Source organism: Canis lupus, chromosome 1, assembly GCF_011100685.1.
Source record: "Canis lupus familiaris isolate Mischka breed German Shepherd chromosome 1, alternate assembly UU_Cfam_GSD_1.0, whole genome shotgun sequence".
NCBI lineage: Eukaryota > Metazoa > Chordata > Mammalia > Carnivora > Canidae > Canis > Canis lupus.
Genome location: NC_049222.1, coordinates 26,155,715 through 26,227,803, shown reverse-complemented (window position 1 = coordinate 26,227,803; position 72,089 = coordinate 26,155,715). Strand labels below are relative to the sequence as shown.

At 37.9% G+C, this 72,089-nt stretch overlaps 2 long non-coding RNA genes across 6 annotated transcripts; both read right to left on the bottom strand.

Annotated features, from left to right (window-relative positions):
• Positions 1-32,486: 32,486 nt before the first annotated feature.
• On the bottom strand, positions 32,487-35,629 carry LOC111095273. Of its 4 annotated transcripts, none has more exons than XR_005353508.1 (4): positions 35,354-35,629; positions 33,679-33,836; positions 32,761-32,953; positions 32,487-32,626 (listed from the first exon to the last, which is right to left on the bottom strand). It is a non-coding gene; the product is annotated as an uncharacterized LOC111095273 (long non-coding RNA). The 4 variants fall into 4 exon arrangements; XR_005353506.1 differs by having other exon boundaries at positions 32,761-32,957; positions 35,354-35,617; XR_005353505.1 differs by lacking the exon at positions 33,679-33,836 and having other exon boundaries at positions 35,354-35,610.
• Positions 35,630-55,062: 19,433 nt separating this feature from the next.
• LOC119870731 lies at positions 55,063-64,998 on the bottom strand. 2 transcript variants are annotated; one of them, XR_005353509.1, is made up of 3 exons: positions 64,702-64,998; positions 63,658-63,798; positions 55,063-55,440 (listed from the first exon to the last, which is right to left on the bottom strand). It is a non-coding gene; the product is annotated as an uncharacterized LOC119870731 (long non-coding RNA). The 2 variants fall into 2 exon arrangements; XR_005353510.1 differs by lacking the exon at positions 63,658-63,798.
• Positions 64,999-72,089: the final 7,091 nt, after the last annotated feature.

Genomic DNA, 72,089 nt, shown 5'->3' with positions numbered 1-72,089 from the left:
TGAAGTCACCAAGTATAAGTGTATTATTATCTAACTATTTCTTCACTTTGGTTATTAATTGGTTTAAATATTTGGCAGCTCCCACATTCGGGGCATATATATTGAGGATTGTTAAGTCCTCTTGTTGGATAGATCCTTTAAGTATGAGATAGTGTCCCTCTTCATCTCTCACTACAGTCTTCGGGGTAAATTTTAGTTTATCTGATATAAGGATGGCTACCCCTGCTTTCTTTTGAGGACCATTTGAATGGTAAATGGTTCTCCAACCTTTTATTTTCAGGTTGTAGGTGTCCTTCTGTCTAAAATGAGTCTCTTGTAGACAGCAAATAGATGGGTCCTGCTTTTTTATCCAGTCTGAAACCCTGCGCCTTTTGATGGGGTCGTTAAGCCCGTTCACATTCAGAGTTACTATTGAGAGATATGAGTTTAGTGTCATCATGATATCTATTCAGTCCTTGTTTTTGTGGATTGTTCCACTGAACTTCTTAAAGGGGAATTTTAAGAGTTCCCCTTAAAATTTCTTGCAGAGCTGGTTTGGAGGTCACATATTCTTTCAGTTCCTGCCTGTCTTGGAAGCTCTTTATCTCTCCTTCCATTTTGAATGAGAGCCTTGCTGGCTAAAGTATTCTTGGTTGCATGTTCTTCTCATTTAGGACCCTGAATATATCCTGCCAGACCCTGAATATCTGGCCTGCCAGGTCTCTGTGGAGAGGTCTGCTGTTACCCTAATACTCCTCCCCATAAAAGTCAGGGATTTCTTGTCTCTTGCTGCTTTAAGGATCTTCTCTTTATCTTTGGAATTTGCAAGCTTCACTATTAAATGTTGAGGTGTTGAACAGTTTTTATTGATTTTAGGGGGGATCTCTCTATTTCCTGGATCTGAATGCCTGTTTCCCTTCCCAGATTAGGAAAGTTTTCAGCTAGGATTTGTTCAAATACATATTCTGGCCCTCTGTCTCTTTCGGCGCCATCGGGAACCCCAATTAAACGTAGGTTTTTCTTCCTCAGGCTGTCGTTTATTTCCCTTAATCTATCTTCATGGTCTTTTAATTGTTTGTGTCTTTTTCCTCAGTTTCCCTCTTTGCTATCGACTTGTCTTCTATGTCACTCACTCGTTCTTCCACCTTGTTAACCCTCGTCGTTAGGACTTCTAGTTTGGATTGCATCTCATTCAATTGATTTTTAATTTCTGCCTGATTGGATCTAAATTCTGCAGTCATGAAGTCTCTTGAGTCCTTTATGCTTTTTTCTAGAGCCACCAGTAGCTGTATAATAGTGCTTCTGAATTGGCTTTCTGACATTGAATTGTAATCCAGATTTTGTAACTCTGTGGGAGAGAGGACTGTTTCTGATTCTTTCTTTTGGGGTGAGGTTTTCCTTCTAGTCATTTTGCTTAGTGTACAGTGGCCAAAAACAAGTTGTATTGGGAAAAGGAGCAAAAGAGGGGAGAGAAAGAAGGAAAGAAAAGAGAAAAAGAAAAAAAAGAAAAAAGGAAGAAAAAAGGAAAAAAAAGAGAAGAAAAAGAGAAAGAAAAAGAAAGAAAGGGGAAAAAAGGGGTTGGGGAAGCAATCAGAAATCAAAACAAACAAACAAACAAAATCAAAAAACAAAAAACACAGGGGAGTATCTTCTGATTCTGTATACTTTAAGTCCCTTGGCTTCCCCTGGAGCTTGTCCGTCTAGCTGGTCTTCTGGGGGAGGGGCCTGTTGTGCTGATTTTCAGGTGTTAGCACTTGGGGAAGCTGCTCAGCCCCCTCCTGGTGCAGGGCTCAGTGGGGGTTGTTTACCCCGTGAGGCCCCAGGAGGAACAGCCCCAGTGGCGGGGCCTGCTCTGGAGCCCTGGAGTCAGCCCCCGCAGGAACTCAGGAGCTCTCCGTCTGCAGGGCCTGGAGGCTCCGGGACGGGGCCGCTGATCTGCTCAGCTGGGGCAGGAGCGTCCTCGCTGTCCTGGGCTTCCCCGGCCTCTGCCTGTCCCGGGGGGAGGCCGGATCCTGGGCTGTGTCCCGGCCCCCTGTGCTCTGGGGCCTGCGCTGTTGGATTCGCGCTCCCGCCCCGCAGCCCCCTCCGCGGAGCCGCCGCCCGAGCCCCTCCGAGCTGCTCCCGGTCCCGCCGTGCGCGCTGCAGCCCTTAGGGAGCTCGGCGCACTCTCCTAGGGGCGCAGTTGCTGTTACTGTCCCAGGGAGCCCGAGGGCATCCCCGCCCTCCTGGGTCCTGCTCCACTTCCCCGCGAGCCCCTTTCCTCCCGGGAAGGTCGGTGCAGCTCCTGCTCCTCCGGGACGTGGCTCTCCTGTCCTGGGGACACTCGCCCCGGCCTCAGCCCGGCTCCTCGTGGGGCCCCTCCCCCTTGGAGGCCTTTGGTTTCTTTATTTCTTTTTCCCCGTCTTCCTACCTGATAGAAGCGCGAACTCTTCTCACTGTAGCGTTCCAGCTGTTCTCTCTTTAAATCTCAGGCCGAATTCGTAGATTTTCAGGATGATTTGAAGGTTATCTAGGTGTTTGGTGGGGACAGGTGATTTGGGGACCCTACTCTTCCGCCACCTTGCCCCTCCTCCTAAAATGCCATTTAAAATTAAAAAAAGAAAAAGAAAAAAGGACTTGTTCATATCCTCTGAAGCCTGTATCTTGCTATGAGAAACTTTTTATTGATTTCCTAAAGGTTTGTTCAGTGGACTTAAATGTTTATTTTAATCGTATTTATAATTAAATATAATAATAAATAAATATGTTAAAATTTTATAATTAACTATACATTCTGCTACAATGGCATGCACACATATACATTTAAATAATTTAATAGATACAGTTATTTATATCTGTATAAATAACTTAAATAACAATCACAGGCACCATTTACTTAGAGCTAACATGTACCAGGTCCTGGCATTCATTTCAAAATTTTAATCCCTATGAAACATCTATGCAGAATACATAATTATCCTTATTTTATAGATGAAGAAAGTGAGGCTTAAGGAAACTGCACATTCAAGAACATTAAGTCTATATGCAGCAAGGTACAAAATACGTATGATATGACCAGTGCTGCTTAAGTAGCAGATCTGAATCATTTGTTTTGGGTCCAACATGAGATAAGAGGCTTGTGCTGAAATGTAAATCAAATCAATCACAATTTTTTTTCCATTAACATATCAGCATCGTCAATTAGAAGGTGTCTGTCATCCTTGTATAAAAACAGAACCCCTATTTCAGTATTTGTTAGTGTACTGTTGTGTTATTCATTGAGAAAGCCTTGTTTTAAAAAAATAAAATAAAACCAGTCAGTTGAATTCTAAAAAAAAAAAAAGAAAAGAAAAGAAAAGAAAAAAGAAAACCCAAAAATCTGATATACATAAGGGAGAAGTCCCAAAGTCACATGATACAACTGTTTGTTCAGTTTCTACCTCCACCATTCATGCCCTCTGAGTTCTTCCTCCAGCCTTTCGCACACACACCCTTCATTTCCACTTCAGCTTAGACAGTAGAGTTTCCCCCAGCTCCAGCAGGTTCCTACAAATGGTATGATTATGTTATCATCGAATTCCTGGGGCCCCAGACCTATAAAGCATCCCAGAGACCATCTTTATTCAGAGTTAACAAGAAACAGGTTGCCATTACACAATAGCTTTTAAGGCTAAATATCAGCATTTTTCAACCACAATGTTCTGACATATGTTTATTTCAATAATTCTGAGAAAATTATCCATTATTAACAATTAATGTTAAATATTTATGAGTGATTTGCTTTTTATTCATAATGTCACTTGCGTTATGATTATTTGCATTCTGCATGAAATCATAAAAATGAAATTATGAACAATATATCAGTTAAATCTCTTTCATTGAAAGCTACAGACATAGAATTTATTGTAAGGACATCAAGAGAGAAATTAGGATTCAAAGTTTATCAGAGGAGGAAGAATAAGGCTTTGGCATACAAAGGAAGCTTCCAAAAGTAAGCAGGAATCACCACAGTAGTCTGAAGCTGGACAAAGATAATGAGGACCTCATCAACAGGAAAGAAAAAAAAAATCTAACCATTTTGGTTTGTTTGTTCTTTTATTTGAGATTAAAATTCTAAAACAAAGCATCCAATGGGTCTTGGTTTGTCCTTGACCAGAAGACATCAGGCCTATGATAATGGCAGTAAGGATGCTGTTTAAAAGAAAAAAAGGAAAGGAAAGGAAAGGAAATTGGTGCAAGTGGTCAAAAGATACAAAATCCCAGAAATAATAAATAAGTCATGGAGATGTAGGGTGTAGCATGGTGACTACAGTTAACAATACCGTATTGTATTTTCAAAGTTGCTGAAAGAGTAGATCTTAAAAGTGCTCATCTCAAGAAAAATAAATCATAACTATGTGTGACAATGGATGTTAACTAAACTTATTGTGGTGATTGTTTTGCAACTTATACACATATCAAATCGTTATGTCGTATAGCTAAAATTAATTCAGTGTTAGATGCCAATTCCATTTCAATTAGAAGCATAAAATAAAATAAAAAGAAATGATGGGTTAAAGGGAGATGAAGGCTGAACAGTGAAATAAAGCAAAACCTGTGTCGACTGCAGCTTGCATCCTGGAGTGACATGATCCATAACCTCTGTGGATCCATGGATCTCAGCTGAGAAATGCTACCACCTACACAGCAGTTTCAGTAAGCAATGCTTGTCTGCTCTATGTTTCCTTTCTTCATGACAAAAGGTACTGAAAATTACAAAACACTAGGCACTGAAGATTTGTTTCAAAATCTTGATGTTGAATTTCTTAAAAAATGCCAATGTTTGTTTAAAAAAAAAAATGTATGGGATGCAGGTAATCCCTCCTTCAAATTCAGAAGCAAAAACAATGACAATAATGTATGTACTTTGTAAATATTCTTAAACCAAAAAATACAAACCTATCATTTATTATAAAACTGAGAGAAAAATATGTTTTTTACCCCCACCTCAACAGCTTCTTTTTAGAATCCTGATTCCAGTGAAGATTTTGAGTCCCTTCCTTCAGTTTCTCCCTGCTCCGTACTAACTGTGTATGAGTCATGGTAAGACTGAAGAAGCAGCGCTGCTAGCATGTGGCTGGCGTATGCAGTCATTCTTGAAGTGCCACTGGGCATGATGTACGGATGATTCCAGACTATTACTTGCCATCACAACTTTTTGTAACAGGTGCAGCGAATGAACTTCTGCCCCTGTCTTCCTTAAATGCACACAAATAAAGCGTTACCATGTCCTGGATATGAAGTCATGCCTACTTCCATGAATCATATTTTGTGTTCATGACTCTGCAACTGGGATTAGTCATTTAGACCTAATTAGTTTCTTCAAAATAGGAAATGTACAAACAGCTTAATATCCAGATTAAATTTCACATAGTCATAAAACTAGAAAAATGCCAATTAAGGTGTTAAACCACCACCAACAAATATATGTATTTTGTACCCTGCCATCAAAACCTTAAATGAACCCTGGAATCATGTGTTGAAACTGGCTTCTCTCCTACATTTGTAGAGGGCAGTCACAATCAAGGGCAAACTTTCAGCAATGTTGAGCCCAACCAAGTGCTTGACCGGGCCCCATTCAAGGAAAAGGCAAACAAATAAATCTTGTTTCATGTACCTTTTAAAATTTGTATTTTAAATTTGATAATTTTGTCATTTTACCAAAATGCATTTATTCAAGTACTAAAATCACAGCTATTAATGAAGAAAGCATGTTACCAGAAATAGAAACAATTCTTTGAATCTGCAGCTTGTTTTTTTCCACAACAAACATATATATTCAAATGTATAGAAATGTGCATGACCCTTAGCTTTATTTCTCTATGCATTTAATATTCATGGAGACAAAATAAAAGAAAATGTAATGTGTGGGCTGCCACTAAGATATTTTTTAAATTATTTACTATCCCCACAGGAGTATAAGAATCTATTTTGCTAAGGATGAGCAAAGCACATTTGTATTTCCAAGTAAGTTGATAACACTTTTTGCATTTCTACTTTGGTTTGAGTATGTATACCATCTCCAAAAGTCACTGGAGAATATTTTTTAGACACAAGTATTTGGTGTTAATTTAATAAACACTTGTTTGACACCCACTAGCATGTTTTCTAGCTTTTGGTGTAGAAATCTTATAGTCTTTTATTAACTAAATTCTTAAATATTTAATTTTTGATACTAATATTACTGGAATTGATTTATTTTGGGTTTTTAAAATTTTTTTTTATTGGAGTTCAATTTGCCAACATATAGCATAACACCCAGTGCTCCTCCTGCCAAGTGCCCCCACTCATTGCCCATCACCCAGTCACCCCAACCCCCCGCCCACTTCCCCTTCCACTACACCTTGCTTATTTCCCAGAGTTAGGTGTCTCTCATGTTTTGTCACCCCCACTGATATGGAATTGATTTATTTTGTAATTTTTCTATTGTTTGTTACTAGCAGATTAAAATAATTGATTTTTGTATGTTTACCTTGTATCTAACAACTTTGTTAAATTTACCTATTGATTCTATTAGGTAATTTGCAGATAATCTAACAGAATTTGCTTTATTTACACAATCTAGTTACACAATCATGTAATCTACTTTTTGCTTCTTTTTAAAAATGGTACAAAATTTTATTTCTATTTCTTATCTTACTGAAGGATCCTTACTTAGGATCATGAAATGATTTTGAAGAAAAAAATGGCCTGTTTGTATCAGTATTTTTAAAAGGCATTCTGGTAGAAATGTGTAATATTTATTGAAATGAGAAGTTAGGTCTAGAGAAATCTAAGGAATTTTTGTAGGAATTCAGAGAAGACACACATTCAAGATTTTTCAGAAATAAAATTGACAAGGGATGGTAATCATTTATAAGGACTGAGATCTCTAGCCAGGGTGGCTAGACATTTACAAGAGATAAGGGACATTTAAAAAGAAAGAGAATTAACTAGAAGTATATTAAGAAAGGGTAATGGAAATGAACACATTTTGAAAACATTTGATATCCAACTCAGATCACATTTACATCTTATAAAACCAGTAATTTTAACACCTGTATATATTTGGTATCTGCCTCTCCCAAGGGAGAGAGGGCAGATAGCCCTTGGTAACCGTGGTTTGAATCTTAAGCCACAGCTGAGGGATCTTAATGTGGGATCCAAGAAAGTTGATTTACAGGGTGACCAGTTGCTAGGTGCAAAAGAAAAAAAATGGTCCCACAGGAATCAATGTTGGATAGTCTGTTTCAGTAACTCGAGCTACGAAATATGAAGGGATTCAGGTTGTAGGAAACAGAAGCAAATCTAAAAGGAAGCCTATAGAAAGTTTATAGAAAGAATAGAAACCATGAACAAACCATAGTTATGGATTAACCTCAGCTTTAAGGTAACAGAAAGCGAGAAGGAAGAGAAATGATCTAGAGACAAAGAAAGGTAATAAGGAGTATTCAAGTGAAAATTCAACAAATATTTGAGCACTTACCATGTTCCAAGTACTTTTCTGGGTTCTGGAACTACAGAGGTAAATAAAACATATAAAAATACTTGCCCTCATGGAAGGATTACATTTTAGTGTGAAGATCACTATAAGAAACACATTGAGCAAAATATATATCATATCAGAATGTGGTAAGTATTATGGACAAAATTAAAGCAAGGAAGAGAAATAGCACGCACTGAATAAAGGAGAATACGAATTTAAAGTATCATGGTTCAAAAAAAGCATCACAATAATATGTGTAAGAATCTAAGCTGGGAGCTTGAACACTTTACATATTCAGGATTCAGGGAACACCAAAAAAGACAGCGACTCTGAAGTGAATTGAGCCAAAGAGAGTGTAGGAGGAAGAGAAGTTGGATAAAATGGAGGCCACGAAAATGTACACTGACAGATGTGTGTGAAGATGCACTATAAATGGCTGATCAAATGGTTGATCATGCAATGTCATTGCTTGACTGATTTTAATATAGCACCCATTCCCTTGATCTGCCTCATCCATTAAACTAATTTATAATATTTAACATTCTGCCAGAATGAAGATCAAGTTCACTCCTTTTTTTGTACACTATTTGGTTAGGCACTTGCTACTCATTTTGGAGATCCAGTCCCTTTAGCCAAGTCATTTTCTCAGCCCCCTTTCTCCATATCCCTTTTTAACCTCAATTCATCATCCATCCCAACCAGTCTCTGTTGCTGGGATGCAGGCATGCAGCAGAAGTTCATCCCCAGTTATAAGGATAACATTACAGACTTTCTTGCTCTAGAGGTCATAAGTTTAGCAAAAGTCCCAATCAGGGCAGTAAGATTGACTCTTTTTTTTAAAGATTTTTAATTTATTTATTTGACACAGAGAGAAAACACAAGCAGGAGGAGCAGCAGAGGGAGAGAGAGAAGCAGGCTCCCCAGTGAGCAGGGAACCCAATGTGGGGCCTGGTCCCAGGACCCTGGGATCATGACCTGAACTGAACGCAGATGTTTAATCCACTGAGCCACCTGGGCACCCCTAAGATTTTCTTTTTAAAGTAATATCCCTAGACACAAAACTCACTTTCACTGGAAAAACTCACAAGCAATGGATGGCTTTTGAGGTCCCTTATGACCTATGAGTTTGCTTTGGGAAGTCATTCAGCTTATCTCCCATCAAGATTGCATAGGATTGGCAGAATTATAATGATATTGTGGGTCTGGGTGAATTACTTAATAAGTAAGTTACTTAATTCTATTTCTTGCAACTTATATCTTTCCATGTGCTCTAGTCATAGGACATCAACTCTGTTCCTCCAATCAAACTGCTCCTCTCAATTGGACAAAGAAACAGACAGAAAGCAGTCATTCCTTAAGGAGTCTGATGTTGTTCCTTTATGTTGTTTTTATTTATTTTTTTTATTTTATTTATTTTATTTTATTTATTTATTTTATTTATTTATTTATTTATTTTATTTATTTTTTATTTTTAGCCTGGCGTTGTTCCTTTATGTTGTTTTTATTTTCTAGTTCCTTTGCATACATAGAAAAAAGCTGTTGAATTTTTGAAATCTCAGAAGTCTCAGTCCAAGGAAGTGATTTGGAATAAAATAGGGTGATGTACAAGTTAAACCAACTCTTTTTTTTTCCTAATATAAGTGTCATCTCCCAGAGAAATATGGCAATTTTAGCTTGAAAACAAAAGCTCCAATGTAAACTAAGTTTAGATGACAATGAGAGGCTGAAATACTCAAGTTTGCTTGCTTGCCTTCAGTAAACAGGAAACTGTAATTTTAAAGAGCTGAAAACATCTTACAGAAATATCATTTCAAAATTTAGAATGGCCCTTTCTCCCCCAGAAATGCTAACAAATTCACCATTATCTAAGTGTGATAAACTATTTCCGAAGATTTAGTCACTTAAAAACTTGTATCATTAATTCACCATATTAATGTACCATGTTTTAATTTTTACATTAAAATGATAATTTTTTGCTCAAGTAATTTTGTTGAGAGAAAAAGCAATATTATCTGTCACAGTAAAAGCTTACTATCATGAAATTTTATTTTTTTTTCTAAAATACTTTAAACATTTTAAATAAGCATTCTAAATAACTTAAAAACATTCATTCACATACTGTCTAGATCACCTCATGTTCCACCAGTGGTATACATTTCAACTTTAGGAAATATCATGCAGAAGACATTTCAGCATAGAGTGGGACCTTTAATGTCCTTTTCCTTCTGGAATCTATAATTTTAAATAGGTGATAGTCACAGAAGCATGACTTTTTCTTTTCAGCTGCTAAGCACCAAGAAGTTCACATGGCCACATAGAACCTTCCATATCAATTGACTTTTATCATTTCAAAAGTACTTTTAATATTGTATTTTACCCCCTGAGCTCTGCATAGAAATAGTAGGGATGAGAAAACAAAAGCACATAAAGTTGCACTAAGCATTACACAGTTAGTTCATGATGATTATGTCTACAAGCCAACACTGAGTAATATGCTCTTTCCACTAAATTAAATTCATCCTTAGTAAAGAGAATTATTTAGACCCTTTGCTGTTTTGTACTCCTTTTAAGAAACATGTTTTCAAATTAGTTGTTCTTTATTTCCTTGACTTTCCCTTATTTTTTAAAATGAGATAACCATGACTCAAAGAGCAAACAAAACTCTGGGTAAATGTTCTCTTGAATACCTTGTGTTTCCACACTTATGTTAAGACAGTTCTGATTATAAAATGCTATTTCATTTAACATAATTGTCATTGTAATAATATTTAAATGTTGAAAGAAGGTACTTGAATGAATCACATTTTTTGTAATGTAATTTTTCTTGATATTATTTTGAGTGACACTCTGATGCTCCAAAAACTCAATTAAGTATATTTTTTTAAAGACTACATTTATGCCCAGCACTAGGATACATGCTGTGGAGATTTATAGAGAAGTGTAAATTAGTGCATCAACAATAATCTTATAATCCAATTAATAGAACAAATTTAACATAAATAGAAGAAATAGCAAATAACTCATTTAATGGAAAAATCATATTCTAATGGATTTTTCTATGCCTTTGGATAAGACACTTATCCTCCTTGAGATAGTTTGTTTGTAAAATAGGAGGGTTGATTTTGTTCTTTTCAATCTCTGAAATTCTCAAATTTATGTCTTAGAGTACACAAGGTTAAATAAAAGAAAAATTCACTTAAGAAACTTAATATTCTTTTCTTGCAAAGAATGCAAAAGAGATCAACTTGATAGCCATTAAATAAATTTTGCAAAGCACTGGTGAAGTGATACCAATGTTTAAGATTTAATTCAGACCCATAGGTTAAAGTAGTAGCCAGCTAGTCGACAAATATTTCCTGAGCAACTGTTCATGCCAGGCACTATTGTAACAGCTGATGTATGTAAGAGTTGCCATCCATATTAGAGCTTAAATTCCAGACTCATGGTGAGTTGAACCAAAGAATAAACATCAGGTATCATCATGGTTTTGGATTGTATTGAAAGCATTTAAACAATCATTGTGCCTACTTCTTATAAGTTTAGTCTTTCTTTCAATGTGCTCCAATCACTATGCATCAGCTCACTTCTCCAATCAAACTGCTCCTCTCAATTGGACAGTGAAATAGACAAAAGACATGATCCAACTGGAATTTTTAGGACGTTTTATCAGTCCTTAGGAGAATAATATTCTTAAAACTACAGCACATAAGTGGCTTCAGATCTCTTTTTCAAGTTCCTTTACCTAGGGCAAATCCATCTGTATTCTGGCCAATCTCTTGCTCCTTCCTCTTCCCAGAGGCACCAATGCCTACTTCCTGGTAACCTTCTTGTTAGAATCTAAACTAATCTCATGACACTCTTTCACCCTTATTGTCTCATAAGATGATTTCATACATCTTATAGTCTGACAAACTTCAAGAATTTGAATCTTAACCCAGTCAGCTCTTCCTGGCTCCACATCAAAGAAGCTAGTCCTTCCATTACTGACCTTTCAGGTGTTAATATAATATAAAACCCTGCATTTAGTCAGGGGCTTATATTAAGTTCTCAGGGTGGTCTCATTAAGGCCCCTGTCTCTTGATCTGAGGTAAAAAGGACTCATAATAGACTAACCCTTCTCATCAAACATGCTTCCATTTCTAATCCTTATTCTTTCTACCCTCTTTATGAGTGAAGCATTAATAGGATTAGTTTTGCCATCTTCTTTGAGAATGTGTTATTCAAGGCTTAAAACTTTATTGTCAGTTTGCAAGAAGAACAGAATAATTTTAATTAAACAAGGATAAAGCCAGCAAAATCCAGAATATGGGAAACTTCAAGACAAACATCCTAGGTTTTTCAACAAATAATTAGAAGGAAGAAATAAAAGGAGAGATTAAAGATATATATATCAATCAAATATGATTCATGAACTTTTCTTGGATCCTAATTAAAGCATACTACCTATTAAAATTATGAAACAATCAAAGAATGTAAACACTGGTTGGATTTTGGTGATATTAAGGAAACACAGTTACATTTTTCAGAGAGATAGTGATATTGTGGATATATTAAACACTGAGGAGTCCTTATCCGTTAAGGATATACATTAAGATATTTGTAGTTGAAGTGATACAATGTCTGGAATTTGTTTCAAAACAATGTATTAGTAGAGGGAGTAAGGATAGAGATGAAACAGAGCAATATGTGTTGGCCATGTGTTGAAACCAAGTCTTAGATACTAAGGATTCATTGTACTTTTCTATCTACTTCTGTAAATGTTTGGAATTTCCCGTGAAACTAAAAAGGGAAAGCACAGGTCTCTTTGAATCGTGGCACTGATTGTCTTGATGCCTCAACTAAAATATTCATTTAACATTTTCCATATAAGTTATTATAGTTGCCTAGTGTCCAATTCATGGGTTGTCTAATATCCAACTCATTTTCTACCATACTGTATTTCCCCTCCCTGGAAGTTGAGCCTGGACAACTGGTCCACTCTTTCCCTAATCCCTTCAAAATCATGTTGTATGGTCTTACTTGTAGGAGCAGAATGCTATAGAAAATAACTCCCTGGGTTTTTCAATCTATGAGTCACTGATTGAACACTTCAAAATTTCTTCCTGCATGGTAATTCTGAAATTAAGTAAGTTCCATCATGAAATTTTGTGTAGGAGACAGCTATGCTTATCAATCTCAAGGGAGTGACTTTATTTTGAAGTCAAATACTTTAAATTACATTCATTAATTCCCCAATGTTTATGACCCTTATATATAATATTATAATGATGATTTATGAAATATCAGTTGTATTTCTGGAGTACACTGGAACTAAATGCCATTTAGAGTTTTTTCCTATGATGACATTATGCCATTCTAAGTAAGTCCTTTCTCTGTAAAATCACTTCTCTTTTTAGTATCTGTTGTAAATTTCATGATTAATTACAGAAATTTGTCTGCAGAGCCCAAAACTCTTACATTTATTTCTTGTATTGCATTCTTTATTAGGTTACCCAAAAATAACAGTACCAAAAGCCATTATGAGGACAAGCATTTACAGGAATTTTAGGGTAAAGCTCATGGAAAGCAAATGAAAAGGAGCCACATAACATTCCCTGCTTAGTGTTTCACTTTCTTTCTACTCAAATATTCTTTTTTTATAACATGGATAAAAACGAGAGCAAATAAAACTTTCTCACCACTATTAAACACTACAAGTCACAGATATATTTCAACTAGGCATCATTAATATGTCATAAATTACCTAAATTCCCTTTCCTTCTTTAGGAATGGCAAGAAAATCTCAAACACACACACACACACACACACACACAACGCTAAGATGACACTGACTTCACATCACTAAGTCGAAGCCCCAAATATCTTCATTTCATTTCCTTGCACAATAAAATAGCAAATTCTGGACATGTGAAATAAAGGAGGAGGTATAATCTCATCAGAATATGTAGATAATTACAACTTAATTTCTTACTGCAATTAGGAAAAAGACCAAAGTTTGACTCTGATTCATTCTCCAGTTAAAAGAGAGTGACATGGAACAGGTCATGGCCATCAAAATTATAAACAAAATGTTGGAAATATACTAAAACTCATCATACAACCACCTATTTATAAATATCAAAACCACTGGATGAAGAAAAATTTGAATGCGATGAGTGAGACTGATAAAATGAATTGGCGTGATAATGTTTTTCATAGGTTTGCATATCTCACAAATCAGAAGAATGCTGGTATAAGTTGATAAGTTGGTTCTGAAAACAATTATCTAAGTATGTCATATCCATGCACTGAAATAACTGGGGTAAGGCAGCTTTTCAAATTATGAGGGAGTATACACCTAAGAAGGTGCCTGACCAAGGAAAACTTCCCATGCTAGAAATCAGCCAGAAGGGGAAAAATAGAGAAACACATATGGCAAATGCAAACTGAACAAAACCCTAGAAATTGTCTTCAGAGAATTTTTTTTATCAATTGCTTAGGCTTTCCAATGATATCATTACATTAGGTGGATGGTTAGCTCTTTATAATAACTATATATACAGTGTTTATTATGTAGTAGAAATTGTCCTAATTCATAATAATCCTGTGAGAAAATACTGTAATGACACCTGGTTTTAACAGGCACAATAACAGTAAACTGAGGCACAAGAAGTTATATACTTTGCCCCAGGGAATGAATGAATCAGAGCCACTACTTTCTACTACCTCTTGACTTTGAATAGCAAGACTAAGTTACATTAAATAATTAGAAAACAATTATAAATGTATTACAAAAGCTATATGTCAAGAAAATGTGGAGAATGGATATGCATCTTGAAGAAGGAACTTGGTCAAAGATTGAAAAAATCCACAATATTTAATTGGGGCAAAATGCAAAATAAGGGAACTTCAAAATAGATCTGATACATCATAGTCTCAATCTGGATTAGCAAAATAAATTAAAATGAGTTCAAAAAATCGTAAATAGAACCCTAAGAAATAAGAATCTTGAGAATGTCCTACCAACATACTTAGATTATTCTTTGTCACTGTGCCATTGCTGGATGAAGCTGTAGCTCAAATATAGGTGAAAACCATCCAAATAGTAAATTTAAGTTTTCTGTTCTCCAGACACTGCTTTATTAGTAGTATTATTGTTATTTTCATTATTAAAATGAATGGCAAAAAATCAATTTTTCCTTGTGATCCAAAATAAGTATTGAAGCAAATAAGGTAAGCTCAGCAAGAATGATAAGAACAGGCTGGACATATTGAAGACTGTCAAAAAAACACAGGTCAAAAATCCTATAGAACTGCAGCATTATTAACAAAAGCCAAAGTACTGAAATAACCTAAGATTCCTTCAATGGATGAATAGATCAAGAATATGTGGTATATCTACACAATGGAATATTATTCAGCTAGAAAAAAGAAAAATATTGCCATTTGCAACAACATGGATAGAACTTGAGGGCATTATTCTGAGTGAAATAACTCAGATATAAAAAGACAAATACTATATGATCTCACATGTTGAGTCTAAAGCAAAAGTAAAAAATTCACAGAAACAGAAAAGAGATTGGTGGCTGCCATAGGCAGGGGGTTGGAGAGTGGGTAAAATAGATGAAGAGAATCAAAAAGTAAAAAATTCCAGTTATAAAATAAAAAAGTCCTGGATATGTAACATACAATGTAACATACAACATGGTGACTAAAGTTAATAATACTAAAAAAGTTTTTAAAAATAAAGTCCATAATGTTGTATTGCATATTTGGAAGTTGCTAAGGGAGTAGATCTTAAAAGATCTCATCACAAGAAAAAAATTATAACTGAATAATGATAGATGTTAACTAGACTTACTATGGTGATCATTTTGCAACATATACAAATATCGAATCAATAAGCTGTATATGTGAAACTAACATAATGTTACAGGTAATTATGCCTCAACTAAAAGGAAGAAAAAAGAGAGAGAGCGCCCACAGGGATAAACATATCTTTGCTGGATAGAGAGGATCTAGACTGGCTATTCTTCCCTTGCATGAACTTTGAGTGAACTTTTCCAGGTTCTCTTCATAGTTGCTTCTCCCTATAGGGAAAAGTTGTGAAGAGATATTTTATAGCTGATGGTAAAGACTTTTTTTTCTAGGAAAGGGTAGAATGAAATGCTGCTTTGAAAATGGTAGGATTTAGTTTAGACTTAGGAGAGATTTCTTGTCAAAATCTACAGTCTCCGCAGTATCATAGGAAAGTAAATTATTGACTCACCTTCTAGTATTTTTATGACTAAGAAGTAAAGGCACTTGCTGGCCTGCCTGGAAACAAGGGGATGGACTAAATGACTTCAAGGATTCCTTCCTACTGGTTGATTTGGGATAATTACAGGGAAGAACAAACAGTCTACAGTCAGGTCTCTGGTATATCCCCAAGTGATTAAAAAAAGTCAACCCCTCCCCCCCACACACACACTGGTACATGAACTTGTTATGATATCTTAAATACACTTACATCAAAATCTTTGCAAATGTGAAAATATATTTCTCTTGCCTTCTTGTAACTAGTATCTGACGCACCCTTGGCAAATTTAGCCCTGGTGTATCCCTAGCACTGAGGCAGGGGTTTCGAATTACTGATGAGGTCTTCTGCCTCTTTAAAGGTGGTATTAAGAGTACCTAGGAGTTCTGAGCAATATCGTCCCTTTTTAGATCTGTCCATTCATCATGATCCCGTGCCAGAATTTGTTAGGTAAACATGATTGACAGACAGCCATCTTTATCCTTTATTTGGCTGGAGGTCAGCCCTGGTGGAAAGTAATGCTTTTTTAATTAGCTCTTAGAGGATTGAGTTTCCTTTGTGTGCATTGCATGCTGCTCTCTCTCTTAGCCAGTATCCAATGTGGGTATCTCTTATGCCTTTCGTGCTCAGTATAACTCAGATGACCGAAGAACAGTCATAAAAGATTCATATTGAAGCTGTTTTATAAAAATTTGCACAGCTGGCAAAAAAAGAGAGAGAGAAAAAACATACTTGAAATAACAGAGTCTTTAGAAAGGAAAATGAACAAACTTTTCAAGGCTATCTTGGCAAATGGTGGCTGCAAAGAGAAAATGGTTTTGTCACAATACCTCTGCTGCAAAAATAAAATAAACATAATTTTTAACTGTAATGTGCAAAATATAATTTCCCTCCAAGGAATTGGTCCTTCCATTGAAAGGTAAAATAAACCCCTGAAAACACTTTTGGTTTGGCAGGGTTTGCAAGAAAAATAGAGCAGGCATTCGTGACTAATTCAATGGCTCTGGACTTCTTCCGTATTTTTTGTGAGGCAAGATGCTCACTTCAGAAAAAGTTGATGATTTTTATGCCGAAAACAATTAATTTAATAATACGTGAAACCACTATGAAATAAGAATGGGTGTGCACAAAAAGTTACTACATATTCAAAACACATGCTTTTTATTTAAGTGTGAAATTGATGGGCTACGAAGGAAACACTCAAGCTTATAATGTAAACTACAAAGTAGTTTATAAATACAGTAACTAGATATGATGATTCAGTACAAGGGCTAACATTATATTAAGGTCCTAAAAATGAATTTTCTAACTTATGAGTCAAAAACTAAAATCAATTGTTTCAATACAAGTCATGAATAGGCCCTAACCCTCTTTGCCTAGTTTTGTGTCTAAGCTAGTCGACTGATTTCGTTTATTGTTTTGTTTCCAATTTCACTGGTTTCTGACCTTTTAGTTATTTTCTACCTCTTGGATTTATTATTCTCTTCTTTTTCTCATTGTTTAAAGTGAAAGCTTACATAGTTGACTGGAGATGGTTCCTTGAGAATTTCCTTCCACTGTGAGCTCTCTATCTTTCTCTCTTTTCCATTAAGAGGTGATGTGATGTTTAAGAGCATGCAGTCTGGGGATCCCTGGGTGGTACAGCGGTTTGGCGCCTGCCTTTGGCCCAGGGCGCCATCCTGGAGACCCGGGATCGAGTCCCACGTCGGGCTCCCGGTGCATGGAGCCTGCTTCTCCATCTGTCTGTGTCTCTGCCTCTCTCTCTCTCTGTGACTATCATAAAAAAATTTTAAAAATTAAAAAAAAAAGAGCATGCAGTCTGGATCCAAACTGCCTGGGTTTGACTCAGTTCATTTACTAGCTGTGTGATGTTGTGAAAATTAATTATGCTCTCTGGGCTTCAGTTTTCTAACCCGTAAAATGGAACTAAAAATACTTCTGGCCCATTTAATCATTGTAAGAAATGAGTGGGTAAAGATACATACAGAACTTTGAAGTTCTTTGCAATGTGTGCAATTTGAGTGCTATTATTATTGCAAGTGGCATGAATTTATAAAATCTGGGTAGTATCCATTAAGTATAGTCTATATTTTTAAAAGCTAACTTCATTTAAATAACAAATCCCTGGTAATGAATAATTTATTGGGGTTTTTGTTTGTTTCGGCTTCATTTATCAATCAATGCATATATGTGCAAAATATGGGGTTGTACTTAGGTTAGAGGAGGAAAATAAATTTATCCACTTATAATGTTGATGATGTCTATCACCCACTGAAGGTATCCATGCCAGTGTGTGCAATTTCAACACAGAAGAACTTGAAGAAGTCTTTGTTGCATGTCTTGCTTATGATGAGAATTGGTTCATTATGAATTGTCCTTGTTAGCTAAGTAAGCTCCAGAAATCAATTCATTATTAATCTATATCTCTCCTCTTTTGAGTGACCTGGTAGATGTATTGTTTAAACAGTCAACCTGCAAAAGCAAAGAGTTCATCTAAAGCAAAGAATACAAGACCAGATGAAGTGCACAATTTTTAAAAACTCAAGGCTGCAATGGTTTTAAGAGATTCCCCAAGATGTAGTTTTGCTAGTTTTGTGCTTGATGCTGGGCAAGCAGATCCTTTGTCACTTTGTCTTGTAACATCAGGCAGAAACACTGGTCTGTACAATCAGAAACAGGGACCACGTTTGAATTCACTTGAGTGTTTTGGCTTGCTAAAGCTGAGTTTTTCACACAAAGGGGTCATGATGGCCATCAAAGAAATCCACATATAAAATTTGTTTACCACAATTTTTTTAAAGATTTTATTTATTTATTCATGAGAGACAGAGAGAGAGAGAGAGGCAGAGACACAGGCAGAGGATGAAGCAGGCTCCATACAGGGAGCCCCATGTGGGACTCGATCCGCGGACTCGATCCAGGGACTCGATCCAGGGACTCCAGGATCACACCCTGGGCCAAAGGCAGACGCTAAACCACTTAGCCACCCAGGGATCCCCAATTTACTGTGATTTAAACAAGCCATTTAATCTGCAGCTGCTCTGGTTGTCTGTGACAATGCAGAGGGCACAGCACAGTACTAACAGAGTGTCACACCATGTACACAGCCAAGATAACTGGTTTTGTACCATTTTTCACCAACACATGGTACTTTGCATTCAGTGCATGACCATGTGAGGGGTAGTCAGGGTGAAGATGGGAATTAAAATGAGGAAGGAAAGAATTCACTCTCGAGCACTTATTATGTGCCAAGTGCTGTGCTAGGTAAGCCCACTAGGTATTATTCTCCCTTGAGAAAAAGCCTTTCAGAATGAACAATTATTTGAGAATTGGAGGTTGCAAAGATGAGCTGTTTGGGCTGGTTGGGATACAAGGCACTGAATGAGATTTTTACATGCTCACTTAGGGTTTTTAATGCATCCCTTTTCCTCTCCTTTGTGGGACTGTAGGGCTCTTCCTGATATAGCCAGTGTTCTTCATTGCTGTCAGTGCACACAAATCCGAATATTAGTGAATATATAAAGTCTAAAAAACCTCTTACAGGACTAGGTTTTAGCTGTACATTTTTAAATTTTTATTTCCTTTTGCTGAGATCTAGTTTTGAAGGGAAAATGCTGCTGCTTTGGTATTTTATCTCATTAAAGTACTCCACAGAAAAGAGTTTGCTAGAAATTTATAAACGAGTGCAGCATTATGGGTCTAATTAGCTGGAAGACTACCTGTATAAATGGAATCTGCTGGACACAATAAGCTGCCCTTCCCCCACTTACTTATATAATAATCCTGGCTTTCAGAAGACTAATCACTACACACCATCTACACAGCATCTAATTTCCTCATCAAATTTCTCTGCTGGGTTTAGCCATGCTTGTCAACTTCTCAACTCCCTCTTCAATAACTGGGTTTATTCTTAGCAGCTTGCCAATAAACATTCCTATGAGCAAACCCATGAAAGAATGAAGCCCAAATTTCTTTATCGCTCTCTCTTTCGAGAAGGTTTTTTCTGCTCATACTCCTGGGAAAGGTCACAGGTAATTTTGGCTGGTCACTTTAGGGTGGCAGGATTGCAGCGAGCACATTGGGCTCTTTTGTTTAAATAGCCCCCCGACCACCAAAGGTGACCACAAGCTGCAGGGAGGCCATTTAGAAAAGTGAACAGGCAGCAATGTAGGCAAGTCTGCCCAATTCAGTGTCCCTTTCAGCAGAAATTAAAGTTGCTCATATTCAGGGGCAGGACAAATGCAGCTTTCTGCAAACAAACTTATCTTCCTTTTTTGCTTATGTACTCTGCATTGCTGATGGTTTGCAAGGAGTTTTATGATGACTTACCGTGGCAGAGAAAGTTACCATGAATGAACTGAAAGCCAAATCCTTTTCATATTAATTTTATCAGTGGAAAGTTGATTTAAATCTTTCCCACTGAGTAGCTCCAAAATATCTGCCTTTGTAGAGTCTCAAAAGAAAAGCGGGTGCCTAGTAAATTGTGTAAATGCATAACTACTGAACTGGCCATTTCTAAAATAGTATTGGCCTGTGGTGCTGTATAGGTGGAATTGTGTCCCTCCCTTTCCCAGAAATATATGTCCAAATCCTAACTTCCTGTGCCTCGGAATGTGACTTTATTTGGAGATAGAGATGTTACAAAAGTGATAAAATGAAAATGAGGTCATTAGGATGGGCTCTCACCCAACATGACTGTTGCCCTTATGAAAAGGGGAAAAACTGGACACGCTCAGGGATGATAAAGGCAAAACTGGGATACAATGGCAGAAGGCCAAGATTGCCAGCAGACCACCTGGAGCTAGGAGAGAGGCATGCACCAGATTGTCCCTCACAGCCCTTCGGAAGGACCAACTCTGCTGACACCGTGGTCTTGGATTCCAGGCTGCCAAACTGTGAGACAGTACCTTCTTGCGGTTCCAGCCTCTTGGTCTGTAGTACTTTGTTAGGGCAGCCCTGGGAAGCTGGTATAAATGCTAATGATATGTTCCAGGATATTTAAAAGCAGTAACTGGACCTAAAAAGTTATTCTTTGCCCACAAAGAAGTCAGTAGCAGTTGTAGGAGTATAAGCTAGCTTTACCCTGCTGTGATGTGAGCTTCTTCTTCAGCAAATTAGACTTGTTCCCTCCTTCCATCTATGTAACTATCTAAACTGCATACGTTTTCCACTGCCCCCAAACACTAAGAAAATCTCTAAGCTGGAGTTTCTCATCTTCTGCACCAATACCATTTTTGGTCAGATAATTCTCCGGCATGGACTGTCAAATGCACCTTTTGGATGTTTAGTAGCATCCCTGATGTCTACTCACTAGATGCCAGCTGTACCACCCCCAGGCCTGTGACAACAGGCACAGACGTTTTCAAATATTCCCTGAGAGGCAAAATCACCCCCAGTTGAGAACTACTGCTCTGACTATATTTTCAAGGAATGATTGCAAACTTTTAATGTAAAAAAAAAAAAAAATTATAACTGATGCTCCCTAATCCCCAGTTTTCATGGCCTTCAGAGACTTCTTTCCAAACTTTAGTAAATGAAAGCCTTATTTTATTCACAGGCAAACCAATCCTGTCCGATCTCATTTACTAGCATTTATGGAGGGCTTCTCACTGACATCCTAGGTTAGGCTGGAGATTCCTTGCCACACAAATCTTAACTAAAGTAGCCTTGGAAATCTGCCTTTTCATATGTGGAAGCTCTAACCTAAGAAGTGGGTCGATGTGGTAAGCATCATTTTCTCCTTGTCCTGAGGGCAAAAATGAAGGCTTCTGTGAATTAACATCCCTCCATCTAGAGGAAAGGGGGTCTTCTATGGCTGTGGGGCACGTGGCCAAAATAAACACTAGTAAATGTTTGTTGGATCAGTGATGGCTCTCGCTCCTCAGAGATAAGAAATAAAAATAAAAAATGTCAGGCAAAACATAGTATAAAATTATTATATTGGTAAGTTCATCTTTAGTGAGTAAAATAAATCTATTATTTTTATTTTATACCATTTTTATACTATGTATTTTCAATTCCAAAATATGCATTTGACCCAAAAAATAGAAAATTTCTCTTTCTTTTTTTTTTTTTTTGGTTGCCTTGTGTAGAGGGTGCCAGTATTTATTAACCATCTTAACACATTATTGTAGTATGATATTTAGATCCCAGGCTCCAGATTCAGATGGACATGGGTACATGAGTTTGAATCCCCAATACAACAAGGAGCAGTCTGTTGCCAGTTTCTTGTCCCAACACAGCTTCAGGGTTTTGTTTTTTTTCTTAATCTTGTAAAATAGAAATAATAGTACCTGATAGAGTTGTTTGGGGATGAAATAGGGTAATGCTTGCAAAACACTTAGCTTGGGTAAAAGCACAGTTACTGTTAATTATTGTTTTCAGAGCTGGACAATTTCCAAATTGATCCATATAAATGCTTTCTTTAAATCTTTCCAAATGACCAAACTTTGCTACTGCAGGGATACTTTCAATGGCTTTCCATGATAACAATATATAAGGGAAGGTTTTTGAAAATAGTGGTAAGCAAATATTTTCATAAAGGAACAGGTAGAAATATTTTAATCTTTGCCAGACAGTCTCTGTTGCAACTACTCACTTCTGCCATCATAGCATGAAGACAGCCATAAGTACTACATTACCAAATGAACATGGCTGTGTTGCAATAAAACTTTATTTATAAAAAAGAGGGACTAGCTGGCTTTGGCTCACAGGCTGTAGTTTGCTAATGCTTATTCTAAAAAGAACACACAGCTTTCCCTTTTCACATATTGCTACCTCGCCTTTGTACATTGGTGTTTCATTAAAAATAATAATAACCACTTCAAATATAAACCATATCTTATCCTTTTTCCTTAAAATTTTACATTCCTCTATATGATTCAGAATAGTAGCAACTAAACTGAACTTGCAAACTGTGAGATGAAATCAAAGCTGAAAAAATCATTTCATTTCTGCTCAGGAGTACGAATTGGGCATGCATGAGCTCTGCTGGAGGAGCCTCTGCCAAAGCCTGTGGGTGTGTCTGAGTTGGCCCTTGTCCTGCTGACTTTATCAACAACAGATGCAGATAGAATTCCTGGTGTGGCCCCCATGATATCAGCAGCACTGCGGCAGGACCTGCCTCTCATACATGACAGTGGCCATAGAGACTCAGTGCCAGGACCATTATAAACACTCAAGATTTTGTGTCCAATTTATGTGTACAAATCTTTGCTCCTCTGTGGTCCAGACTTTGAGTGTTACATAGTTCAAAGGACAGAGTCCGGCTTACAAAAGTAAGCCCTCAAAAAACCCCTCAGTCATTTATTTCAAATTTTAAAACCATTGAGAGGATTTGCAGAACAAAGAATGCCTCTTTAAAATCCCACTTTTGCCTAGCATCTATGTCCATGTTTAACGTAGTTTTTTTTTTTTTAATCTATTAATATCACCTACATGCTGGACAATGCCATTAGCACCAGGTATATGGAATCCCTACTTATGTCCCTGCCTGACAAATTCCTCTAAACAAAGTCCCCAAACCTGGCATTTGTGCCTGCCATTGTCTTTTCCTTCTGAGTTTTTCATTATAAAGCCAAAATATTATCTCTTATTTATTTATTTATTTGTATATTTTTTTTATTGGAGTTTGATTTGCCAACATATAGTATAACACTGAAGACAAAGAAGCTGGCTCAAAGGAAAAGCTAGGAACCCTCATAACAAATAACATAACAAAATAATTAATAAATAATTAATAAATCCCATAACAAAAATATGATGCATCTTAATTACGATGCTGCACTTTAAAGCCTTAAATCAGAATTCCAACAAACGCCAATCCCTTTTGAGAAATGAAAGAGTAGAGACTAACCCTAAGACAGAGAAGAAAATGAGATGTTTGATAAGAATGTCGCAACCACTGCCACCATTTATAATTTGAAGTTCCTTCTACCAGGTAATTTGTGGTGTCCACAGTGTGGGTACACTTTCTTCTTTCCTAACAACTGGGGATGTTCAAAGTTTAGATACAATTTGTACTGAATTGAATATACATAGGTATATTCATTTTCTATGGCCATGTAACAAATGAGCACAAACTTAGTAGCATAAAGTGACACTCCTCTATCATTTCACAGCTGACTGGGTTCCTGGCTCAAGGTCTCAGCTGACGGAAGTTAAGGCATCATCCAAGGTTGTGAGCTCACCCAGGGTTCGGGGTTCTCTTCTAAATTCCTATGGTTGTGACTCAGTTCAGTCCCTTGCTGCTCTAGGACCAAGTCCCTGCTTTCTTTCTGGACAGCAGCTGGAGGTCTGTCTCAGCCCCCGAGGGCACTGTAGTTCTTGCCATGGGGCCTTCTCACAGTGTAGCAGATGATTTCAAAGCCAGCAGAGAATCTCCCTGACCTCAGGGAAGGCTTCTGGTTCTCTTTTAAAGGGCTTCTTTAGGTCAGACTACTCAGAATAATCTCTCTTTTAATTAACTCAAGGTCAACTGATTAGGGACCTTAATTACATCCTCAAAATGCTTCCCCCTCTGCCATACATAACACAAGGGAATCTCAAGAACAGTATCCCATCACATTCACAGGAAAAGATTACACAGGATGTGTGCCACAGGAGACAGGAATCCTGGAAGCCATTTTAGAATTCCTTTTTTTTTTTTTTTTTAGACATTTTACTTATTCATTCATTAGAGACACAGAGAGAGAGAGGCGGAGACACAGGCAGAGGGAGAGGCAAGCTCCCTGTGGGGAGCCTGATGAGGGACTCGATTCCGGGACTGCAGGATCATGACTTGAGCCCAAGGCAGACACTCAACCGCTGAGCCCCCCAGGCATCCGGCCATTTTAGAATTGCACCTACCGCTGTGGGAGAGACTGCCATGCTGGGACTGAAAACAACCTGCCCTAGGCTATCCTATATGTATGCGTGTATATGTACGCTGTTTGTGGCACACTCCTATCTCCTGAGGAGCTCACTTCTGAGGATGGGCTCCCCAAAAGTGTAAAATCCCACACTTAAGATCCACAATGATGTTGCAGATCATGCTGTCTTATTTTATTAAGATGGTGCTATAAATGGTAGGTGTCTCATGCTTTCATTCCATGAAACCAAGTAAAATCTTGATATAACTCTGATCATAGGGACAGGAACCCAGATGTGTCTTTTAGGCAATGACTTTCTCTTGCCTGGAAAACTACAAAGTGAATTTGAAACCATGGGCAACACAGTGGCAGTCACATGGATAAGATTAAAAAAAAAGGGGGGGGGGGGAGGAAGAACAGAAACATCAGGAGCCGGTAAGCTGTTTGCTAAATTCAGAACCAGCAGAATATTTATGTTGGCAGCATCCCATAACTTGCAGCAGGAGATCCAACAGAATTCACTCTATACATAACCCATGCGAGCCCCAGATCAAGAGGAGAGTATTTGCGTAAACAGAATCCTAGAGACCATGTCGTCGCTGTCTTTCTCTTCCTCCTTCCTCCCTCTCTCCCCTTCAAGCCAGTGGTATTGAGTTTCCCCGGGCTACCTTCCATGAACATCAAGGAATGCAACAGAGATGAATGTTACATTGACACCAGCAGCGCCACCACAGAAAACTGTTTGTCCACTCTCTTCATTTCTCAGTACAAGCAAGCATCTAAAGACTTTGCACCTGTTCTAGTTAGCCCTGGCAGATGCAGTCTGTATTTATATTAATAGAATGATGTTTTCATAACAAAATGGATGTGCAGCAATTGTGGTGCTCACTTTGGATGCTCTCAAAGTGCTCTTACATAAAGTCCCGTGGCAAGGGTAAAAGACGCACAAATCCCCAGCTGAATCATCAGGATGTTTTGAGAACTTTTTCAGGGATGACCAGACTCAAGTATTGGAAATTGAATCAGATACTCACTTCAGAGGAAAGCATGCTAGATATAAATGGGCTTTTCATGGGTAGTTTGAGCTATGAACTCTGTTGTATTCCATCTCCTGTTTCTGTAATTTGTGTCTTATCTCCCCAGGGTAGCACTGAGAACTAGTGAGATCATACTTGGCTCAATTCCTGAAAGTTTGTTTTGAGTCACTAGTGTAAATATTGCCCACCCAATCTGTACATTTGCACAAATTAACTGGAACCAGCTACCCAATTCCTTGTTCATATTTGGAGCTGTTGATTAACCCTGACAGCTGTAACCTCATTAGTCCAAGCTCTGGCCATAGCAGAGCAGCTGTCAGAGGAGGAGGAAGCACTCACTGAAGTCGCCTCTATGGACCAGACATATTAAAATCGATAGGTTCTCTAAGAGGTTTCCGTTATGATTCTAATTCTAATTTATGTTGTGCAGTGGGCTTCCCCCAGATCCATAATATAGGCTTAACCTCGGTTGTTTACGAAGACAGCAAAGGCTCTCGAACAAAGCAGGAACATAGGTTTTTACCTGAAGACTTTGGACCTGGAACAGTTGAAAATGGGTTTTTAACATGCATTGTAACACAGACATCTTAATATATTTTAAAATATTAGTTTCGAATGTATTTTTTGGCATGAGAGATTTTGTTAGTTTTGACAAGGGGCCAACAAAGTCCTTACTATAGAAATTAGAAAGATCCTGCAGCTGGCGCACACTGGAAAAGTAGAGATAAAAAGTGAGGAAAGACTTAGGACACACTCCAGTAGGAATGCGGTTTCCCTAAATAGAACACAAAGTCCTCGAAGTGAATCCTGTTCTCTTCCACAAGAATCTCTAAGGAAGGGGTACAGAGGGAATGCTCTCAATATCTGTTCATTAAAACCTGGAGGTTCAGGGGCAGAGATGATTTTCTATTCACCGGTGTTGAAAAGGACAATGGTGCCAGGGCAAAGGCAAGGCATGAACTTCCCTAGCGGTACTTTCAATACGAGGAGATAGCATGGTCGAGCAGAAGAAGCTGTGAAGGGACAATCTGGAGACCTCCATTCTAGTCCCTGTCCTACCACAGCCCACAGTCAGAGCTTTGGACAAGTCCTTTACTCTCTACAGATCTCAGTAGATTCGGTCACAAAGTAAAGAGGTTTACCTGATGATGGCAACGGCCTTGTCCATTCCTGGTGATTGAAGACGATTTGCACAAGGCCATTACCCTAAGAGGTGACATCACCACGGCTGAGGTGGATCCAACTTAGAGTTCTCTCACTTTGGGGTGATCTTTTCCACTCCTTTGGCAGGGCCCTTCAGCCTACTATGCAAACAGGTGCTGTCCTCGGGCCCCCCCTGGTGGTGTCTACGGCTGTGACACGCGCCTTCACCGTGTGGCCCTGGAAGATAAGAAGGCTTACTGTAGGAGCCTGCCTGTAGAGCCCAGACTGCTGTTCACAGAGTAAAAAAAGCAAACCAAGCACTCATCGTTGTGACCTTACAGTTGTGAAGACACTGATTTTTCTAGAGGCTTAACTGAACATTCCGATTTTTAAAAAAAAAAAGCTGCATTCATTAGATGTTTTATGGGCATAAACACTATAAATCCTTAGCCTGCTTCAAGTCGAAGGATTTTCGAAATAGCAAGGACTTCTACTTTCATTATTGTGAGGAAATAAGACTGATAATATAGGAAGTGTTCAGGCATTTAATAGAAGTGTTTCCTTTGCACATGACCAATTTAAATTACCAGAAATATTAGATTAACGTATATCCTGATGTTTCCTAAATATACACTGAGATACAAGAAAGCATTAAAAGTTTACTGGGCCTTTCCTACAATTTAAAAATCATTTACAGAGAAAACTCTGAAAGTCAAAAAGTCAGCTGGTGTGAAAAATAAAATTATTTTTTTGCTATTGAATGACAGGTAAAATATATTTTAAGAATCATGAGTCATTAGAAATCAAATTCTACCCTCAATCATGATAATTTCCTTTTAAGCTGGCAATTACATTATATTTTCCTGATCGCATCAGCCCCACTGTTTTTTGCTTATTCCATTCCTTTCACTTTGAAACTTAGTAAAAAATTGTCTTTGATTTAGTGTAAAAGCAAGTACAACATTTCAAATTGAAGTGCCAAAAGTTATGACTATCCAAAGAAATTAAGCAAACACAGGGTAAAGGAAAATGGGAAGTCTCACAAAAGTTTAATTATTCTAAATCATGTTGACTACATTGATTCTACCATGTGTTAATGCTAAGTACTTTCAAGGCTAATTCATCTCCGTGTATTTAGTTTGATATGATTATAGCAACTATAACTGTTTCCAGGTAGGGTAAGGAGAAAAAAAAAAAAAAAAAGAAAACCAACAGTCACAGGAAAGAGAAAAGTCAATATTCCCTAAAGGAGAAAAACATTTCTTTGCCATGTTTACTTGACTCCTTCTGGCAAAGCCTGTTAGCAGTTGTACCACACAGTTCAACCAGAGCTTGTCTCCAGAAAAAAAAAAAAAAAAAGAAAAAAGAAAGAAAGAAAAAAGAAAATAATTGCATCTCAGAGATTTGGTTTGGAAAATCTGCTTTTGTTTCCAGTGCCTTGTCTCTTCTCAACCACGTTTATAAGCATTTTCCAAGCTCTTTACAAGCATTTTGCCTGCCTCTCCACACTCCTAAAATATCACCCTCTGCTCCTTATGGCCAGCCACGGTTTTCAGCCTTGGCCAAGGAATAAAACATTGGTTCACCTCAAAGGCTGCCATTAAATTTACCTCATTTATCGACCAGCAGGAGGTGCACCCACCCCACCGGGGTCAATGTTAACTATAATACTGTGGAGCTCATTGGCGCCCCAGACCGCTACCCTGTTTAATGACTGTTGGGCCCCGTGGGCCAGGTAAATTCTACTGTTGACATATTGGTGGCAATGCCCTTGGAACACCTTTGATCCATTAGTATGCTCTCTCCATTCAGGGATGTATTTTACTGTGTGTTGAATAAAAATAACCAGATATGGAAAAGTGAAGGAAACAAAGTAAGCGCCTACTGGAAGAATAAACCATTTATACTTCTTTGCAGTAGATACCAGGGCCTATCAGGACACCGAATACCAGGAAAAGAATTGGAGAACTCCACCATCTGGATAGAACCACCAGAGGTCCTCTCTTGCCTTTGAAGGGGGCAATAGTCAACTAACTGCCCAGGAACTGAGCAGCTCACAGAAGGGCATGTGTTCATGGCTGACTGACCTTCGGCCATGGATTTCTTTGCATTTCCTCATCATCACTTCACCACTCTAAAAATGAGAGCTTTCTCAGCACAGCGACTATGTTTAAAAGAACTCTGAGTGCTTAGATACATGGTTACATAGTAAAAATGGTGCCTCTACTATATTTTGTATTTTTTGATTAAAAGATCATATTCAATATAAGGGGAGGGGGGATTTCCTTTTCTTTATGAAATTAAGGGCATACAAATGTGACAGATGGAAAAAGCCTATAAATCAGAATGACCGTTTTGTCCATAGACTGTCGAATGCTATCAGGCCATGATCTCTTCAGTGTTCCTGTTATACCCTAAGGAGCTGCCTCTCTCAGGCCTGGCCCAGAATGGCCAGGTTAGATGGTCAGAGCTCTCACCCTGAACGCTGATTCAGGCCTTCTCTCTCTACCGCCAATAATACTTTGTCTTAGTGCCAAATTCAGTGGTGGTTTCTTAGGATGTGAATACCTGTCCAGCAGGGATTGGACTGTGACTACAAGCCATCTTCCTTAAGCCACAGAATAACTGTCCGAGGGTAACTGCTGAGACTTACTACTTGCCAGGCTTGGCAGTCTCCAAGTAAGAGACTTGTATATCCCATCATGATTCCACTGAATAGCCCTCTCCCACAAAGAAGCCAAGTTTGTCAGGACGCAAAAATTCCTTGGGGTAATAATTCACTGTTTGATCTTCATTTCTTTGAAAAATAAGCAAACAGAAAGCAAACAAAAACCTCCTGCTCTTCTCTCCCCTCTAGATTAGGCCTTCTTATTCTGAAATTGATGATTTTCTGTTTCATTGCCCTGATGTATTTTACTGTTAGCCACATCAAAAATTTTTTGGTCATCAGTGGGGACTAAATTTAAAAATCAAGAAAACAACAACAAGTTATATTATGTGTTGCCTTCCTCTGAGAGCTGAGAATATTTTTGAGCTGTTTTTCTTACAGCCTCTTTCTTTTGTGGGCTAGGTCCCATCTTCCTCTCATTTTATAGAAGAAAACTGTACACATCTACTCTGAAATTCTACAGTGCTAAACAGAGTGCCAAGCTGGTAGTTCAGGGCAAAACAAGCAAACAGATAAAATCAGAAAGATTATTCATAGCTACTAATCATTTCATGATATGTTAGAGGCTCTATTCTTGAGGCTAGCAGACTTGGACAATATGTTTTAGACATAGTGTTAACACAGATAGACAGTTTACTCTCAGTAATACTGACTTCTTGGAGTAAATTTCCTAAAAACCCCAGATTGTAACAATTTCACTGTTTCACTTCTTATAAACTAGTAGTGTTGTCATGAATGCTAGTGCCTGGAAAGCATTATTGCTTAAACCATAAAGAAGACATTAGCTCTTAGTAGTAAAAATATTTCAAATAACAAACCAAATATTAACATGTAAATATATATGTATATATGTATACAATATATATGTATATATATGCATATATGGGGTATGTGCATATGAAAGATAATAGTCAAATATGTTTATAATTAGCATGATTCTTCACATTTGGGCTGAGATTTTAAAACGCACGCATTGAGGAAAGTAAATGAAACTTCTCCCAAAGTGAAAAGTAAGATCATTCATGGTTTATTTATTTTTAAAGATTTTATGTATTTATTCATGAGAGACAACAGAGAGAGAGGCAGAGACACAGGCAGAGAGAGAAGCAGGCTCCATGCAGGGAGCCTAATGCAAGACTCCATCTCAGGACCCCAGGATCATGCCCTGAGCCAAAGGCAGATGCCCAACCTCTGAGCAACCCAGGTGTCCCCAATTCATGATTTAGATGCTATTACACTTCTTTTGCTGGAAATTGACAGTCTTTCCTTGAGTAGGATGTATGAGCTTTTTTTTTACTAGAATAAGCTTGAATCTCTATGATATTTTAGCTCAGACTTAAAACTATGTAATTCTCAAATTTTTGTACATAAAGCAACTTGTCTTCCTGAGATTGTAGAAAATAAGATGTTAGAATTTTAGAACTGAGACACCATGGGTTTTGCATGGTCTCATTCATCATACAGGAGTAGACAATGAGGCCCAGAGAGGCTAAATGAACTTTCCCAAGATCATGCAACTTGAGTCAAGGCCTTCCAGGTAACATTGGGCTTCAACCTCTCCACCTTGCCTCAGCAGCTCACTGTGTCAGGTACATTATAAAAACCAAGATATTGAAATTTGTCTGCCCCTGTATGATACCTATCTCTATCTTGCCTCTATCTTGCATGTCTCACATAGAAAACCCAGTTCAAAAAATTATGATCAAGCCCACTGGTCCCATAAGCTCCCAAACTTGTTTTCTGAATAGCTACGATGTCTACTAAATGCTAAAATGTCTTAAGGACATACAGCCACAAAAGTTCTTCAAAGTTCTAAGCCCAAATAATATAAATCTTACCTGTACTTTCTCGTTGGAGAAAATAGGAAAATAGGTCAAGTTGCCATAGACCAAACTCAGACAATAAGAAAAAATTTCCTGTATGTTTGAGGACCAAGAGTGGGCTCCAAATACCCTCTCTTGATCCTCCTCTAGCTTGACCAAAAGTGTCTTGGAAATGAGTGTGATTTAGAATGAAACACAACCAGCTTTTGATAATCATTTCAATTGCTATATTTCCTTGGACACATTTTCAAAGTTATTTAAATGAAGCCCCACATGCAAATTATGTTCCCTGAAAAGAAAGCCTTCCCTGGCAAGTTGGCTGTTCAGTTTTTGCGGCCATGGCATAGAAATACAATGTATTTTTAACATTCTTGTTTTGTTCCTGTCTTAACTCACACCAGTAATTTGAAAAATGTCGAGGGCGTTATAAATTTGAGGACAAACAGCCCTTCCAACTATATTGTAGGATGAATATTCAATCAAAGATGAGTCCAAAAGTTTAGATGACGTATGTGGGCATATACCGTCCCAAAACAGACTCTTCCCAGGATTCTTTCTTCGTGATGTGGTATCCACAAGAATCACACTGCAATTTGCAACCAGTTGTGTTCTAAATGATAGAAATCTGCCCCACACTATTTGGAAATTCTGTTTATAGATTATTGAATTTCAGACCAAGAGATAACAGATGAACTATCTTATTTTGCAGGGTTTTGAGGGCAAAGCTATTTGGCTGCAGTTATAGAATACATTGCAGCTTTATTTAAAAACCCAGATTCTCAATCCTGAGCTGAGAAACCACCTCCCCACTCCTAAAAATGGTGAACACGGTATCTTATACTCAAGTCCCCCCATCCCACTTGTATTTAGTCATTCATTCAAATTAATGCATTTGAATTCATTCATTTTTTTTTAAGATTTTATTTATTTATTCATGAGAGACACACAGAGAGAGAGATGCAGAGACAGGCAGAGAAGCAGGCTCCATGCAGGGAGCCTGATGTGGGACTCGATCCCGGGACTCCAGGATCATGCCCTGGGCCGAAGGCAGGCACTAAACCACTAGCCACCCAGGGATCCCCTTAGTCATTCATTTTTTTTTTTTTTTTTTTTATTTGTTCATGAGAAACAGAGAGAGAGAGAGGCAGAGACACAGGCAGAGGGAGAAGCAGGCTCCATGCAGGGAGCCGGACGTGGGACTCGATCCCGGGACTCCAGGATCAGGCCCTGGGCTGAAGGCTGCTCTAAATTGCTGAGCCACCCGGGCTGCCCTTAGTCATTCATTCTTAAATTCATTCCTGCTCCTCCTTCTTTTTGTTTCTTCCTTTCATAAATATATATGACCACATGCCAGTCATTGTGATGAGCTCTGGAATACAGAATAAAATATGGTCTCTGACTCAAAGAACAGCTCATTTGTGGAGAAAATTGACATAGTAACCAATGGTTCTCAACTCTTTACTATGGCTTACATGGTCCTCTACAGTCTGACCCCTAACTCACCTCTCTCATTATGCTTCGTCTTCCTCTTTGCTCCAAACTTTCGAGATTCTTCAGCCTCATTGGATGGATTTCTCTCACCTGTGCCATCACATATGCCCACTTCCTGAAACATTACTTCTCCCCTGTACTTCTCATTTGGCTGGTGCCATGTCATCCTCCAAGTTTTTGTCTGAATGCCTCTTCTAAGGGAATTCTTTCTTGAACCATAAGACAAGATTAAGTTCTCCTGTTAATTTGCAAATATTTGCATAACACTTCTCTTCCTTTCTTGACTGGTGGGTTTAATAAGGAGAGTTGTAAATAAACATATTCATTCTTTTCTCTTTTTTGAAAGAGACAAAGAACATGCATGCAGAGGGGCAAAGGGAGAAGGAGAAAGAGAATCTTTAAGCAGGCTCCACGCTCATCATGAATCCTAATGCAGGGCTTGATCTCACAACCCTGAGATCATGATCTGAGTTGAAATCAAGAGTCAAACACTTAACTGACTGGGCCACCCAGGCGCCCCTAACATATTCACTCTTATATCCCCATTTACCTAATTCAGGAATAGGCACCCAGTATAAATTCAATAAATACCTATTAAATTAAAGAATTTGTTCAGCATATAATAGAAGCACAAGTGTCATCCATGTGGCCTTCATTTGAAAGCTCTGGATGAATCTCATAAAGTCAAGTGGATATCTATCATACCCAATTTCCCACCCTCTGTTCTGATAAAAACAAAAACCAGTAAATAAGACCAGTTTTGATCTCTACTAACCATGCCCTATTTTTTTTTTTCCTAATCTAGGGCCACACATAACCCCTTATCTACAATTCTGAAACTAAAAAAAAAAAAATATCTGAAAAGATAGTTTTTCCATAAGTGTGGAAACACCCTGATCTTAACTAACAATGTAATAGTCTTTATCTCACCTTATATGCACATTGATATTTTGCCTCGGAAATATCAATGTTATTAGTCTTTATCTCACTTTGTCTGAATGTTTGTTCTACTTCAGAAATGTTTGATTTTGAAGCTCTCCAATGATCATATATTTCTAAATTTGAAATATGTCTGGTGTCAAAAATTTCTGAGAAGGAAATATGAACATGCATTAATGTATCATTTTATATTTTGTGCAAATTATTCTATCAATGGTATCTTTTTCCAATGCTCTCCTTGATTAAAATTTTTCCCTACTGAGAATAATAGAAGTAAGATGTATGGAATTTTAAAAACCTGAAGTTCCAGTAATAAGGCAGTTCAACAAGGAACTGATATGGTTCCAACTGTCACTGGAACTGATATGGTCCTGGATCCTAAACAAAGGTCCAGAACCAAGAGCTCTTCTTCAGGCTTCATTTTTAAAGTTTATAGGATTAATGAGGTGAAGTAATCTTGCCAAACTCCTTTATTCTATGAGAGAGGGTGAGGGGGAAGAGGCCCCTTGGGGCCAAGCTTTTGTCCTGGGTCACATAGCAGGTGTATGGCTGTTCTATATCTAGAAAATAGTCATTTGGCTCTCCTTGTTTAGTGTTCTCTGGTCTCTATCAAATGATACCATTCAAAAAACAAGGTGGAAATATAAAAAATAGAACCTCAATGACCTGAAAAGCAAAGGAAATGTTACGATAGCTTCATTCCTTGTGTTTTCACAGAAGCATACTTCTGTACCCTAAGCCTGACCCCTCCCTCAGACCTCAAATGTTAGGAAACAATCAAGAGCATCACTCCTTGGACCAACTATGGACCAAGAGATTGGTGAGCAAGATGACAATGACAGGAACCTGAGAGAAAGGGGTTACAGATGTGATCCCAAACCATGGGAAAGCACAGAGTGGGTGGGCCTAGAAGGAAGTTAGGAAGAAAGACTTCAAGCATTTCAGAGATAACAGTCATTATCCCAGCCTGAGCCTCCAGAAACTAAAATTAGGACAAAAAGAAACATGTAGCTAAGAAAAGTCCTGTCCAGGGAGCTCCCAATACGGTCAGCGTTAACAATGAAAACATGAAAGATGGAAGAAAGACTCTTAGCAGGGACAGAAAATAAGTTTGCAAAGCTCTGTTTTGAAAACATGGGAAGAAGAGTACTAAAAGTCACTATATTTAGGAAGGGATTTTAGTTATTAAATATATATTTTTAATAATATAGATCATGAATATATATAAATATATTATTATATATTATAAATATATTAAATAAATATATAAAATTATTATATATTTATGATCTATATAATTAAATATATATTTAATAACTAATATATATATATATCAGAGATCCATGCATTTGCTTGAGGTAATGGTGAATGTGGGCAAAAGGCTGAAAGGTGAGAACTCTTCCACTTTCTGAAAACAAGAGTGATCTTGGAACTAAAAGAAAGAGAATAGAAAAAGCCAAAAAAGAACTGAAGTCTGACATAACAGAAACACCATCTGGTGTCTGTAAATGAACCCAAGCCCCCACTGAGACATGATAATAGGGCAAGTAAGAAATTTTGCTGCCCAGCCAGTGAAAATAGCTAAGAAAGGATGAACACTTGAGTTTTATGCAGAAGTAATGACCACAAAACACAAGGTATTTACAAGGAACCAAATCACACTTACGAAGTTCACTTTTCTCTTAGGGAGATAATTCACGAACGAGGGAAGTGATTTCATAAACAAGATGGTTGGATTGGCTTGACTGCTTTACAGCGAACTGGATTGTTAGGTGGAAGCTCAGTGCTAACCAATCACCGCAGAGGGAGGCCCAGGGTTACCTCACAGGGTTCCATTCTCACTTCTGTCAGTTTCTACATTTTTATTGGAGGATGAAGGCAGCAAATTTTCACTTGCAAGTGAAGAGTCAGTCTTGACACTCACCAAGTCAGTCAAAGTGGTAGAGAATAAAATATTCTTGGCGACAGAGAAATGTGGCCTGCAGCAGAACAAAAAATGCCTAATGGCTTAATTGGCTTAAGTGACTAGGCACTCCCCACGAGCTCATGCCTCCTGCACAGATGTAGCGTTCCTGAATGAGGGAGACCGAATCTCTCACAGTGCTACTCTAACCAGACATTCCTGGGAGTGGTGCTCATTTCTGGGAGCAATGCTATACTGCAAAAGGCTAAAGTCAAAAGACAGACAACTCAAATTAGGAATAGAAACAGTCCTCAAAATTATGTTTCTGGGGAAATTTTAAACAATTGGAGAATTTTTAACCTCAAGAGTGGACTTCGGTAGGATGTGATCACTTCCTTTATATAGGTTTGTCACACAGAAAAGGGATTTTTGCTCTAGGGGACCCAAAGATCAAAACCTCAAGAATATAAATTTTGGTTCCATATAAGCAAGTTCTCCAAGGAACAGAATTATATTGCCTCCTTCTGTCTCAGAGCAGGCAGCTGAACAAAACCCTGGTTCGGTGTCAAATATTCTCAAACTTTGAGTCGGGTTTTGAGCAACGATTAAGGAAGATGCTAGAGAATCCTATCTCAGTAAAGTTACCAACTGAAAAATGTTGGTAGAAGAAAAGAATTTGTCCTTTTCTTCCTTCTGTATGAATAGACTCCACTGAGTTACCATAAAGACATGAAACAAAAATGCTACTGAAAAATGGGCAAAGCTAAAAAAAAAAAAAAAAACTTATCTTAAAAGAATGCTTCTGTTCTTAGGCTCTGAACTGTGTAGCCTCAACATGGAAACTAAAAATGTGAATTGTGGCCTGTACCATACCACTGGGGGAGCACGGGATGGTTACTGACCATGCTGTTTGCCAACCCATTTCAATGACATACAAAACCAAAGGTTTTAACCTACAAAAAATGTGAGTCCAAGAAAGCCTTCACTGGAACTCCTTCTATGCATAACTCTGAGTTATCTACACTAAATCGTATTTATATATTTGGCAGGCAAACTGCTGAAATAAAACCATTTTTAAAAGCACTGATTTTTCTATTAATCTTAAGGCACGAATGGAATTTTTTTAATGTCAGCCGAATGTCCACAGTGAGAACTCAAGAGCAACCCACACACTTCCTTTCACTCTGTGAAATGTTATATGTATATGTTAGAAGGACTCTATGAATAAATACATAATCTAAAAAATTCAAAAAGAGTGAATTAAAAAAATGAAAGAATAAAAACAAAACAAAAAAATCTGGTCTCTCACAATTTCTAAATGAGACAAGAAAAATGCCATTTAATTAACAGCAACGTCTACCAAATCAGTTCCAATGCTGAGAATGTTGCCCAAGGAGGTAAGTCTTGCATCCCAGTCAATTCTTAAAAGAAAAACCAAAGTGCCACCATCTTGTCAAGTCTTGACATGTTTTCAGATTGTGAAAGATGACATGGGGCAAAGAGAGCAGCCTTCCCATTAGTTCGTGAAGGTTGAGAGTAGCTAGTAATTCCTGGCGGAAAACGTTATGGAAAATTCGGTAGAAAAAAGAATAGATTGCCACATTTCTGCTGCCTCAGGATAGGACCACAATCAACTGGTCATATTTCCCAGGGAGAGAGGAAAATATCCAGGCAAAGGCTCCTCTCATGGCAGTGTTTTCAGATGTCCAGAGAAATCCCGAGGCTTTCTGGCTGGCTGGCTAGCGGTGGGGGTATCGCACCGTGCAATGGGCTAGCCACGGATCACTGGGCAGGCACACACCTACAGAGCAGAACTACTGGGAGTCCCAGGTAGCTGTGCTTGCTCAAAGACGTGCTCTGTGCTATCCAGAAATCAAGGGAGATAAAATTTATGGTGGGAATATGTGCCTTCTGAAATGACTAAGTTTAGAATTTTCCATAACTATTACCAAAGTTACACAATATGTACTACTGCTCCCCAAATAAGAGGAAGTGGGTTTGTGTTTCTTTGTTTGAATGATACTCCTTTCCTTTTGTCTTTTTTTTTTTTTTTTTGAGCAGACTGGGCCAATAATGATTTAAAAATGCAATAATTACCTAACTGCATACTATGTAGTATTCATTACAATAACAATGATGCTCCAGAGATACGTTAGTGAAGTAGTGGTTCTCAAATGCCAGTCTGGACTGGTGTAAACATTTTTACCAGTACGTGCCAAAGTTTTTATCAATATATTACAAAATAAGAATGCAGTCGTTTAAAACACAGAATCCATTCTATTTATGAGTTTGCCAATTATTCTAATATTATGCCATTTTCATTCTCTGGGTATTAAGGGAAAATCTCTCTAGGAATAGAATGGCGGTAATAGGGTGGGTAAGACATGTTACTGTTTTGCTGCCTGAGGTCACATACAGCCAGAAAGTGACAAATCTGGAATCCATGCCCAGCCAATGCCACTCTGGAGCCCATGCTCCTACCCAGGATGCCCCACTAGCTTCTTGTACCTCAGTTCCTCCTTCTGAAAGATGGAGAATAATGAATGCACTGTCCTTGGGTTGTGAAAATTAATGACTTAGTATTTATGCAATGCTTCAACAGTGCCTGATGTGTAGCGAGTTCCATACGAGTCATCGTTCAAAACAACAAAAAATATTCACATTTTATCCAAATTACACAGCCAGTAAATGGCAGAGCCAGGATTCCAACCCATACGGTTTAAGCTGTGTCTACACCCTTCACCTGCGTGCACCACTGCTTTAGAACCATGCTGATTCACACCATTAAACACAAAATGGGTGTAAGAAGCAACCACTAGGTTAAGGTATAACCAGCTTCCAAAGTCTCTGGGATGGAGGCAGTCAACCATGGAAATGGGTGGTTGCCTTGTTAGCAATTACAAAACTAAAAATCTCCTCTGGATGGAAGGAAAAGAAGGGAACCAGGTGGGCTGTATTCCCCAGAGGTCTCAGCACTCCTGCAGCTGTTCTATGGGGTTAAGGGGCTTAAAATAAAACCAGGCACAATTGCTAGCATGACCTAGCCGTTCCTCATGCCCCTGCAGGAGAGAAAAAGTTCGTAGAAGGAATAGGCATCAGTTGGTCTTTAAGAAGTCTAGATTTAGCATTAGTCATTGGCTTGCTTCTAAATGCTCTAACTTTTCAAAAGAAGTGGTGCTTCTCAAAAGCAGACACACATGGCATTTTTCAATTATCACCAAGGCTCCATTCAAAATAAGAGTAGGAAGCATGTTCCTGTCTGTATGGAAGGAGGGAGAAAGAGAGATTTTGAGTTGTTTGCCATCCTCTCTAACTTAGGCAGCTAACTGAAAGAAAAGTGATAGAATCCTTACAGGTTCCACAGCTCTCTCTGTTTTGTCTCTTATTTGTAATTTATTAGCTCAATGTAAACATCCCTGTTCTTGTTGCTGCCAGGTTAGGAAAAACTATTTAGCCTTCCAGGAAACCACCAGCACTTTGTACTTATATCTTGATGAGTGAAAATTTGATGGAAGAATGAGCCAGCAGGATTGCGTGAGTGTTTGGGGACCCATTACATGTTGCTATTTCTACAGTGGATCATGCCAGAGAATGATTTTGCCAATTAGCACGGCCTTCACAAAGCATCCCACATCAGGAGAGCTGGCTCATTCACGTCCTCTCCTGCAGCCTAACTCCAAATCCAGCACAGGTCTTTCATCACTTGTCATAGTTTTGTAAACAGCTCCAACCATCTGAAAGGGTTTTCCTTCTTTTGCCGGTAACTCTGTTTACTGTATATGTACAACACAAGTGATGGCATTTTGTTTGGAACTTCTTTTTTAATTAGTTTTTCTGACCAGGGATCCATTGTCACTGAAACAGATATTGCAGGGTCCAATAATAGCTCTCAGCTGCCAAAGGCAAAATAAGAAACTGTGCCCAGACCACGCAGAACAAATGACTGTAATGAGGGGATGCTCAAGACCAAACAATAGAGTGAGTTAGCATTTCATGTATGTAGCAAGTTATGTGCCAGCACAGACTATATGACAGGGTTCTTGCATTCCCCTCTCTCATGAACAACCAGTCCAAAGGGCGGGACAGAGTGGGTGCTTAGCTTGCCCCACCCCAAATGAGCATACAGACATGCACACTCAGGAACTATAGTTCAGCTAACTCACTAATTGGAACTAAAAGATCCTCCCACACACTCTTACCCAGTCTGTAAAATTAGGCAGATAGCTCCATGTAAAGTAGTTTAATATTTAGAAATGACAACCAAAAAAAAAAAAAGAGAGAGAGAGAGAATGACAACCAGATTTTTTTTTTATCAGTAAAAATAAAATAAATGCAACACAGGTACCAGAGTGATATGCTGGTCAGCATTTTAACAACAGTCTCTCTGGGGGAAAAGTCCTGATTGCAGTATTTTCCAATTTCCAACGTGTAAATATGCCCACCATGATGGATTTCAAGCTCTCAACATGACATCCCAGAGCACTGAGTAGTGGTCACTTACTACTGCTCCATTTAGACCCTGGTCCTCCATCAAGCAACATCAACCTCATCTGAGAGCTTGTTGGCCCCCACCTCACAGTCCTGAGTCAGAATCTGCATTTAACAGAATTCCTAAGTGGTTGTGGGGCACATTAAAGTTTGAGAAGAACTGGAGCACCTGTGTGGCTCAGCGGTTGAGCGTCTGCCTTTGGCTCAGGGAGTGAGCCAAATATTAAAAGAAAAAAAAAAAAAAAAGCTTGAGAAGAACTGAACTAACAGCTTGAATGGTTGCTAATTTAGGGAAATAAATGACGTATATGTACACACATATATAATTTGTTATAATTAAAAATTAGCAAATATATACATATTCACTTTTTAAGGGCTAGAATAAAAAAAAATTTAAAGAAAACCTTCAATAATCAAGATGCTTCAAGACAGCTGCAAAGAATTGCTGCAAAATCCATAACACCCCAAGATTTTTGTTTAAGTAATTCTGGATAAAACATGTGTTGCCATTCCTGTAGCTTTGGGAGTCAGAGATTCTGCTGTTAAAACTTTAGAGTTTAAATCCCAGCTTTCTGCCATGTTTGCCAGCAAAGGAACAGTGTAAAAATCATTAGACCTCTCTGTACCTCAAATTCCTCATCTATGTAGTGAGGGGGGTGGATATTATTATTCCCTACCTTCTTGAGTGGTTGTAAAGAACAGTAAGATTAAAGTGCTTACCCTGGCCCCTGGCATATATTATGCTCAGTAAACTTTAGTAATTATTACTATTTCCTAGAGAGGAAGAATTCCAAACTATTCTCTATATATCAACCCTAAAGTATGTTTCAAAATAAGAAAGATATCTATCCTTGGTGTGCCTTCTAACAATTCTGATTTTGATCCAAAACTTTAGATGGTTCTCACTCCCTAAGATTTATAAGCAAATATAGCAATGAAAATTAATTCTAAAATATGTCCAAATTTCAGAGTGACTCATTCGAACTTAGGGAGTCACCTGAGGTACTTCTGGGAGGGTCTATAAAAGAGACTCAAAGAAGAGAAGGCCTCGTCTGCTCAATTGTCTCTTGTGCAGGTACTGCCTTGAACTCCGTGTGATGGTGACTCAGGGGCATCCAAGATGGCAGAGAGAACAATGGAAAGAACCCAAACCATTGGGGTGCCAGAAGCTCCTGAACAACTGAAGCAGTGCCACCTGAGGACTTTTGTCATTTGTGATAACAAATAGTCCTTAATGTTTAAACTAGATGAGTTTACTCTTCTTTCATTCCTGGGATGCCTCTGAACCCCTGCAAATCTCTTTAGGTTAAATTGAGGCTCAAAGTGGTTAAATAATTTGCCCAAAGTAGCAGTTTGTGACAGCCAGGCTTCACAATACCCGAGGGTTTCAGCTGGGTGTTTTTTCTTTTTCTCTTCCCTTCTCCTCTCCTTTTCTTTTCTCCTTCCTTTTCTTAACTAAGCTCACAATAAATTGGACCATTTCAAAATTGTCAGACAGCCAACACTGTCTATTTGTGTATGCAACATGTCCAAGGGTATGATTGCTGCCAAAATGTCCCCAGGAAGTTGTAAACAGCCAAATGGGCATTCAACTCCAAATTCTGTACTTTGAGTAGACTTTCTCTAAGTAACATAGGGGGGACAGCAACTATGGTATAAAATTACACCAACACAAATCCAAAAAATTACTAAATTATGAAAGAAAAAGAATACTATTAAACTGGCTATTTGGTATCATGTAAGAAAAAGGCATTGATTTATTTTCTAACTTTTGCTTTATACAGCCAATATTGTTGGTATAACCAAGCCTATTTTCCCTCTGAAATATGCAACTCCTGGAAAATTCATTCAACAATGACTTACAAAGATAAATTTAAAAAGATCTAATCAGGAAAAAGAAATTACTTCAAGTGATTTTAATGCCAGGAATTGGCTACATAGGTGATAGAGAACCTGAGAAACCACTTGTGATAGTGAGGAGCTTAGTAACAAAAAGGAAATCATTGCCACTATTCTAGGCTGGATGTTCAAAGGGAGAAGATGCTATTGTAAAAACCAATATTGTTCGGAAAAAGCTGGAGCAAGTAAGTATGGTGGGAACCAGCACTATGGAGGAGTCATTGCTAAGATGCCACCTTAGGCAGAGAGTGGGCTAAGAAATACCTTCACTTCTCTCTTCTCCCACCCTCTTGCCCCCTATAGAGCCTCCCATTGATCAAACCCAGTCTGCAGCCAGGTAGCATAAGAACCTGGGAACTGGGATCCCTGGGTGGCGCAGCGGTTTAGCGCCTGCCTTTGGCCCAGGAGGCGATCCTGGAGACTCGGGATCGGGTCCCACGTCGGGCTCCCGGTGCATGGAGTCTGCTTCTCCCTCTGCCTGTGTCTCTGCCTCTCTCTCTCTCTCTTTCTCTCTCTCTCTGTGTGAATATCATAAATAAATAAATAAAATTCTTTAAAAAAAAAAAAAAGAACCTGGGAACTATAGCCTGCAAGAATCAAGATCAGAGCGGAGTACTGGAAGAGTGAGCCATGGATCCATGAACAACGAGCCCAGGATCCTCCCAAGGACTTTCATTCCTTGTAAGAAAACTTCCTTACTAGTTTGGTTTACTATTGAGCTTTCTCTTAATTCGATTAAAAATGTTTCAGAGGGAGCACCTGGGTGACTCAGTCAGTTAAGCATCTGCCTTCAGCTCAAAGTCATGATCCCAGGATCCTGGAATCAAGCCCAACATCAGGCTCCTGCTCAGAGAGGAGTCTGACTCTCCCTCTCCCTCTGCTTGTGTTCTCTCTCTCTCTCTCTCTTGTTTTTCTCTCTCTCAAATAAATAAATAAAATCTTTTTTAAAAATCTCAGAGGAACATGTGGGTCAGAGATATTTTTATTCTACCTTAATAGGTCTCCAGGCAACATATCTAAGAATTGATTAAACTTGAAAATGATAGGAATTACTTTAACTCTTTAAAAAGACACTTCAGCAATGAGACTATTTTAATTGGACACCAAATTGCAAGTTGGTAGGTGGGTAATGTCCCAGGCTTTAAAATAAATATGGGCAGAAAATGGGCAGACATGGGGCACAACTGAAACATCCATCCACCCTCACACTGTTTTATCAAACCAAAAGAAGGAGGAGGAGGGGAGAGGGAAAGAAGGAAGGAAGGAAGGAAGGAAGGAAGGAAGGAAGGAAGGAAGGAAGGAAGGAAGGAAGGAAGGAAGGAAGGAAGGAAGGAAGGAGGAAGGAAGGAAGGAAGGAAGGAAGGAAGGAAGGAAGGAAGGAAGGAAGGAAGACAGGCAAGGAGGGAAGGAGGGAGGGAAAGAAAAAGAACTGCATTCAAATCAGGAACATTTTAACTACTACACAAGTCACAACATGGATATTAATAATGACCATTTTGCCTTTAAGTTTCTAATAATTCACATGTCTTGGAATATTTTGTCTCTGAAAAACACCTATTCGTCTTCTGTAGTCTAACTGTATTTCTGTTAGCTGGGCTGATGCAAGTGGCTACAAATTGTGTTTTATATATTTGAAAGACATATATCTTTCTTCTCCTACATAAGCTCTTTCTTCTCCTACATGAGATTTGTCTTAAAATGAAGTAACACATTTTCTGAAGATTTCAGAGTTTTATTCTACCTATTTTTCTATCCTTCATGGTGAGTTTGCTGGCTTATAGCCCTTGCCAAGAAAGACGATTCCAGTCTCATTCTCAATTTTAGACTATGTGGAGAAAAGTCCTATTTTAATTGAAATTGAAATCCCACAATTATGTTAGAAGAGCACTTTCTCAATGGAATTTTTTTGGAAGGTTATCTTTTTCTAAGTTGTATAACTAGGAAATGAAACGGATCATCAAGAAAATTCCTTAGGTCTTTTGCATTGCCTATCGAGGAAATGCTTAGGTCTTATATCAATTCACTTTTTTCTTTTTTGCCCCTTTTTTTGTATTAAATGATTTTTATCTATAAAACAAGATGACCCAGGGCACTACAAAATGACTTGTAAGTTGATATTATAAAGTACAAAAGAGATGAAATTTTAAGCAAGATGAGTGTAGGAGATTGAATACAATTACTTGAATGAAGCACATACTTTTTACCCTACATAGAAAATCAACAAGGTGTGTTAAAAAAAAAAATCCTCTGTATTTAGTGAGTGTTTGGAAATGAAATGAGAATGTTAAACTTTATAAAGTGTTTGGTTGGTTGCATTAGATGGGTACCACTACTTCATGAGATGGATTGATGAAACACCTTTATTGCTGTCAGAACTCAATACAACAGTTCTCATCAAGCAAAAAACACTACAGAAGTATTGTTTGGCAAGAATTTAAAGTCATGTTTCATATCAGTAGAAATTATGCCTAAAGGCTTGTGTAGACTATCTATTAACTCCAAAAACGTGTTGTAGCTCTACACTGAGAAGACACTCAAACTCAGGATATTGAAATACTCGAATGTTCATGAAAATATTAATATTTGGATGACTCCCAACAAGAATGAGAAAAAGAATAATGTCCAGGTCTCCCTTAACATCCTTAGCACTTTTCTAAGAAAGCAGATGCTTTAAGCTATTTACTTGTCTGTCTCCTCTACTGAACTTTAAATTCCTTCAAACTGAGGGTTGTATCTTTCAATCTCAACCCCTAGTGCTAGCATACCCCAAGATACATTGGGAATTTTAATCATGGTTTTAATATAATGGAATGATAAAATATAAGTATTATGTTTACTTGCATTAAAACCTTTCATGAATATAATTGGAAGTGAATAATATCATGGAATCTAATCCTCAGATCTGGGCTGAAACACTGGTCTCTTAGGGTAGTATCAACATTTACTCTATTTGCTTAGGGAATTTTCACAGCATTTTTTATATTAGTCATGCAAATTAGACCCCTGGATAATTATTCAAGCTTTGAGTTTGCTTTGTTCAAGCAAATGATTAAATATATGAATTTGGACAAAATCATTACTTAAGTTTCTTATCTCAGTTTTTGAATCAATAAGATTTGTGACTTGTAATAAGACATTCAGAGACACTTAGTAAATCATAGTAATGGCTCGGTGCAGATCATTGCCATTTATAATTTAAATGAAATTCAAATATTTTTAAAGAAATTCAGATTTTAAATTGTACAACATGGACAAATTAATATTATAAATTTTTATCAGAGAAATTTAGGCTAAACTATTAAATCATCATTTTAAATGCTATTTTTTATCTTCTTTGAGTTTTAATTTTGTAAAGATTTACATATAACATTACTTGAAGCAAAAATGTATCATATTCCTTGCACTGTGAAGAATTTCTGAATGGTTCTTAAAAATGTACAACAAGAGTACCCAAAGGTTTGGGTATTTTTTTACCTGCCCATCAAATTTGCTAAAGATATTTGATTATTTCAAGACCAAAACTTTCTTAAATACAAAAATAACTTTCCCTATTAAATCTAGTTCTACTGACTCTTCTTTCTGGATCTTCAAGTTTACCCAGTTATATAGAGGAAATTCTGATTTATTTTTCCCTACCAGCTCTAAAATGTTAAATGAATAGTCATAGGAAGTAAGTTGGATAGTCTCTATATAATAGTCTAAATTTTTTAAAGATTTTATTTATTTATTCGTGAGAGACACACGGAGAGAGAGGCAGAGACATAGGCAGAGGGAGAAGCAGGCTTCCTGCAGGAAGCCCGATATGGGACTCAATCTCGGGACTCAGGGATCATGGCCTGAGTAGAAGGCAAACATTCAACCACTGAGTCGCCCAGGCACCCCTACATGATAGTTTTAATTACCAAGCAGGTTCTCCCTGCTTGCCCACCAAAATGCCCTTGTAAAGGAAATGACCTTGTTTCCAACTGCTATTTGAGTGTCTGATCTTACAGCCTGGATATCATGAGATATGCTAATCATCCCCAGTAATTATAGTAAGTGAGCACCTGACTCCAGGATAACCGAGCCACAGGCCCGGCCATGATAATTCGACAGGGTCTATCTAGACTGAAGAAAAGAAAAAATAGCTTGATCAAATTCCTTTTCTCTGCGATTTTAAGTAAGAAATACCCACAGAGCAGTATAGCCAGTTAATGTAAATGCTGAAATGGCACCAGAACAGCAAGAGTCATGACTGGCCAAAGCCAAAAACCAGCCAAAATAATGGCAGAGCTGAACATGTTAGCATTAAAAAAAAGAAGAACAGAGTGGTTGCCCAGCAGGAGCATAGATGCTCCAATGAGGCTGTAAAGCCCCTAGGAAGCCTGAGGAGAAAGTCTTCTGAATTGCCTCCTTTCCATTTCTGCTTCATTCAATTCCAATCCATGTATATTCTTCCAAAAGTTTCCCAAAAGGAAAATAGCTTTCCTTTTGCTGCTTTCCTGGTAGTAAACATAGGACATTGTGAAACAAACAAAATATTTAATACAATAAGGAATTTTTTAAAAACCACTAATAGCCATTAGTCTTCTCTTTAGACACAAACTAGTATTCACATACGATTTTTCACAGCTGGTTTGTAGCTTGCATTTTTTAAGTTAAATGTCATGAACACATTTCCATGATCATAAATATAGCTTTGCAGCATTCTTTCTAATGGTTCATAGTATTCCATTGTATCCATATACTATAATGTCTAACAGAAATTGCTTCATGATAGACATTTATATTGTTTCCAGTTTTGTGCTGTAATAAGTAATGTGGCAATAAATCTACTTCAACATTCTAAATATCTTATCCATGTATTTTTATTTAACTGTCTAATGATTTTTGCAACTTCATATTTTCAAAATAAAATTATTAGGACAAATGGAGTACGTTTTCACTTCTGATTCAATAATAGTATTGGCAATTTTATTTTCCTAAGATACTCATTTTTCCTAAACCATCTTTTTTGTTTTTTCTTTAAAGATTTTATTTATTTATTTATTAAGACAGAGAGAGAGCGTGAGCACAAGTGGCGGGGGGGGCACAGGGTGGTGGTGGTACAGAGGGACAAGCAAACTCCCCACAGACCCAGGAGCCTGACCTCATAACCTGAGCCAAAGACAGAGCTTAACCAATCAGCCATGCAGGCGCCCCCTAAACTATTGCTAATACAAAGTATTGAATTTTTCCAAGCAGATAGGTGAAAAATACTGTCTCATTCCTGTTTTAATTTGCTTTTCTTTGATTATTACTGATATTTTTTGACTATTTGTATTACTCTTCTTGTAACTACCTATTTATAAATTTGGCCCCCTTTACTCTTAAAATGTTGATTTTCTTAATTGACTTAAAGATTTCTTCATATATCAAGATCATTAATATTTTGTCTAGTTATATATGTTATGAATATTTCCCTAGTATGTTATTTGCCTTTTAAATTGTTTAAAATATCTTTTGCGGGCAGCCCCAGTGGCGCAGTGGTTTAGTGCCACCTGCAGCCCACGGTGTGATCCTGGAGACCTGGGATCGAGTCCCATGTCGGGCTCCCTGCATGGAGCCTGCTTCTCTCTCTGCCTGTGTCTCTGCCTCTCTTTCGCTCTCTCTGAATAAATAAATAAGTAAATTAAAAAAATATATATATCTTTTGCCATCAAATGTTTAAATATTTTGTAGTCAGTTACCACCTTTTTACTTTATGATTCCTGGCTTTCTGGTCACACTTAGAATGGCCTTCCCAAGAATAGAAAAATATTCATCCTAACTTTTTAAGGATGTTTATGGATTCATTATTTATATTTATATATTTGATCCATTTGGAATTTATTTTGGTATGATTAAAGTAAATACTTAGTTTAATTTTTTCCCCTTAATTTGTAGAGTTATGCCAGCACCACTTTTTGACTAATGTATTGTTTTTCCACTGGCTGATCCCATGTTTAGTACCATGTACTAAACACTATGATAGATTAGAAAGACAGAGGACATAGTGGCATAGCAGCTTAATGCTAGAATTGGAAAGATTAAAGGTTCACATGGACTAACTGTAACTTTGGACAAGTTCCTAAATCTATCTAGGCCTTAGTTTGTTTCTCTAAAGTGTGGAGACAATAATGACTCCTAAAACCACACAAGGATAAAGTGATAAAAAGTATGCAGAACACTCAACCGGGCATCTGGCATAATGAGCACCTTGGTAAAATTAGTTCCTGTCTGAACTTGGGCTTATTATTAGATTTTCCTTTCAGTCCTATCATTCCTGTGATAATATTACTTTTAATGATTATGTTTCATCCCTACTGAGGCAAGTGTTTTGCATTAATTTTTTTCTTAGAATTATCCAGGCTTTCTTATATGATTGTTCTTTAGAAAATAGTTATCTCCCTTGAAGTAACTTGCATGGTGTAATTAAAACAATAATAATAATTTAATCTCTCTGAGCTACAGTTTAAGCACATATGAACTGCATGGAGTATCTACTCCTTATAGCTTTGGGGAGGATTGGATGTTAATGTAAATAAGTTACTCAATCCAGTATCCAAAGTATAGATGTATGAGAATAGGTAATATTGTGATGATTCTCATCTTGATTATTACCTCTCATGATATTCAGGCAAATAATTACCATAAGAACTTTATGTTTGGGCAGCCCGGGTGGCTCAGTGGTTAGGTGCCTGCCTTTGGCCCAGGGCGTGATCCTGGAGACCTGGGATCCGGTCCCACATCAGGCTCCCTGCATGCCTGCATGGAGCCTGCTTCTCCCTCTGCCTGTGTCTCTGCCTCTCTCTCTGTGTCTCTCATGAGTAAATAAATAAAATCTTAAAAAAAAAAAAAAAAGAACTTTATGTTTTACCAAAGTGGCAAGCAGAATTCTGGATTGATAATGATTACTGTACACCAGTAAATTCCAATCATAAACATAAACTGAACTAGACAAAAAGATTCCTGAAGTGCTTGCAATGCAGATTTAGTACTACAGGGGCGACCTTTGATACAATAATCAGAAAACCTTTGCTGGAGCAGGAGGAAAGAGTGGGCATTTCAACTTTCACTACTCCCCAGGGCCCAAGACCAAAACCAAAACTTGGTGCTAAAATTGCAGATATCTCGGTTGTATTTTGTAGACCTTTATGCAAGGATACGTGTGTAAGGGTATGGATGAGGGATGATGTGGAGAGCATTTGCTACTCCTCAGAATACTGTGTCTGCAAGGTAAATAACAGTAGGCACACTTTTAAGGATGTTTAGGGACTCCAACTGAAATGGCTTTGAGAAAACTGATTAATGGGCCATTTCCTGAGAGTAGGAAGACCTCTAGGAATAATGAAAATTGCTGGCCTGCTTCTGCTTCCTTCCTTCCTTCTTTCCTTCCTTCCTTCTCTCACCCATCCACAAACCAGGGCCTCCTTTTAACAAGTCTGTATCTATCTGTCAGTAAGGAAAATGTTTACTATCTTCCTTTGCCTCTGAGAGAAGGGAAAAGAAAGAATTTCAGAACTCTAGTCAAAATAAATATCAAATGTATTATTATTTTAATGACTCTTCCAGGGGAGGGCAGTTTCTCATCCAAACCACCCACACGAAATACCTAAAGTACGGTATCTTCTCAGTATGAGTATAAACCTACTAGTCACCAAATAAAAAAGCAGAAATAAGAAACAAATGCCAAACTCAATTTTTCTTTCTTTCTTTCCTTCTTTCCCTTTCTTTCTTTTTCTTTTTTCTTTTATTCTCTCTCTCATTCTTTTTTTTTTTTTTTTTTGTAATCTTCTATGCTTGCAAATGCACTGTAACCAATAGATTTAAAATGCCCACAGTGCACTGCATTATATGCCATCTGGGTGAGTCTGAACGTGGCAGGCAGTCACCTTACTTTTCGGTTCTCAGGTTATGTCCACGAAGAGGTCTGCAGCTGGTATCACATTGCACAAGCTCCCGGAGCTGGGGGGAGAATAATGACACGAATCAATAATGCTGTCTGGGAAATGGCTTAGAATAAAATATTACAGAAGGGCACGAACATCACCCAGAGGGAGACTTCAGCGTTGATTAAATATGGCTGCCTCAGCTCTCTGCCACACCGTGACAGATGGGGAACGAGGGCTTACTTTGGCTTTTGCTGCATTTTTCTGAACCAGGGTTACTCCAGTGGCTTGAAAACAGGGCTGCGTCCGCTGCTCCGTCCGCTGCGCTGCATTTGGCTGCCCCCTGCAGGCCGAAACTGCATACGCAGGCAAAGGGCACCCCGCCCCCCCTACAGAATCCACGGTGCACAGTAGTTTGTCTCTGATGCCCTTCAAAGCATCCTTGAGAAAAGAAATACATCTTTAAAAAAAAACTCACATAGAGTTCTTTTCGCCAATCTCCACATCCCAAAGAAAACAAAAGTTCAGTTCATTGAAGTTAATGAAATAGATGAAATGGTATAGAAAAATTAACGAAAGACTCCAAATAAAAATGAGAATTTAAAGACCCTCAAAAAAAAAAATAAATAAAGACCCTCTAGATATATATCAACTTTAAATCACGTTTGGATGCATGAAAAAAAAATGAACACAGATTTGCACATCGTGTCAATAAATCATTCCTTCTTACTCCTCCACGTATGAGCTGTTTCAAGAACCTACCGTGCAGTGCCACAATCAGGAAATCTAGGGTTCTTCTTCCATTTCATCAGACTCTACTTATCATGGTGCTAAGCTAAAAAAAATTCAAAACCATTTATCCTGCAATATCATTTATCCTACTGATCCTTTATTTTGGCCTTTCATAGAGACTAAATTTATTTTTAAAACAAAACAACTTATTTGGTTGGGAGTAAAAAAGGTGGGTGGAAGAGGAATTAACCCTTGGTAGCCTGGACACTGAATTTCCTGTGTGTGTGAAGGCTTGTGTCTCTGAGTACGCTGTGATTGGAGACACCAGTCCAGAAATGCTTGCTGCCTACTCAGCTCTGTTACAGATTTGATTGAAACCATTAACTAGAATGTAATGAATTCCATGTGTCAGCCTTACTTAGCATTAAAAAAAAGATAGGATTTTTAGAACACATAATAGTGATATATCCACTCTGGATAATAAATCTTTTGTTTGTTTGTTTTGGGAACTAGGATTCTTCCCACATACAGATTCTAAACAGTCAGATGGACATTTACATATTAACTGTTAGATACAACCCCTGCTTTATAAATTTACACTTCCAGCTACTTTCTCCGATATCGTACTCCTTGGAAATTACTGAAGTAGGAAAACAGATGAACTTTTTCTGGCCATTGACATCTAGAAACTTTTTGTTGACAATTAGTCATACTTGAGACATTTCCTCAAATGTTGTATTCCTTGAAATTTGTATAACAAATAGCATTTTGTTCATTAAATCTAATTTGTAAAAACTCAAGCTTATTATGTATTGTCTTACCATTCTTATGTCCTAAAAACAGTCTGTTTTAAATAAATAACTTTCATTCAAAAGTTTCTTTTAGCCAGTACATTAAAAAAAAAAAAAAAACTGAAGAAGAATCTATTAGAACTTGAAAACACTGAAGAATTCTAAATCTATATTAAATTGGCCACTCCCAAAAGTTTCTGACTCAGATAACTAGGTGAAGGTAGGTAAGTGGCATCTTTTAACAACAAAAAACTTCTATAAGTATAATCGTGCTCTTTTAGAATATATGCATACATAAATGTACTGACCTCTCCTGTACAACACACATTGTCCATTCTTGATTATCAGAAGTTTTGAAAGAAAAAAATATCTGAAAGCCAATTTTGCATTATTCTAAATTGAAAAAAGATTAACAGGTGCTACATAATAACCCCAAAACACCAATCAAATCATTAACACAATGATTACTAAGTATAGGTAGCAAACTAGCAAGTTAGAATACAAGATGCTGAAAACATCTATTCCTCATTACTGAGCAGTTAATTTTGCTGTTGACACATAGTTGTCTTGTGAGGTACGGTGGCCTTCCTTTACACCAGCAGCCTTGACCTGATACCAGCTGTGTTTGGAATATAACAGATATGTCTCTTCCCATTCACTCCTGGAGTTTGGGGGAACAACTTTTTTTCTTTACAAACATTATCTAAATGTATTGAGGAGATATGCATGTTTCATTATTGAAAACCAGGCAGCATTGCCGTGGGAAAATGACTGAAGGGAAGAGCTTGGGCAGAGTGAACCCCTATAACCAGTGTGACCCGGTGACTCCATAGCTGCGTGATCTTCCTACCGAAGAGCACCAAGTCCAAGCTGGATGGCCTTATGATCGTGGTAGCACATTGGGCTGTGGGCCATCTGTATTCATTTCCTGGAGCTACCACATCCTTGGTGGCTTAAAATGACAGAACTTTATTCTCGCACAGTTCTGGAGGCCAGAAGTCCAAAATCAAGGTGTCAGTGGTGTCGTTCCTTCTGAGGCTCCATAGGATAATCTGTTCTGTGCCTCCTTCCTAGCTTCTCATGGCTGCTGGTAATGCTTGGCGTTCCTTGGCTTTTAGACTCGTGGCTCCAATGTCTGCCACTGTCTTCACATTTCCTTCGCTCTTCTCTCTTAGAAGGAGGACACTTGTCATTGGACACTCTAATCCACGATGACCTCCTCTTGAATTCTTTAACTTGATTACTTCTGCAAAGACCTTTTTTCCAAGTTCAGATTCAAAGATTCTGCATAGACAACTTCTTGGGAGGTGGAGGCACCATTCAATCCACTATTCTCTCCAAGCTTGAATTTAAGCAACATATCATGGCTACTGGAAATCATACCCAGAGGGGCAAGACCGCCTTTTGTCACAAGTTTTCATTCCATTGAGCCACAGCTTCCATTGTCATTGCCATTTGCTGAATCAAATGAGGGACCAGAACTTCATTTAAATCTTCACTAGATGCAATCTTATGTAACTAATTCAATAGGATTTCTTTATTCTTCTTCAGTGTATATATCCTAAAATGAGCTGAAAAAGTCAGGAACCAGAGAGCCTTCCTAAGAGTGACCCTGTGGCAGGTACCATGCGAAGTCTCTGTGGAAACATGTCAAGAATTCCTGTGGTTTTCTGACTTTTTTTTTCTTTTTTTGCCTAGAAACTGCTTCTAATGCACTTCCATTAAAGTGCTAAGTAGAAATCATTCAAATTGAGAAATCACATGTACACAGAACAAACAAACAAAAAATCAAGGAGTGGGGTGCCTGGGTAGCTCGGACAATTGAGCTTCCCACTATTGGTTTTGGCTCAGGTCATGTTCTCTGGGTCCTAGGATGGGGCCCTGTGTTGGGCTCCAAGATCAGCCATGAGTCTGCTGAAGGATTCTTCCTCTCTTCCTGTCCCTGTCCACTAAAATAAATAAATAAATCTTTTTAAAAATAATAATTAAAAAACAAAAAAACAAGGCATGCCCAAAGAAATGGCTTGTTTGATGGATGGCTCACTAGATTCTATCACTTGCAACTACGATGAAAATTCGAATCCTTATATTATAGCCCACCAGGAAAATAATCTAACAGGCTTGACCCAGTTTTTATTCATGTGTAAAATAAAATTAATTCATGATGTTTACAGTTGTGGATAGGTGAAGAGTTTATTCATGTCCATAAGCAAGTGCACTTGTCTATGCACCACTCGTGTACCATTTACAAATATTCATGGATGTTGCTGTTGAAGCGTTTTGCTCTTATCAATTGACTTTGCAGTTCTGAGGTTCCCCCACTCCCTGCTTCTTTCTTTTCCCTCTTTTTAAATTTTTTTAAATAAAGTTTTCTTTCAAGTCCTCTACTGTTACCGTGTTTCAGCCATCAAAGTCCCCTCATAGCCATTTCCATTTACCTTGTGACTCTGACCCTTTGTGAAGCTGAGCATTTTCAGAGTAAGCCGATCCTGTGGGTCCCCAAGGATGTTATTCTCATTTATTCACTCAGCCCTTTGAATGGAGCAGCCCTCACTTGGCAGCCGTTCAGCAGACCAAGATTCAAAAAGCACACAATCCGTTTTCTTCCAAAGGCCTTTCAAAACCCAGTCCAAGGCTTGTCGAGGAACTTTAATGGATGTCAGTCATTTAGCATGTTACATTTCACTCATGGCTGCCAGGGAATGTGATGAGTAGGGAAGGAATAAAAGAAAACAGGCAGACAATAGGAGTAAGGGATAATTTTCTGAGCCTTTTGTGATGTGACTTTACAGAGAGCATTTTTGAGCTTCCATTACTCACGATGAGGGAGTTAACAGAGAAGGGTTAATGTACTTGTATTTAAAGCCCCACCAAAGCCTCCCAAACAACTTTAGAGCCAGGATTTCAGGAAACTAGGGATCAGTTTGAAACGTGGGTGCTCTGGATCAGAGACAGCTGTATGGAGGGGCCCTACTTTCCCCCCCAGGTGGGCAACCGAAGGATGAAATCCCTTTTGTGCCATCTGCATAAACGCCTCTGACAGCTGGCTCTCTTTTGCCGAACTTCAGAATGTTTGGGGACAGTCTCTGGAGACCAGCAATAAGACAGGGAAGCTCAGTGACAGTGGCAGGAGGCAGAGTAGAGGGATAGGAGGTGAAGGCCCAGAGCTGCATACCTCTGTACCTGCCAACTGGTGTGTCACAGACAGGCTAAAGTTACTGACCGGTCAATTATCTGATTAAAGAGAGCCCTTCGTTTGAGGCGTTTTGTTTTGTTTTGTTTTTCCCCAATCCAGACTGAAATCTAAACCTTCTAGAAAGTTATCAAAACTTTTTTTTAAATTTAACTTGGGCATAATCAACAGTTGAGGGGGGGCAGTGGATGATAAAAAGGTATAGGTACAGGGAGAAACACTTTGTTACTGGCTATAGGCCATAAATTGTTCTGGGATTTTCTTTTTTTTTTTCTTTTCTTTGTCTTTTTTTCTTTTCTCTCTCTCTCTTCCCCCCCCCCCCCCTCTTGCGTCCAACAGCAACGTTATGAACTTGAAACTACCAGCATCAGATTTAATCTTTCTTATCTTCACACACACACACACACACACACACACACACACACGGAGCTACCAGGCCAATTGTATTTTTAAATTAATAGAATCAATTGATTAAAAAGGTACCAGCATTCCCCAAAAGCAATTTATTTTTTATTAGTTTTACAATTGCATTGAAATCCTTTTAAATTATAGACTTCATGAATTATGCCTCTGTCAGGCAGCATCAGAACTTGTCTTTATGGCTCTTAGATTCCACAGAGGCTGTTGTGGTTTGAAAATAACAGAACAATGTGCTGCTGCTTCACCAGCCGGTTAATGACTTGCCCCATAGTTAAAGGTCCCAAACCACACAGGGCAGGCGGGCTGAGCCACCCGGGCCAGGGCTGGAGAGGCAACCAGAGGGAAACCATTCCATGGTCATTATTCAGTAGATGCTGAGTTGACTTCTTGAGATTTTATTAATAATTTCTCCATAGTTTATGCTGCCCTGTTTGTTATCTACAAAGGAAAAAAAAAAGAAAGACATGGAAAAGTTGTGGAGTCAGCAAAGTGCAATTCACAGAAAAAAGTTAAAATGCCAGAGCTAAAGCCAAGAAAACATTCTTACTCGCTAGACCCAACACTGTGTGTGGGGGCTGTGGAGAGGGCTCAAAGAAATCCAGCTCCTTTGTTAGAATAACAAAAAGAGGAGAAGGAGCATGAGGAAGAGGAAGAGAAGGAGAAAGAGGAAAAGGAGGAGGAGGAGGAGGAGACCATGGGGGATGAGAGGGAGATAAGGGGAAGAAGGGAGGAATCAAAGAAGAGAAAGTCTCATCTATAAAATGTCCATTTCTCAATTCACAGATAAATGACCTGTTCTTGAGTGAAGCATTTACATTGAAGAATACAATAGTCACTAGTACACATGCACAAAAATCTTCAGAAAATTGTGTCAAAATGGATGCCAACAATAGCACAGTTTATTTAGCCTGTTCTTTCCACACAATTTGTAGAGTTTGTACTCTACAATCCCCAAGAAAGTCCACAGGCATCTGCAACTTCATATTTTGTGATTTAATGTAACATCTTCAGGATTTTTGTTATGGAACAAAAATTAGTGTCTACCTCTTTCTCTCCAGTGTAGCTTTTCCCACACAGGGTACCAGGTAACAGCCTCATCAGTGGTGCTAGGTTATCAGAAACTATTGCAGTCAGAGTCATAAATAAACCCGGAGAAAGGATTTCTGCTACAGATGCTGATGGTGACTTTGATTTAAATGCATCTTACTGTTTTCATCTACCCACCTTGTTCCCCTTTCTACAAAACTGAGAGATGGTAAAAAGAGAAATATGTCAAATGGAAGTGTGTGTGTGTGTGTGTGTGTGCCCGCATCTGTCTACCTGTGTGTAGAAGAGGCTTCAGCTTTATGCCCCAAAGGGCTGAGATCATCCTGAGCACATATTATCATGGAAATGAAAATTGGCCTTAGTTTCTAAATGGGAAAAATCGACCGAGGCCCCAACTCTGCTTCTTATAGGAAATCAACAAAAGTATTGCCATAGATTCTATCTCAGACTCACAAGGACTTGGCAGCCCTGACTCTTATCACTCACAGGTGAGAACACAGACCCTGCCCAATACTCCCCGTAGCCAGTGACTCACTAGTACCAAATCACCCTGTCCATAAATAACTTTAATTATCAGAAAAGCAGCAGAGTTGCACAGCAGAAGCGTGCTGGGCCCATAATTATCAGAAAAGCATTTTCTCGCAAGAACCTAAATGTACCGCCCTGTGACTACCCTCATTCGTTTTTAGTTCTGTAACTATGCAGAAAAATCTACCTCCGCTTCTGTAGAATAGCCTTTGAAATTTTTAACACAACTTGTCATTTTCTCCAGTTAAATGAACACATTCCCCCTGTTACTCCTTATGTGATATGGTTTCCAGACCCTTCAAGGTCCTTCCTTTGAACATGTTCCAGTTTGCTGTCAACTTTGCTCTTAAAATGTGGTGCCCAGGACTCAATACAGCACTTCCTGTGTGACCTGCAGCAAATGAGGTAGACTAATAATTCCCTTGATGCGAATGCTATATTTCAATTAATAGAGTATATGACTGAGTTAGGTATTTAGGAACAGATGAACACTCTAGGGTTACATGAACTTGCCTTAAACCCCCCAATTTTTTTTAACATTTATCACCAAATCATATTTTTACCATTCTCCACGTGAGGCATGGATTATTTAAATATAAATGTAGGATTTTTTTCTTTTATCCTGTTGCATTTCCATTTTTTTTGGTGCAACTGACTTTTCTGGCATTAAAAATACTCCTAGTGAATTATTTTTGTTTTCAAATGCATTAGCTAATCCTCCTAATTTTGTGTCACTCACAATTTCGATAAAACTTCCTTCTTTGTCCAAGGCATTGAACAACAGAAAAAAGATAAGCACCTTTACAAAGAATTTAATGAAGTACCGAACTCCTAGTGTTTAAGAAATATTAGTAGTTAACATCATTAAAACCCTTCACAGTCCTTCCTATGGTGGACATCATGCCCATAACTTATAAAGACTTGTAAAAAGGGTAGGGGGGGACAGAGAAACAGAAATATTATAAAGGAAAGAGAGGCCAGAACTTGAAAATAAAGATACCCATGAGAAAGCCACGTTGCTGTTTCCATGGTTCAGCTCTTGGTTGGTGGTCAGGAGTCTAATCCAACTCACACCCTCAGAGTTCCCCCTGAAATGTGTTCCCTTTTGTTCCTGGGTTTCTATTTTCACTACCATAAAAAATAAAAGTGAGAACTAGTCATAATTGAGAGTGTAAGTCCAAAATTTTGTATTTCACTCCAGTAAACAATATTCTCCCCAGGTCTGTCTTTATCAGTAAAATGGAGGTTGGAAATGACCGTTAGAAGAATTATTCATTTATGCTTTAAATATACAACTCTGTACCATGAGAACAAATTACAAGATGTTTCCTGCTGATCCCAATGGCATCGTAAGCATTTACTTATAGCATATTCCTTTTGGTGCAATATCACAAAGTTTATTACTATACATTTTGAAAAATATTTTTAAATATTATTGAAACAACTGAAAAAGCCCTAAAATCCAGTAACTGCTATAATTTTTTTTCATTTTTCTGTTCCTTTAGTATAAATGCTTTTGTTCTTTATTTATATACAAAGTATATAAATAGTCTTTACAGTTTCTGGTACACATTAAATAAGTCCAAATAAATGTTTTGTAAAGAAACCTACTATCTTTTCTTGTCTATGTTTCCTAATTGCCTGATTATGCTGTTGAGAAAGGCAAAGATAGTATTCATTTTTAGGAAAATAGAATTTGTAATACAGAAGGAATATAGATTTTGTATTTCTGAACTTTAGACCACTAAAAAAATTAAATTATATAGCAAAATTAATTTAACCAGGCCTGTAGAAGCAAGTGGAGGGGGAGGGTAGATGATATTACATATCCAAATATAAACATAAAAACTTACATTTCTACCAATTTCCTATATTTTTCCACTGTTTAAGGTACTCAAGAACCTGATTTCTAAGAAACTATCTGATTTTCTACCCATCTGAAAAATAATTTTATATGAAAAAATAAAATTCTAATTATGCAACATTTGAATTCTTCACAGTGGTCTCTTAGCTTATGAGAAACATAGACATGCATGTACTTCCTCAGGTAGGATGGAATAATGTTAAAGAGTAATACAAATACAAGGATGTGATATTTTTTAAGAGCCCCAAGGATGAGAGAGATATAGAAAGGGCTCTTTATCACATCAAGGCTCCAGATCGTCTATGTCATGGAGGAGTTTCCTGGTTTTCAAACTACCTTCAGCAAGCCATGTCTCTGTTCTCGGTATACCTCTCCAACCTGAGACTCACCAGCCTCCCTGTTGTGACCGGAAACTCATTAATCCTGAACTACTGCCTTGTTCACCTACCCCAGGCTCTTGCAGTTATGAAGACATGAGTGAGTGGGAGCGAATGGGGTCAGGACTAATCCAAGTCCTTCTCTGAGATAATCACCTTTTAGACCACCTTGTGCTAATCTGGTTATTTAATGTTAACTGATACTAGATGTTTTTAATCTACCTACGCAATGATGGCCAGGAAAACTAGTAAGAAGTTAAGACAACTGACAAACATAGAATAGTTTTAAGTAGTCATCATTGTACTAGGGGACCATTTTGATTTGGTAAATCTCTCTAAAGGAACAGAAGAACCAGCTTCTGTTAGCCGCATTTCTGCTATAAATCTGCCTCAGCCTCACTGATAAGTCATCTTTTCCAATCCTGTGTAAATACTTTTATATATCTACAACCACTTTCTGAATAATTAATGATTTACATTTTTCTTTATAAAGATAGAAGGATCTGGTTTGTTCATGACTTGGTCTTCATAATTCCTATTTTCTAAATACGTTATTCTAGAATTCAAAAGTCTCTCTTACAATCTTTATAAATGTTTCACATCTACTTTTCTTACTTTTATTCATTTGAATATTCCCTTATTTTAATTTAACAAAAAAAATCCACCCACTTATATCCAAAAAAAATGAGATTAGACAGTTTACTTTTTTGAGAGCTTACAGAGCAGAGAAGCAATTACTTTCATTTATTACTGATAATTCTATGACATAGATACTATTTTTATAGTCACATTACATAATAGGATATTGTGCTTCAGAGGGTTTAAATAATGTTTCAAGATCTCATAGCTCAAAGTCACGAAGCTGCAGCTGCGAGAGAAGGTACAGTTCTGCTCAGATTAATACTGATTCCCATCTAAGCGTCCTTCCCTCAAACCAGCTTCTCAAACTCCAACATGGGTTCATGCTTAACACTTGCCTTTCCTAATGTCTGTGGTCATTATCCCTGACATAAGAAATGCCTGCATCTTCCACTGACGTGCTCAGCAGTGTGTGTGTGTGTGTGTGTGTGTGTGTGTGTGTGTGAGAGAGAGAGAGAGAGAGAGAGAGTATATGTGTGTGTGAGAGAGAGACAGAGACATTGAACATGGAACGGGGAGGCAGAGCTGGAAAGAGGAAGGACTTACTTTTATATTACTCTAGGATGCAGGCAAGGATGGTTGCATAAAAAAACACAGTAAGAGATGGGAAAGATCTTTATTACACACACACCCCAAAAAAAAATCCATGTGACTTTAAAACCTACATGAAATTACAATGTCAAACTTACCTTTACTTCCTTCTAACATGCATTTCATTAGACCATCTTAAAATTTATGCTAACTACAGCACTATACTTTTATGCATTATTGTGTATTTGAAATTAAAGGGTTTACTGTTCTGGCAATTACAAGGAGAATTTAAGCTGAAAGCTAAAGTATATCCTACAGAAGAGCCAAATTACAGTAGTGACCCGTTGTACACTGATTTAATCTAGACCTCAAGAATGGCAACAGACCTTAAAATATCAACCTTTTATTTGCTTAGTCAGTTCCTAATCAGTAAGGAAGATCAGATATGTACTACATACAATAAAATCTAAGATGCTGTTGGCATAACATTAGCAAAATAAGGTTGTGACAGTGATAGGATGAAGCTATTCTTTTTAAAGAAAAGATTCTCCAAATGCTATTGAGTCCTGTGCAGCTTGTCTTGCCATATAATAAGGTGTCATTCAAAATTCTACTCATTGCTAGATTAAGTTCTTTAGCGCCAGAAGGCATTTACCAGCATCTCTTTCATCTATATGTAAGAAAACAGGGCGCTGAGTAGCTTGTCCAAGTAAACAGAGATAACAAATGGCTAAGCCAGATCCCAAACCAGGACCCCTGATTCCAGATCCAGTGTGTTTCCCCACTGCAGCAGGCACATGTAAACTCCAAGATACACAAGATACTTTTTCAAACAGGATGTGCAATTTAGAAATTTTACTTTGAATTATAACCCTATGCCCTGATTATTTTCCATCAGTATTTATCGTTGTAGGTTTCTCTGTCCTGAGGGTTCTCTCTTTTGGATCTCTGTTATCTGATTTTTCTAAACATTCTTGTTTGTCTTTCACTTTATCTCCATGGTTGCTTTCCATTTTTAGGCCTTATCTCTACTTTTATTTTTATTCTGAGAGTTTTTTTCTTTTTTCCATTTTCTGAAAATATAAAATAACATGACTTCATTATCGAGAACTTGGATACTACTTATATATTCCAGATACTTACGGTTATCTTTGAAATTAATTTCCCCCTTGTAATTTTTATCAAGTTACCTAAGCCCTTTTATCTCTTTGAATATCTGTTTTGAAATTTGCTTTGTAGGCTATGAGAATTCTGTAGATGAAAAAAAAAAAGGAGATGAGTGTGGTTAGGATAAAAAAACAAGACTCTGGCGTGTAATCAATACGATTCAGTGGATAAACAGAATTTCCGATTGTTATATCAGTTTTAAACCAAATCATGCGTTGCTCAATTTAGGAAGCTTGATTCTTCCAACATGTTTGAACTATTTTCTGGCAGCGAATTGGATGCTTTGAGAACAGAACAAAACCAAACAGAGTTCTGAGGAACAAACAGGATACTTTAAAGGCAAAGGATTTGCTCCACTGGATATATTAAGGCTTATAAATTAACTATTGCCATTTTCAAAGAGGCAATATTTTATTCGCTTTTGAGAATTTTACATATTTCAGAATTAGGGACAGTGAAGAATTTTGAAAGAGACAACCCTGAGTTCAAATTCTACTAGAATCATCACTTACTAGCCTTGGGTCCTTGGAGCTTTAAGTTTCTGAGCCTTACCTGTAAACACTACAGGGTTATTTTGACAATGGAAATAATGCACGCAAAGTGCCTGGCACATAATGGTTCCTAGTGAGTGATATGATGATGGTGATGGCATTGAAGAGGATGGTGATAAGGAGGAGGATGTAATGGTAAGGATATTACCCAGCTCTCTTACTGATAGAAGGAGGAGCAGAAGAAAACTTTAATAGCAGATGTAACTGACACAAAATCACTTATAACTAAAAATTTTAAAGAGTAACAACAATTTAAAAATCATATTGCCTATTCAATAAATAAGTCTTCTAGAAAAAAAAAACTTTCCTCTTAAAAGAAGACCCACAGAAATTAATCTGACAAGTCTATAAATATTTTACTTATGTTTGGCCTTGAATTAATAAGGAGTTTTTAAGAGCAATGTTACAGAACTTTACGGAGAGTTATTCGTATCGTAAAGCTGGTTTTTCCAATGTCCTTCTCTTTCTGGTACATGATTAAGAGATCATAAAACCTTTTTAAAAATTCACCATTTAAAATTGCTTCTGAGAAAGAAGCAGACAGTCCAGAAAGAAGAAATATGCTTCCAAATGTACTTTCTAGAAAGTTATTTGTAAGGTTTCGTTCTACGGTGTTGTATTTGTTTTGTGGTATTAAACAGCAGATATTCCAGGAACAATCTGAACCCTAAGGCCAAGACATGCAGATATTCTGTATGTCATGGTCCATACTGAGAAATGTTTATGCTCACACACAATTTTAGAACAAACAAAAATCACACTAAGGGAAGCCGGCAGGCAAGCTTTTATAGGAGAGCGAACTGGTGAATCTGTCTGGCAAAATTTTTCCAGGTTCTCGGTTATCAAAGCCAAGTTCTCAAATGTTGCAATGGGCCCTTTGTTTTGTTTATTTTGTTTAGCTCCAAGCCAGAGGTAACCTGCCAGTGGCTAGTCCTCTTTCTGTGTGTTCCCTGCTTTACTCACTTCTCACGGGGGAAGGGCCCACTGGAAAGGGAGTCCCGGCTGGATGGTGGAGGAGACTCTTGTCCCTCTCCCTGATTCAACCCTCAACAGTCCTCTCTCAGTGGCTGACATTGGCAGGAACGGAGATGATCTCTCCTGTTTGCTAAATATTTGCTAAAATATTTCAAAATTTTAAAATAATCATTTGAATCAACGTATTCCTGAAGATGGGAGAAGCGAACATCTTACTACAGACAGCAGCAAAAGAGGATCTGTGCCCTGGCTCCCTCACGTGGATTGTTAAGTGTTGAATAACAGCCGCCAATAATTATTTCCTCTAACCCCACAGTCTTCTCCTTTTTGGTGCACTGCCCAGGTAGGCAGCCAGTACTAAGTATCTGATAACATGTCTTGTCGGGCCATGTAGAATAATATTTTGTTCCAAGCCCTGTAATCTTGCCCCTCCACAATCTAAGGCTCCTTGCCCAGCACATCTTGTCTCTTGGGAAAGCCACAGAGTCTCAGGGCCAATAGTTAGCTATTTCTACTTCTTCCAAACCAGGCCAAAGACTTGAAACTTCTGTTTGCTTATTGCCCACTTGAACATATTCACACATTCCAAAAGTTCTGAAGGAAATGCACAGCTGAAGTAGTCTCTGAATTAGAAGCCAGGTGTCTCCTCAAAGCTGATTTTACTCATTGATTATATGTGTTTTAAAGACTATTTTATGAGAATTAATTTATGTTTACCTCTGCTATCAACTTCGGTAAGTGTTATATTTCTTATATGGAAGGATGCAGAAGCTTAAATTGGTTTGTGTATTCTCTGCTAGGTAACTTGATTACACATATATTAAATTATTTTCTTTATATTTAGCCAGGTACTCTTAGTCCTATTTAAGACATAAAAAAACTGAGGTCCAGAAAAATAAGTTACTCACATTAAAAATACAGGTTTGCTTGGAAGCTAAGATTAATGCTTTAAGTGAGATCTTTGAAGATGTCTCACCTGAAATTGTCATTTTGTTTCTTTTTCTTAATTTGCCAGTGATTTCTCATGAACAGGTAAAATGCCAGATTATTTGGATTATTGAGGGCATGGTGGAGGTTGAAAAAATTTCTCCATGTTGCTTTCTTTTGTGTAGGCTAGCTGAAGAGTGAAAACAAAGTGAAAATTACCATGGTCTTGACATACAAATCAGTATTTGACAATTTTATGGTTACCTTATACAGAATGGGTGGGGGAACTTAGCTTCCCACGTACTGTCCCAACCATCTCAAAACCTTCCCACATTTGCTCCACTCCTCTTCAAATACTTTATCCAAAGGATACCTCACTTTGCTCTGAAAGTACTCCCAAACAGACCTCTGCAGATCACATTTGCATCAATTGAATCACATTTCTTATCCTGTGGCAAATACAACCTAGAAGGACAAATTCCTTACTGCTGTAATTAATCATTCCCTAACTTATTAACCCAATATATCAAGATGTTGGTACAGCTGACTGTCTTCTGGTGCAGAACAGAGGTGTTATTTGCTTCCTATGTTTGCTGTCATAATGCTCTAGTGCCTGAGAGAACCAAACCACGAGTCACCAAGAAGGCTCCATGAGGATCTCTGTCCAATGGAGAGAAGATGCTAAGGAAAAGAGGATGGATGAGCTAAGCAACTAGAATTCTGGGAGTCAGGAGAAGGAGGGGAAGGTGTACAGCATTAGGACTTGCATGGAGTCCTGCAGCTATTCAGAAACTGTCTCCAACACAATCAGTTGTATCTCAGAGGTTTCTAATTCTCTGATTCTCATATCACTGATGGATGAAACGATGAAGACAGCAATTTCTGAAGACAGGAATAACTTTAAATATATCTATACAACTAAAAATATAACTAAAATATCACTTTAAAAAATACCTTCCAAAGCCTCTCTCACGTATTACAGATTTTATATGCTTGTACTTTTTTTCTGCCCCCATTTAATCCAACAAACATAAACACCATGTCTCCCAGATAACATACGTAAATCACATTCATTGCACCCTCGAACACTTACGTAATTGGCCTCCAGGTTGACAGCCAGGAGTGAAATCAATAGTAAAAGATTGGTTTTACGTCTCTCCTCCTGATAGAACCCTTATGATTGTGGGAAGGGATGGGACTCCTTAGCCTATCCCTTCAGCTCAGGAGAATGCAACAAGACAGCAGAGATGAGATGAGCTCATCAGAGATGAGCTCAACTAGCACGTTGAGTGTTGGACCTCAGCTATGAGGAGCAACGGGCCTACGGAGGATTTGGGAAATTTAGTGGACAGCCCTCCTGTCCTGCACACTGCACTCTAATTTGTCGGGAAAGGTCTCTGCAGTCAGTACCCCTGGGGGGATTGTTTAATTCTTCCTCCCAGCTTAAATGGTTCTTGGGTCAGCAATTGACCTTCTTTGCACAAGACAGGATTGCAAAATCACCTCCTGAGACACAGGCTGGGCAAGGCTCCACTTTCCAGGACCTCTCCTGGAGCAGTAGGACACAGGAAGAGGGGACAGGAAACAAATCACTGTTCTCAGGCCATAAGACAAGACCACCTTGGCTCCCACATATCTTGAGGATCAGAAAGCCTATGTGCAGTTTTCTATTTGTGGGAGGAGCTACTGAGGTTGCCAATAAAATAAACACATTTTTCCTAATTTCCACGGATCTGTGACAAAGTCAGAAGTTTCGAGTTCCCAGATCAAAATATGTAAAATTGCATTTTGATGCGCGACTTATTTATCATCCTTGAACTTGTAGTTCAGAAGCCCAACTTGTTTCAAAGGATTTCAAGGCTAAAACGAGGCAGCAGTTAGAGCTCTCTGACATATTGTTTGTAACCAGAAAAAATCAGCAAAGTCAGAAGCTTTCTACAGTGAACACTTTGGTTTCTTCTCTTTTGTTTTATTAACCTCTCCACAGCTGGTGCAGTTGAAAACATTCTTTCATCACATGCTTAGCAGAAGTTCAAGTGCAGCTGAGAAGGCAGCCAAGAATCTGTCTGCTGGATTCACTGTCAGAATGTCATGTTTCACTTTTAAACTAACTCCTATCTGATACAGCTGACGGAAACAGACAAAGAAAATCTTCAACAGGAAAGACTCTCCCCGGACCCTCTAAAACTGATTATTCCTGAGGAATTGAGGACAAGTCAAGTCCAACAGAGTCGTAATAGTTCCACATTCATATGTGAATACAGCATTCACTGGGGGCTTTTTGCCTGTTCGCCCTTTTTTAAATGTAGTAAATAGTCTACAAATCACAAAGCTGCTGGATTAGGAAGGAATAATGCGCTCTTGTCTGATACCACTTGGAATTTACAAAATTGAAATTAAAATAGAATAAGAAATGTACCAGACTTCTTCTTTCCTGCTTTATTTCAATAGAGCACTCTATATTCCTAATCTTTGTATTGTGATATCTTTTATATTTTTCAGTAACATTTCCCAAACTACATGGTTCAGGTAAAAATTTGCCTCTATTATAAGAGAAGCATTTTATCTTCTTCCCTAATATGTTCATACTTTAAAAAATACTTCAGTATTAACAAATTATTGGCAGGATCATCTTCCAAATGTATATACATACACTTCTTCTATTGTGTTATTCAGTCCATAAGCACATTAATAAAAATGAAGTATCTCCTGTAGTGCCTGGGTGGTGCAATTGGTTAAGCGTGGATCTCTTGATTTCAGCTCAGATTATGATCTCAGGGTCATGAAAACGAGCCCCACCTTGGGCTCACACTGAGCTCAGAGTCTGCTTGAGTGTCTCTCCTTCTCTCTCCCTCCTACTTTGTTCTCTCTCTCACTCCTCTAAAAGAAATAATTCTTTTTAAAAATCAAATAGCTCCTAAAACTTAAGAAATGGTACTATCAAGACTCATTGGCACTCTAGCCCATGATGCATATCTGTTTCCTTCACTCAATCAAAAGACAAATATTTAAGAGCCTATTACGTGCCTGGTCCTGTTCTAGGTGGTCCTGTAGATACTGCAACGAGCAAGAGAGAGAAAATTCCAGGGCTCTGACTAATTTAAGTGGTGAGAATGAGACAGAAAAGACAAATATAAACACAATAGTTAGCAAGGAGTCCCATGAAGAGAAGAGAATGAGCAGCAAAGCTCTATAATCCTGGGTAGTCAAAAAAGTTCCCTCCAGAGGAGTGTGATTATCATTCAGTTCTCCCCAAATGATTAAGAAAAGGCAGTCATGGGAGGATTTGTGGAGAAATAGCTATTTGAAGGACCATGAACTAAGGAATAAAAAAATGATCTGTAAGGCTAAAAAAAAGCTGAGTTTTTACTACAAGGGTATTGAAAAGCCCTTTGGAGGATTCTAAACAAGGGAATGACTTGATTTGACTACTGCATTAAAAGCATCACTATAAAAGTTAGGTGCTACTGGAAACTGAGAAACCCTGGAGGCAATGATGTTAGGTTAGACCAAATGGTAACTGATATTTATTATATGGAGATAAAGTCATAATATAATGTTCAGTTGTTAAAATACTGAAATATGGCCCCACTGATTGATAAGCAGCCCTTGTCCTGCACCCTCTGAATGCTTCCCACCCACTGTCTTATCCTGTTCCATCTCACAACATTGAGATCATGACCTGAGCCAAAATCAAGAGTGAGACACCTATCTGACTGAGCCACCCAACAGCCCCAGATTTGGGTTACAATTTAGAATAAAGTCATCAGGACTTGCCAATGGATTTGATGTCAGGAGAAGGAAAAGAGAGATATTCCTAAGAGAGAAATTCCTAAGTTTGTTACTCAAGCACTAAATAATAGTGCTTATTTGATGAGGAAAAGTGAGAAATGATAAGTTTGAGAAGCAATGTTTTCTTGTGCTTCATAGCAAACCTAAATTCACAAAAGCATATATGGAGAGACCAATGAGAAACTGTTAAAAAGAATATAGAGTCACATTATTCTAATTAATTCTTCATCTATAAACCTATATGGAATATTCAACCTTAAAAGGGTTGTTGGAATGATTCTATGTGAAGTATTTTACTTTCTCTAGAGAACTATGGTCACTATCACTAAAGTATCGTTAAGACCTTCATGCAGATTTCCAGGAACCACCATTCCTAGTTTTTCCAGACTCTTTCCAAATAGGAATGTAACAGGCAGGAGCTATCAAGGATGGGTACAGAATAGCTGGAATGAGGGTAGGTAAGACCCTCAATTAAAAGTTCCTAAAAGCCACCTGGGTGGCTCAGCAGCTGAGCATCTGCTTTTGGCTCAGGTCATGATCCCAGAGTCCTGGGATTGAGTCCTGCATCAGGCTCCCCAAAGGGAGCCTGCTTCTCCCTCTGCTCATGTCTCTGCCTCTCTCTGCATGTCTCTCATGAATAAATAAATAAAATCTTTAAAAAAAAGTTTAAATTAAGAGACTATATCCATATGGCCTGTATATATCCATTTTTATCACTTCAGGGATGGTTTCTCAATGAATCATTTTCTTAGCATTAATTTTGATATCACTATATTTCAGATAAATTAGTTGCAACTGCAATTGCATCCATTGCAATTCAACTTGTTTATATGATATAATTTTAAAAAGCAGGATGAGGAGGAGAGAAAAATGAGTAAGAGTCATAATTCATATGTCTCATTCATGCTTTTTACATTTTGAGTCTTTGCCTAAGATATGAATCATATATGCACTACTTACCTTGATATTTGTAGAAAGAATCAAATGAAACAGGGCATGTGAGCATGCACCTCAAATGTTTGTTGTTATTATACCAACAGGACAGATAGGGTACAGTGGGAAAACTATTTGCAGGCTACAAAGAGTTGCTTATTTGTTTTAAATCTTCTCACTACACCCCATGGAAACCACAGCATCTTGTATTTATTCCAAAGCATTTACCATCCTTCACTGGATTAAATGAATTACTTTTGAAGACAGCAGATGACGAGAATATCATGTGTCTAATTTACTGTACCTAAAGGCTTAGGTTCAAAGCTTTGGCACAATTCCTAAGGTACTTTGCACCCTCCACACCATTCCAAACAACCCTTAAAAATTTCAGTAGTTCAAATTCTCTGCCAATATTTCTCAGCTGCTTATTTTCTTTCTCTTAAGGAATGAATAATTTAACTTTCTGAGGCTTAATAAAAATTAGATAACATGGTGTTGTGGTTAAAAACACAAGAATGGGAGTCAGACCACCTGTGTTTGAAACCTCCTTGTATGACAGATCTTGGACAAGTTATTTAAGCACTTTGTGGCCATAGAAGATGGGGAAATTGATAAAACTCATCTCTAGGGTTGTCATAAGGAATGAATAAGTTGTTACAAGAAAATGTTTAGAACAGTGCTTGGCTCATGGTATGAGTTCAATGAATGTTATATATTATTATATCCTTAGAATATGACATGGCATCCATAATAGCAAAAAGTAAAAAAAAAAAAAAAAGAAAGAAATTAGGGTGGATATATTCATGTTACTATACCTTGATATTAGTGTGTAGAAAATACTATAGAGGATCTCTGCCATTCAACCAATCAGTATCTAGAGTTTGATTGGAATGTTGACATATGAAATCTATTGATTAAACAAACATTTATGAAATGCATACCATGTGCCAGAGACTGTGATCATGCACAGATATAAACATACACAAACCCCATCCTCAAGTAATACATAATGCAGTGAAAACCAATTCAAGTGAGTGAGGATATTACTTATGCCCACCTAGTTCTAAACTTCTGTATATAATGGTGTGAAAGTTGTTAAAACAGAGACGCATTGAGTATAGTGTTATGGAATTTTAAGCAGGTTGTGTAACTGGGGTGAACCATTACGGGGCCCTGAACAGAGGAAGGTCTTGACACTGACCTATGATAGCAGAACAATGAATCAGAAAGCACTTCTAAGAAGCTATGATACTAGATAGAGTCTTAAAGGTTAAGAAGAAGTTTACTAGGTAAGCAGAACTGGGGAGGAAAGGATAGGTGTTTTAAGATGCATAAACAAGCAGAGTCATGGAAGCATGGGATAGCATGGCCTAATCTGGCATTTTATGTAACTAAAAACAGCCAAAATGAAGAGTGTGCCTGAAAGCATTGCAGGAATTGATAATGGAGAATATGTTGAGGGTTAAACCATGCACGGTGGAGTATGTCAGGCTTAGAAGTGTGATCTTGGTGCTGAAGGTAATGGGGTGGCTTTGAAAGGTTTGAGCATGGGAACATTGCTATCAGATGTGTGCTTTCAAAATATCTGACAGACAACATCCCTATCCCACCCCTGGCGTCCCTCACTCCTTTTCCCCTGTTCTATTTTCCTCCATGACACTTATCACCACCTGGCATACTATTTGATTTGTTGGTTGTCAGTCTCCCTCTGCCAGAATGTGAGCTCCATAAGGACAGATAGATAAGCACCTGTCTTGCATTAAACATTCATTAAATAAATGGCATATGGAGCAAATTTCATACAACTTCTCATCTTCAAGCTCACTCATTTATTTGATTGCCGTTTCTTCTGGGGGCAATTTATTTTGGTGGGGTAGCCAACATTCTATAAACATGAGAATTAAAATTGAAATCAAGATTCTTTTGGTAACTCCTTTAAATTGGCATTAAGGAAAAACACTTTATCACCAACGATCCATTCTGACTTCTTTCTCAAGAAAATAGGTACCCATCTAGCATCATCTAGACTAGATCTCAAAGGCCACATGCCTTTAATAAACAGGGACAAAAATAAGACAACAGAATAGCTTTATTTGGCATTTTATCCCCACTCGAAAAAAATAATACTTATAAAAGTTTATCATATCTATGATTTTTTTTTTACTTTAATGCATTTAGGAAGAAATCTAATACAATGATTACTGAATTAGTACACTTCACAACAAGAGTATTTTAACAGGGGTGCCTGGCAGGCACAGTCAGTAAAGTGTGTGACTCTTGATCTCAGAGCTCATGAGTTTGAGCCCCACAGTGGGCAGAGTTTACTTTTAAAAATAAGTAAATAAATAAAAATTTAAAAATAAATTGAATCCATTCCTAACACCTTTGTTTAGAAATGGGCTCAATAAAAAAAATATTTTAATGATCTATAATTTTAACTCCTTAAATTTACATTGAGTTCCTTAAATGTTTGCATATTTAAGTAATTAGTTAATAATTATATCTGATAAAGTTTTAATCTGGATGTTTCAGACCCACCACATTTTCCAGAATTAGGCATGCTTTCATTTGTTTCATGATGTTTCCTCACCAGTTGGGAAATAATTCAGTTGGGTTTCATCGTGCAGTATGCATCATGGGTCCCAGCTGCATTGGGACCTTTATTTACTTCCTGCCTTTGATCACCAGTCTTATCCCCTGACTCATTTTGAGTAGGAAAGTTCCATGCTTGATTCTGTCAGCCCACATCCTGCCATCCTAAAAGCACAGGATGCAATTTTCCCTTGCCATCTCTAGAGTATTTTATGTTGCTCGTGTCTCTCACTCTTTGATGACTTCCAAGACCCTCTTTTGGATATAGTCTTTGAAAGAAGCCAGCTGGGCTCTCCCTGGCCTGCCCCGTCAACTGACCCTGGTGTCTACTCTGCCTCTACCTACTAGGTTTTATTTTGCCAAGTCTAAATTTGGTAAACCACAGTAAGCTGCTCTCCATCTTCAGTTCAAAGCAGGTCCTCTACCAATTACTGCTCTCATTTGTTTGATATTTAGGAAAGGATTTGGGCTTTCTATTCCTTGGGAAATTATTTAGCTGGAATGTGATCTTCAGAGCTCAAAATTCAATCTATTGCTTGCCGTGACTCAGAAACAATTACTATTTCCACCCAGAAGAAAAATCTTCTTAAAATAACTGTTCTTTTAAAAAAAAATGGGGGAAAAGTCATTTTTAAAAGTCAAACATTTAAATATTATTACTGAAAGGCTATTAAATACATTGTATGTCTTAAGTGTTGATTGAGATACCTTGGTGTTTAAATTCAATCCTGGAAATTAAAAATAATAAAACAGAAAGAAAAGGGAAAAAAAGATTAGGGGCAAGTACAGAACTCTAAGAAATAAATAAAAAGTGCTCCACATTTTTAAATGCTATTAAATGACGGTGCTGATGTCACCTTTTGAAATGTCAGGAACTATGGAAAGACTATGACGTTTACCTGTAAATTAACAAGTTAGCCTGTCACAGTCATAAATGCTCTTCGAAGACATGAGATTCCTGGGTCAGAGACGAGAGACTTTACTACACACAGCACAGCAGGCAACATGAGCTTCAAGTTCATGTTGGTTCCTCTTATGTCCCAGGTCCCACAGGCGTGATGAAAGTGGTCCAAGTGGGTGCTGCATCCTAAGGATATCTATCACAGCTGGAGAATTCTAAGCTCAGGAAACCCCAGTCTTACAAGGAGTTGCTAAACATATCTG